At 32.8% G+C, this 72,089-nt stretch overlaps 3 protein-coding genes across 5 annotated transcripts; all 3 read right to left on the reverse strand.

Moving 5' to 3' along the window:
- Positions 1-8,328: 8,328 nt before the first annotated feature.
- LOC141716655 (uncharacterized) lies at positions 8,329-16,539 on the reverse strand. The gene is made up of 4 exons (XM_074518849.1): positions 16,349-16,539; positions 10,956-11,076; positions 9,162-9,327; positions 8,329-8,992 (listed from the first exon to the last, which is right to left on the reverse strand). Exons 2-4 carry the CDS (start codon positions 11,057-11,059, stop codon positions 8,468-8,470), a joined length of 795 nt encoding a protein of 264 aa, XP_074374950.1. The 5' UTR covers positions 11,060-11,076; positions 16,349-16,539; the 3' UTR covers positions 8,329-8,467.
- Positions 16,540-40,463: 23,924 nt separating this feature from the next.
- On the reverse strand, positions 40,464-48,669 carry LOC141716656 (uncharacterized). Of its 2 annotated transcripts, XM_074518851.1 has the most exons (5): positions 48,265-48,329; positions 44,799-44,859; positions 43,093-43,213; positions 41,302-41,467; positions 40,464-41,132 (listed from the first exon to the last, which is right to left on the reverse strand). In XM_074518851.1, exons 3-5 carry the CDS (start codon positions 43,194-43,196, stop codon positions 40,608-40,610), a joined length of 795 nt encoding a protein of 264 aa, XP_074374952.1. In that variant the 5' UTR covers positions 43,197-43,213; positions 44,799-44,859; positions 48,265-48,329; the 3' UTR covers positions 40,464-40,607. The 2 variants fall into 2 exon arrangements, with proteins under 2 accessions (XP_074374952.1, XP_074374951.1); XM_074518850.1 differs by lacking the exon at positions 44,799-44,859 and having other exon boundaries at positions 40,465-41,132; positions 48,265-48,669.
- Positions 48,670-49,242: 573 nt separating this feature from the next.
- Positions 49,243-57,402, reverse strand: LOC141716657 (uncharacterized). 2 transcript variants are annotated; one of them, XM_074518852.1, is made up of 5 exons: positions 57,277-57,402; positions 57,029-57,081; positions 51,400-51,521; positions 50,180-50,345; positions 49,243-50,009 (listed from the first exon to the last, which is right to left on the reverse strand). In XM_074518852.1, exons 2-5 carry the CDS (start codon positions 57,038-57,040, stop codon positions 49,485-49,487), a joined length of 825 nt encoding a protein of 274 aa, XP_074374953.1. In that variant the 5' UTR covers positions 57,041-57,081; positions 57,277-57,402; the 3' UTR covers positions 49,243-49,484. The 2 variants fall into 2 exon arrangements, with proteins under 2 accessions (XP_074374953.1, XP_074374954.1); XM_074518853.1 differs by lacking the exons at positions 57,029-57,081; positions 57,277-57,402 and adding an exon at positions 52,772-52,854.
- Positions 57,403-72,089: the final 14,687 nt, after the last annotated feature.

Genomic DNA, 72,089 nt, shown 5'->3' on the forward strand with positions numbered 1-72,089 from the left:
AACTTTCATCTTGACTTGCCTTGCTAAATAGACAAGTGACAGATTCTGCATTTGATGAGTTGAAATCAGCTAAGTACACATTTCCTTTTCTCACTCAAGTGAGAACCACTTTGTTGCTCTTCTTGTTGGTCACACCACAGGCTTCTGAATTAAAAGTGACTGAGTTTCCCTTATCACAAAGATGTCTGATACTCAACAGATTATGCTTGAGTCCATCCACTAGGGCAACTTCCTCAATGATGACATTATCTTTTGAAATCAAGCCATATCCCACAGTATAACCCTTGCTGTCATCTCCAAAAGTAATACTTGGGCCAGCTCTTTCCCTAAAACCAGTGAGTAGGGTAGAATCTCCAGTCACGTGCCTTGAGCAACCACTATCCAGATACCAAATATTCTTTCTATTTCCCTGCACACATCAAAATCAAATCAAGTTGATTTTGGTACCTTGTTAGTCTTTTTCTTTGGTTTCTTAAGTTTGACCTCATTTGACTTGGGTATTTCAGATTCATCCTTTGTCATTTGAGTTGGACCTTTGAAACCATTCATTGAAGCAGAATTATCATGCACATTTTGGTTAACATGAAAAGGCATGTTGTGTGCAAACATGTTATTCCAGTAAGGCATGCTAAATGGCATTTGAGGTATACTAAATGCAGTATAATAAGGACTAGGTGCAAATGGCATATTAGCAAATTGTGCATTCAAATTCTGTGTAGGCAAAACATTCATAGGCATTGTAGGCATGGTAGTCATGTTGGGAAAAGAGGGAGGTGTATACATGGGAGTAGGCATAGCAAGTTTGCAATTAACAGACAAATGATTAACGCTACTACACTTAACACAGATTTTTCTTGGTACATATTTATCAGGTGTGTAGTTGTTATGTTTGTTAATTCCTACCTTCCCATTTCTATTGTGTTTCCTTTTTTATTCTGTTTTAACCTCAATCTTTTCCAATATGTCATTCAATTGCTTGATAGACAGATGTCCAACATTAACTCTCTTTTCTTTTCTGACTTGACTTGATTCTCCTGGAATAAAGTTTTTAGAAACTGATCCATATTTTTCATTTAACTTAGCTAGCTTGGCTTTGCTAACTGGCTTTTTCTCAGTCGACGGATGTGGTTCCTTGTCTTTTAACGGATAGTCCTTTTGGTCTCTCGACGGATAACATTCATCATCCGTCGAATCCACATCCGTTGACAGTCCTTCAATCAAATTAGAATCAAGCTTCTCCTTGCTCTTTTTCCAGGCTTCATCACAACATGATTATATACCTTGAACTTTAGTAATTTGAGCATGGACATCTCTAGATGATTTCCATGCCTTAATTACTTCATGTTCTCGTTCAAACTGCTTTCTTAAAATCTCCTCTTTCTTTAAAGATTCAGTTAATTCATCCTTGATAGTTTTACATTCAATTCTCAATTTTTCAAATTCAATGAATTGAGACTCTAACACATTATTCCTCTCACTTAAAATAAATTGTTTTCTTTAATTTTAGAATTTTCCTTAGTGAGGGATTTAAGGGTTACACGCAAATGATACGGCTCAGTAGACATATCATTGATGGCATCATTGCACTCAGATTTAGTTAAATATACTAGGTTAGTGGTGATTACTTGATTGCTGGATGAACTAACTTCTTCTTCATCTGATTTGGCCATTAGGACAAGGTTGACATAGTTTGTTTCTTCATCTTCATCCAATCCATCTGCAACCCAGTCAGTCTCTTGTGTGATGAAAGCCCTTTCTTTTTGTCTGAGCAACTCAAAATATTTTTGTTTGTAATTAACAGGCTCAAACTTCTTTTTACTAGAATCAGGCTTTCTACACTCACTAGCAAAATGACATGCCAAGCTACATTTGAAACACTTGAAATTAGACTTATCAACCATATTTCTGTTTGGCTTAGCTGCTCCAAAATTCTTCTTAAATTTGAGCTTGACAAATCTTCTGGATAAGAATGCTAGATGCTCATCTATATCATCCATGTCATCTTGTCTCAACTATTCATCATTTTCAGCTACCAGCCCTTTACCTTACTTTCACAGACCCTTGAGTTTGATGCAGATTCCACAGCTTCAACCTTCATCTCCTTTTCCTTTTCTTGCATAGCGACTAGTGCAATGGATCCTCCTTTCTTCCTTACTTTCTCCATCTTTTCATCTTGATCTATTTCAATCTCATAGGTTTTTATAATTCCATACAGTCTTTCCTAGGTGAATTCCTTGTAATCTTGAGAGTTTCTTAAAGAGACTGTCATGGGCTTCCATTTCTTTGGTAGAGATATAAGAAATTTAAGGTTTGAGTCTTTTATTTGATAGACCTTTCCATGCAACTTAAGAGCATTCAGTAGCTTTTGAAATCTACTAAATATGTCAGTGAGTGATTCACTTTCTTCACAGTGAAAGTGCTCATATTGCTGAACCAAGAGCTACATTTTGTTATCTCTTACTTGCTCAGTTCCATCACAAATAATTAGAATTGTGTCCCAAACCTCTTTTGTTGTTTTACAGTTAATGATGTTGTCAAATATATCACCATCAACACCATTAAACAGTATGTTCATGGCCTTTTTATCTTTCCTGACTTGTTCAATGTCTGGATCACACCATTCATGTCTGGGCTTTGAAACTGATGGTTCATTTCCTGTAGCAGCTCTCATAGGAACATGATGACCTTTTTCAATGCAGTCCACAAAAGCTTCATCTTGAGAAAGAAGATGTAGGTGCATCTTCACCTTTCAGTGGTGATAATTTTCTTTGTCCAGAAAAGGAATTTTTACTCCAATATCATTTCTGATCATCTTGCTGGTTGTGGTGATCTTTACACTCTTTGTTGTAACGCCCGGGAAATTTACGTCTGTATTATATCATATTTATAATAAATTATATGTGTTAATGTATCATTTATGTGAAATTAAATGTCAAACCCTGATTGCTATGTGTTATGTGCATTCTGTGTCGTCCCTGTATTTTTAAGATATTTTTCAGATACTTTATTTTTGCATTTATAGCTCTCATTTCAAAAGTTATACGACCTAAATCATGATTGTAAAGCAGATATTTCAAATATAACAATGGGCCTTATTTTTCATCAAACGACTTTTACCATCGCATTATTATGAATATCTAGGTAGTTTAAAAATTTTCCCGTTTCACGAAAAATGACTTTTCCGGGCCCCATTGGGTGTTAAAAACCCCACAAAAATCACATTTTTATTTTTATAAAATTATAGGACTTTCATTTATACCATTTCTTTGTATTTTTGCATTATTCACAATTTTTGGGAAATTTTGGCATATATATTACATATATAAAATATTTATAAATTAAATTTTAATACTCAAAAATTATAAAATTAGGGGCTTATTAATTTTAAAAAGTGTAGAATTAGGACCTTAATTTTAACTAGAAGTATTAATTTTACTACTAAAAATAGCCTAATTTTTATTTAATTATTATTAATTAAGTAATTAAAATCAGAAAATACACAAATTCTCTGCAAACCGGGTCGGGTAGAACAGTTGTGGGTCGAAGAATCGATCGGTGATTTTGAACTGAATACAGCATCAAATCAAGTGATTCAAGTACTCAAATCGAAAGTTTTGTTCCGTTCTTTCAGTTTCTAGCATCAATTTCATGTTTTAATGCATCGTTTTTTATTTTCGATTTATAGAGTTTATGTTCGAATTATGGATTTTTGATTCTAGGGTTATTATGATGTTTTGATGATTGATATAGCTTCCTGATATTATTTGCAATCGATTCATGGTGTTTAATCGAACAAACGATACTTGGATAGCAAAGTTTGATTATTAGGGTTTATGTTCGATTTTCAAATCACAACTCTGTAATTTCTGTGAATCTTTGATATGTGTAATGTTAGGGGTTTGATTATACTGTTCTTTAGCATTGATTTGCACTATAAATCATCGAGTTTCATGTACAGAATCAAAAGTTAGTATTTTTGGTCGGAGTTAATGTCGGTTTAGATCGGAGATTGTTATTCAGGGATGTTTTTGGTCGAGTTTGTCCTGAAACAGATTGGTGAAGTGATTTGGGATGGAAACCATGTGAGAAACGAACCAAACCAGGTCGTTTTTGGCCTGAAATTGGCTCACCGGAATCTGCTCCGGTGGCCGGTTTCTGGGAAAATTCCGGTCATGTTCTTCATGACCCGGAAATGACCCGTTTAACCTGTATGAAATACCCGACTTTGATCTTAAATTGTTAGAGTTTGAATTCTCACAGGTGTTTCTGGATTTTTATTTTTATTAATTTAAAAAATCAGTTTTATTTATTTTATAAATTAATTAATTAATTATTTAATTAATTGATTTATATTATAAATAATTTTGAAATGTTTTCTAAAAATCAGATTTAATTATTTTCTTAATTATTTATTATTTATTAATTATTTATTAATTATTTAAAAATGATTAACTATTTTGATAATTAATCAAATAATTTTCAATAAATCATAATAAATTCATTTTAATTCCAAAAAATATAGAAAAATCATTTTCAGTTCTGATTTTTCTTAAATAATTATTTAAAAATTATTTTAGGATTTAAAAATTAGTAATAATTGTTTATATTGAATAATAAATTAAATTATCTGTGTTTGATTGATATTAAATAGACCGTTAGACCGATTCGAGCGAAACTAAAGCCCTTTGACTCAGAAAAATGAAATATTTTCATTAAAAATGATATTAAAACCTAATTTCTTCTAGAAATTAGTTGACTTTGTTATTTGTTTGATTATCAGCCGAATCGCGTGCCGAGACGAGTCCGATAAATCCTGAAAAATAGTTAGGGTCGGATCCCAGTTATCCCACAATCCTAAGTCTACATTATACCTAACAACTAATTAGGTTGACTTTAATTTTATTTGAACACTGGTCAATAATATACATTATTTTTTTACCCTTAAGCTCGTTTTACATTTAGTTTGTTTTTAGTTTTATTTTAGCTCTGGTTAAATATTATTTTGTTTTAAACCGAATAGATAACATATTTTATTTTATTCTGATGACATTATAGCGACCAACATATTATGTTGTAGCCTGGTTTGATAATTTATTTTTTAGCTAGACCGGTGATATTTATTATATTGTTTTATCGTGAGGTAGCAAATGTTGGTTTCACTCTCAGACCCGTTATGTCAACCAAATGCAGCTAATTATATTTAGTTTTTTGTTTAATTTTATATTATCCCGGAATGAATATTATTATGTTTCAGGCCGTATTGATAATATGTATAATTTTATTTTAGTCTGATGACATTATATTTGCCAAACGAATTTACTTTCAATTTATTTTGTTTTAGCTCGTTTATTTTTTTATTTTAACGTGATGACATTATATCGACCAAACAAATTTGCTTTCAAATTTATGAGTCTTTTATTATTTTATTTTAATTCGAGGCTGCAAATCCAACTAATTGTACGTAATTTATTTTTATTTCTTTGTTTAAGAGTGGATCAATAGTATAATTTTATTTAATATTATATATTATTTTATGTAAATCAAACCATTGGACATATTACAATTCTATTTGTATTTATATAATTATATTGTGAATAGTAATCTATTTATGAAAGCATTTTATTTTAAATATTTCTTTAATTAAGGTCTCCAGACCAACTACCAACCAAACTTTCGACTTAAAAAATCAAATATTTTTTTTATTTTGTTTATATAATTGAATTGTAAGATAATGCTTACTTTAAGTATATTTGTTTTTACATTAATAGTAAAAATTATATAAAACAAATATTTTTTTCGCGGACCCGTACAAAATATATCTGCGATAGCTACCGGTCAGAGTTTCATATGATTTTGACTTTTGCATTGTTCTAAGTACAGAGGGTTTTTGCATTGTTATAAACGATGAGATGAGATTGCTATTGTTATCGAGGAATAAGAATGATGAGGTTAAGTTGTTCTCGTTAAACAGTTAAGAATTTATGGATTGTTAAAGTCAAGAGCTAAGTAAAATAATATTTAAATAAAATAAACAATTAAGTAGTTGAAAAAGGTAATTTATTAGTTATTAGTGATTATAACATTATTATTTCATTTTATTAAATAAACTTGTTTGTGATATTTAGAGAAATTGTTTTAATTGAAAGAAGAAAATGATAAATGTTATAGTTCAAAACGATTTTTATTTCCTATTCTATTATAATTCGATTACTAAAACTAATAAAACTTTAAAGTTAAATAATGGTAATTTAGTAAATTTAACGTGCACCAAATAACAGGTACCGTACCAAAACTTTCAATATTTCGTCTTTTATATAATAGTAACAGATTTAATATTTAGAGAAGTTATTTTAATTGAGAGGAAAAAAGGGTAACGTGTTATAGTCTAAAACGATTTTTATTTCTTTTTCTATTATAATTTAATTACTAAAGCTAATAAAACTTTAAAGTTAAATAAGGGTAATTCAGTAAATTTAAAGTGTACCAAAAAACAGGTATCGTACCAAAACTTTCAATGTTTCGTCTTTTATATAATAGTAATAGTTCGACTTCAAAAATCAAATATTTTTTTTATTTTGTTTATGTAATTGAATTGTAAGATAATACTTACTTTAAGTATATTTGTCTTTACATTAATAGTAAAAATTATATAAAACAAATATTTTTTATTGTGAACCCGTACAAAATATATCTGCAATAGCTACCGGTGAGAGGTTCAAATGGTTTTGACTTTTGCATTGTTCTAAGAGCAGAGGGTTTTTGCATTGTCTAAAACGATGAGATGAGATTGTTATTTTTATCGAGGAATGAGAATGATGATGTTAAGTTGTTCTTGTTAAGCAGTAATATATTTTAAAAGTATATATTACTCTATACTTTTCATAATTTATGGTATTTGACTTTTTGCACATACAAATATACTCTTTTGTGGGGGAGAGTTCGACATGTATTTTAAAATTTTCAAAAAATGTAATTACTTATTTTTTAAAAAAAATTCTTCAAAATAAAAGTATAATGTTTAAATTCTAATACCAAAAAAATTAAATTATAAAAATAAAGTACATATTTATAATTTATAGTAACCTTAAAATAACTGCCAAATTTGAGGAAAAAACTGTAAAAAAAATGAGTGGGACGGAGAAAGTATATTTTATATTTTACTTGAGGATTTAAAAAAAAATATATTAATTCTAAGTATATTTTTAAAACTATTAAATGTACGTGAAAAAGTAATATGCATTAAGGTAATGGACTAAAGGGAGTAAATGATTCAAATAGTGTTTAAATGATTCAAATAATGTATCATAAGTATTTGGGGTTGATGAGGACGATGCCCTATACGTTAATTAAATACTTAATGGTCAAAAATTCATTAAACTTTAAAATTAAGAGAAATTGACAAGGAGAGATTTAACAAGGATTTTATGACAGGAAAATTGAGATGATAGTGATGCTACTGCCGCTAATTTTATGACAGGAGGAAATAGGTCTGAATCCACCTCCTCCACCACCTCCTCCATCAAGTTCGGGTTCTTTCTTCCGCCATTAGTATCGGCCCCGCAGGAGATGTGTTGAAGATGGGGAATGGATGAGAGACAGGAGAGATAGATGTTTGGTCAGGATTGTCCAAAAACGGAGGAAGAGGCTTCTGATCAGTGATGCTTTGCAAGAATGGAAATCCGATGAATAGAAGGTGTATAGATCATCGAACGATGCTACGATGTTTTGTTGTTCTGCATCTTGTTTGCAGTTGCTATTGAGTTGTAGTACTATATAATATTCTACTCTGTCGATAGTGTGCGTGTTTTACGTACAATGGTTGCTTTTGTGATATTGGTATCGGATATTGGTATCTGTCCCCGGCATTTATTTGCAACACTTGCAACTTATTTTGTAATTAAATGTAATTTTCAACATATTTTTTCAAATTTGAATTTTGTGGTTGCATATATGGTTGCTAGCAGTTGCAGATATTGTTGCAAATGCAACCTCTGTATTTTTGCAAATATTTTTTGAAAGGTAGTATTTTTACAATTTGTTTTAAAAAATGACAATATTTTTACAAAAAATTTGTAAAACTTGAATATTTATGAAAAAAGCCCTAAAATTAAATCTCAACTTAACAGTTTTCAAATTGTCAAGTTGTTTATGAGGAATATAGGAATGCAGATGCACAAGTATGTCTTCCACTTTGATAAAACCACACATTCACCCGTTGCTGTTTTTCAACTCAGAAACTAAATTCATCAGCAGGAATGTTTTACTAATGATGGGAACTGCAACTATGTTTTAGAAGAAGACACGACTAAAATTAGCTCAGACACCCTAGAACAGACCTCAATTTTGGGAGCACAATATTTTGTCTCTGATCTGAAGGCACACAAAAAAGAAACACAAGTCACTTAATACTAATCTGGAGCCTTTTATGACCCTTTTAAAGTTTACAGTTCTTGCATAACATGTAATCCTATCCCAAATTAACTTCAAGGGAACGAAGTGTCCGGGATCGGAATTCTACGAGATTAAATTTCATTACATCAATATGATAATTAATAGCATCTGTATTGCCTTCGAAACGTGATCGGCGATCGACTTCCATTAACTGTTTCTCAAGAAATCTGATACTCTCAGAGAAATAACCAAGATATTTGCTGCATTTGAGGAGGGTGTCTTCTTCGCCACCACTGGTGAAGAACCTTACATAACTCGTTAGGAATGTAGACATTTCAGCCAAGTCACGATGGCTGCCATTGAGCAAGAAAACCTTCACAAGCTGGTAGTGAACCAATCTAGTTCGTGAGACTTCATTATTAGATACTTGTTCAGGTAAAAAGTAGGCCATAAAAGAGCTAACTTTATGGTCCTCATTGGGAACATCTGTGGCAAGAATACAACCAAGTTCACTGAGTGTTGCAAAATCACAAGGATGGGCATCATGTTCTACTTTCTTCCATTCACAAAGTAATAGCTGAGAAGAGCTCACCAGTATAACCTGTGTAGGCGTAACAAAAGTCATGTTCCTTATTAGGTTTGCATCAAGTTTGTTTATAAGTTTCTGAGCGAAGGAACATAAAATTAAGGGTGGTTTAACAATCATATTATTACTGCTGATGAATGATCCCCACCCAAAGAACAAAAACAAGATTAAATATACATGTTACCTTCCCTAGCAAAAACTGGGCAGCTACATTTCCAGCTTCCGAACATTTCACTAGCAGACTGTTAATGTGCTGATACCGTTTAAAATTCTTAAGTTCCAACTTTATTTTAAAGTTGACAACCTCGAGTATGTCTTCAACTTGCGCGAACATATTAAAGTTTCTGCAACTGCAATAAAGATTTACCAAGACAATTTAGAGATCCCTATGAAAGGTGGACTAGTAAACTGTTGATGTACATGATGTCTACATTCTAACTAGAAAAAACGATAAATAACTTCTTTGAAATGCCTGAAACATCAAAAAATCATATTATAATATATATCTAACAGCTCACAAAACATGAAAAGCTTCATAACAGGTACACCTAAAGCATGAATTTTTTTTACCAAGAGGGCAGGAGATGCCACAAGTGTGCCATTAGGGGTGTGCATTCGGTTCGGTGAATAACCGAAATAATTTCGGTTCGGTTAACCAAATTTTATAATTCGGTTCGGTTTCGGTAGAGAAATTTTTAAAATTCGGTTTTTCGGTATTTCGGGTTTTAACCGCGGTTAACCGGAAAACCAAAAATATAACCGAATAGTTTATAAAAATTAAAATATTATTAATAATAATAGCAAGACATTATACAGACATATGCACACAGTACTCACTGCACACTATCCCCAGACGACTCTCAATCTAAAATCTAACTCTTGCCTCTCACATTATAAAAGCAAACGGAGATTCTATTCAACCATTTATGTACAGATTTGTCTTCTGTAATCAAGAACTATATCATTCTTGTACAATTTCAGGACATGTAATTACAGCCTTTTTTATTTTACAATAAACAATAGGAACTTGGTCTCCGGCCACTACGCAAATCATTTTAATTAGATACTATGGATGTTTCTCTCCACTGTTGGAGATTGATTATTACTGGTCCACTATATCTTCTGCCAACTCAAATTTTTAGAATATTTTGCTGCAATTCTAGTATTTTTTATTAGATTTCGGTTTTTCATTTCAGTTTTCAGTAATAACCGAAATATTAATTTCGGTTCGGTTACAAACCGAATATATTTCGGTTCGGTTTCGGTTAACCGAAAAAAAAAATCAGTTCGGTTCGGTTCGGTTTTAACCGAATGCACAGCCCTATGTGCCATGTTGAATACTGCTCAAAAAAGGATTGTAGAATGTTAACCCAACCAACCCTCTTTAGTATGACCTGCTACACCCCTTTTACCAAGAGGGCAGGAGAGGCCATATGAGGGGCTTGCTCACTTATCCCACGTTCTTGATCATTGCCTCAATTGATTACGGACCCAACTCCCATAAAAACCTGACACATCCTATGAAAAGCAGTACGCTGTTAACCAGAGATAACGTACTGAGAAGAAATCTCAGTAAGATACACAACAGAAGGGGAAAAAAGTGAAAAGAGTCCATTTGCTTAGCTGAGCTAATATGATACAGCAGTGAAGGTTTTTTTAAGCCCCTAATTCCTTTGAATTCTTATATATATTTAAATGAAAAAACATAAAGTACACTCTAAAATTCTTTGTTAAAAGCAATTCTCAAAAATTTACCAACACAAGTAATTTAATAATGTATAGTTATTGCTTAAGCATACAATTAACGAAATTTAATAACAAAAAGGAGGCATTATGAAATCTGGCAATCAATCAGAAAAGAGGAAAAACAACCATAAAAATAATAGCATTAAAGTAAAATAAATGGTGAAGCCATATAACGTATTCACATAGATATACATATACTTAGACTTGGAAGGGTTAGAATCTAATGTCTTACACAGAGATGATCGTTGCAAAATCAGCTGCTCCGCCTGGAGACTGCACCAACAAAAGTATAATGTAAGAGAGGAGCTCATAGGGCAGATCTGTCATTGTTGCCATTTCTGACACAGCTCAATCTGCAAGTACAATTGATATATAAAACTACATGTCACATTTACTGATACAGGTTAATTGTATTCATAAAAAAATCATGGCACTTCTTTGAATATGATACATACAATTGTCACTTCAATAAAATTAAAATCTTATGAGAAGAATCATGTATTAAGGTGTACAATTGCTAACAAAAAAAAATGCAACTGAAGATTTTGGACACCTCAAGAGAATAGGTTCAATAACAATATCACTCTTATTGGTTTCTTTCTTCAAACCCTGGCATTACAACAACAATCACAACATAGCAAACAAAAGGCTGTCTTTTTTTTCAGATTGAACCAGTGAAAATTTGGTCACCTACTAAGTGATGAATAAGTACCAAGTTGAAACTAACTGCCACTTACATGTGTCATATAAGCTAACCCCAAACACACTATATCATATTTAAAACTTTTTGAAATCATAAAATAAGATTAACCTAGAACAAGAACAGTCTTTAAAGAAATTGCTTGTTAATTAGGTCTGTATCAGAGCACACTTGCCAAAACCATGAAATTAAGAGGCACTCAGACCAGATACAGTACACTGCAGGATTTGTTTAGACTTCCAGATATTGATATACTGGAACATTGACTTGGGAAAACATAATTCGTCAAGGTTACTGCATTTTGCAAGCACTAATGCCTGTAAGATTGATGGAGATTTAGATGCTAGCTTACAACAATTGATAACATCCAAGAACTATCTCCTAATCAACATTTAGGAAGAAAAATAATTAATAGATGAACACATGGTGAATTGTGAATCTAGTTTTTCAAACTCCAAATGTTCATTCAATAATTATTCTACATATTTGTGACAACCCGGTCAAATGCCGAGCCTTTGTCGAAAATCTGGTCAAGTCCCGATTCAGAGTCCGAAATAAGCCGAAGTCTATTGGCCCAAATGCAACCAAAATGCAACCAACTTGGGTAATCCACATGCCCCCACAAAAGATCATGATTTGTTGGTGCACTTAGTTGACTTATAAAATGAACTCAAGTCCCAAATCTACTCAATGTGGGACTGGGGTGATACAATGATGAGAAGATGATTGAAATGTTTCTTTTAATTTAGACAAATCCTGCTAGTTTAGCAGGAGTCCAACGAAAATTACGAGGTTAGATGCTTATTCCTCTCTACATACCCATAAATCCTTTGGATACATATAGAACCTTTATATACCCTACATCGACAAGATAACATTCATTTTCGGATGTGGAAAATTTATTTCAGGGTTATATAAAGATTAAAGCCTCAACTAAAATTTGGGAATTGTGGGTTACGCCTTCGTGACAAACCTGAAACACATCTTACTATCACAAAATGCAAAAATATTTTTTGTAGGAATGTATTCTCGACAAATGTATAGCATGCGCTCATCGAATATTATATTCACCTCTGAGGCACACCAATGTATTCATCACTCATAAAAATTCACCTTTGAGGCACATCAATGTATTCATCACTCATAAATAATCATCAAAATCTATTGAATGAACGAAGTTGAGAAATCATATTTAAAGATAAACTAATAAAGGAAGCAAATGTGAGGATAAATTACAATTATGTTAAAAGGAAACAAAAATTAAACATAAACTAAGGATCTTGATATTCAATTCTGTAAAAAATACATACAAACGTTTCCGTTGCGTGTGTATATATATATGGTAAATGGGATAAAATGAGACGATTTACAGGCAAATCGAAGGCGATAAAGAATAGATGTATATTTGAGAGACGTTTCACAATTGAAAACTAATTATCTAAAAAGGTAAATTTAGTGTTACCGAGAGAGACGAGAGAGACAGGAGATTCAGTGGCCGCGAGCTTCAAAAGTTGACAATGGAGTAGGAAAAGTTGAAGGAGTCACAATATAAAAGAGAAAAGGGGAATGACAAATTAAGTTTGATAATGAAAATATGGAGATAAGTAAAAAGTAAAAAGTGAAAAGGTTGGTTGTAGCTACCAATAACTTTGGGCCAATGTCCTCCAAAAAAGGCATTTAAAAATGGATCACTCGAACGAACAAATATTTACTATGAGCCAAATAAGTATATAAGGTCTTGACACAATTTTGCGTTGGACTATGGTAGGAAAAATGGATCACCCGCACGAACAAATATTCACTATGAGCCCAAACAATTATATAAGCTCTTGACACAATTCCACATTGGACTATGGTTGAAAACAGGAAAAACAAAGGATAAAACTTATATTCACAAAGAACAGGCAAAGACACATAAGTCCTAAAATTCAATATATATTCTTCAAATAAAAAAAATTGTAGTTAATAATGAATCTTATGAGATTTAAAAGCCTACAACTTGAAAGTCAAGTACTGGCATGATGAAAAATTAAAAAAAGTCAATTTTATATAAATTTTTAATACTATTCTACCATAAATGAAAGAAAGAAACAACTACCTCTTTGGTTTTACGCGTTTGTGTTTAATTCCAAATAATATGTTTATCAACCGTATATGAACTTCATAATACATCTTAACTAATACATTTCTAAAAACATAATCTAACAGAAGATACAAGGTAAAATGAACCATAAGGAACAAGATTAATTTTTTTTTATTTGTCTATTATTAGTTTACACACTAAATATAAGAACAAGTCAATAATTTGCTAAATTTGTGTCATGTTCGTTCAAGTTTTATCGTGATCAAAGGCACTAAAATGAAAAAAAAACATAAATATTATTATTGAACAACTAATAGATACATAATTGTATTTTTGTGTGTATATATATAGAGAGAGAGAGTTAAATTTCTATTTAGTCCACTATTTCATTAGAGTTTGCAAATAAAATATTGCAAAATGTATTATTTTCCAAATACTATTCTACATACATCACTATTTGAAACAAAATCTTGCAATCGCGTACGTACATTCAACAAGTATAACATTACAAAACATGCTTAATTTGGAAAATAGGTAAGTTTCACTTGTTTAACATTAATGATGCAACATCACTACGCACGTTTATACCCTGTAATTTATTATTTTTGTTTTCAATACATGGACTATTAAATTGGATTGTACTGAAAGGTAAGGATGTTGGACTCCAAGAATCCACAAAAATGAAGGACTTCACACAATTTGTTCTATATATCTATCTCTCTTTCTCTCTCGATAATTAAAACCTAATTTCTCAAATCTCCTTTCACTTCAACACATCTTTTCCAAAGACGTCGCGACGACCTTATAGAAATCAGTTCGCCCAATTAATAACTTTCTTAATTGGTGAGATCTCTGTTAGCTCAATATATGTACTTCACCATCTACCGATGTACTCCCTCCGTCTAATTCTTTCTTTCTGACCATGTTTCCTATTATGTCTGTCTCAAAATTCTTGTCCACATTCAGATAATATGGTAATTTAAGTGATAATTATGTTAACTTATCTGGAAAATAATACAATTTTTGGTAACTTTTAGTTTTTTTAATATGATTGAATAAAAGGTGGAAAATTGATTGTTGACAAAATAAGTCGGACGGATGAAGTATTTGTTTATAGGCATCTTTTAAAAAATTAACAATTTATGTCATTTACTGAAGTACATTATTTATATTTTGTTAAAAATTAAAATATAATAGTTCATTGAGTTATTGGCAAATATATTTTGTAAATATGGTGATTATGTTATCATGATATTTGAAATATCAATTTATATAGATTATGATTTTCACCGAAAAACCTCAATTTTAAAGTTTAAAAAAATCTGCATGCATCTAACTGAATAGAATCACGCTTTTTGAGTGTTCAAATTATAAACTTCTACTACTAAACCATCACTCATTACAAAAGTCTCAATATCAAATAAACAAGAGTTAATAAATCTATTTGTTTCAATCAAATAAACTAATTTTTACATTGATGTAATTATTGCTACAACCAATCAAAATATATTTACATAATATCTAATATATAAGCATATATATATATAGCAGAACCTTAATTCACCTATTCGACACCTAGGTGGGCGCCTTACAGCCTAGGCGTCCAGACGGTTCACTATTGCCCTGGTTCCTCTCTACACTTGGACAAGTATGTCTTATATATTAGTAAACGTAAATTTACTATTGACATTTATATAGATAAACTATTTTTAAATTCCTGAATAAGAGATACCCATGCAAGACACTAATTGAGTTCTACTTCTACAATGTACTTGTAGTATATTCATTACAAAATATATCATGTCCCCTGCTTGTGTCTAAAAATTAGAAAAGATCCTTGTGTTTCCAATTTTTGGATCTTCTAAGATCAACACACAGGTTTTGACAAAAAAAAAAATCACCAGTCAGATATATATCATGCCCGACACTCCATACCACAACCCAAATAATATAAGAAATATATGGCATATATGCACATGTTCGACACTCAAGTCTCGACTATGTCAACAGATAGGTCTTTAAGATTCAAGTTCAACTGTATCAATAAATCTAGGTCCCAGCCCACAAACAACATCAATAAAGGTATGCAAGCGAATTGGCTCAAGAGAGAATTGCATTTAAAATATATTCAATATTTAATTTCATTATTTTAGAACTTAAAAGGTGATTATCCATTAAAAACATAATCAATATGAATGAAAAGGTGCTTCCGCCCATAATGTTCACCCAAAATATGCATATCCTACCCTAACATAAATATAATTTCCCAACTATGAAGTAAAAAGCTTAAGCTACTCCTCTCTTGATTATAATTTACCCAAGTACAAGGATGTAACCGTAATAGCTAGTAGCTACAATAGTGTGAGGTGCAATTACACACGATGAGAATGTCCAAATTAAATGCAATATGTTAAATTCAGATAATTTTGAACGGGTGTGAATGTGATGCATGGGTTAAAAATAGCATTAGAACATATGCAACTTTTCACATACTTTATAGACATCGTTAACAATGGAGGAAAACATAACATTTTTTCAAAGTTCAGATGCCTGGAAAGACGTTCCGTATCAGCTATTCATCTACCACATGGACCTTGGTCTAGCTAACAATGCCGAACAAAAAAATGATTGAGTGCATAAAATCAGAAAGATTAAAGTACATAAGTTCCCTACCATTTTCATTAATATACATAACAACTGAATTTGACAATTTCAAACACAGGGATATATGTAAGAATATGAAGCATGTGTAATGAAATGTGGGTAAAAGAAGGAAGCAGTTTTAAGAATCATAAAACATGTAAAGAAGAAAGACAAGACAAATAATTGGAACAGAATATACCTCATAATATATGAAAACAATGTATAGAATGTAAAGATTTGATGTCCATTACAAATCCATTGCGTCGTCTTTCAGAGGTCACTACAAGTTTACAAAACTCTCTCTCTCTCTCTCTCTCTCTCTCTCTCTCTCTCTCTCCTCTCATTTACTCTCGCTCTCCCTCCCCCTCTCTTTCTCTTCCTTTCTCTTTCTCTCTCCATCTCTCTATCTCTCGCCCTCCCTCTCTCCGTGCTCTTCTCCCCCCTCCCCCTCTCTCTCTCTCTCTGCTTCACTCTCGCTCTCCCTCCCCCTCTCTTTCTCTTTCTATCTTCATCTCTCTCTCACCCTCCCTCTCTCCGTACCCCTCTCTCCCCCCTCCGCCTCTCTGTCTCTCTCTCGCCCTCTCTCCCCCTCCCTCTTCCCATTACAAAGTTAAAAGTCAAAACCTGTACCCTCAGACTCAGACTGACCTGACCTCCGTAAGGCTACGTCCATCTCTTTTGGAGCCTTGTAACGGGCTTTGGGGGTCCTGTAACGGGCTCGTTGTTCATTTGTTTCATGACTAGATTAGACCCGGTTAATATCTAGTTTATTTAAAATGAACGTGTTAGTTTAGTAAAAAAAGTTAATAAAATGTTAAAGAAAATAATATATATTAATATTTATTTAATATGAAAAAATAATTTCTTTGAAATGAATCCGTGTTTTATCTTATTTTTCTCAGAAAGTCCCCAACTTTAATTTATCAAGTTGTCAAAAGTGAGAACATGAAAGATGATAATATTATCCTACAATGAAATGAGATTCGTAAATTGGGGGCACGAAACCGGATAATATTATTTTACAATGGTTTGAAAACGATCTTAAACATGTGCTATACTTTGAGACAAATTTAAATGTAGGAGTTTATAACACCGAGCATATTTGAGATTTATGTTCAATTTACAAATATTATTATATGCACCAACAAACAATCATGATCTTTTAGGGATTTATAATAAGTTTGTTGAATGCATTTGACCCGGTTACGATGCATTTGGGCCGGTAACATAACTCAGTATATACATAAAAAATCAACCTTAAAATTATTAAACTTTTAATAATAAATGAGATTTATTAAAAAACAAATTTTATATAAAGGGCTTAGATGTTGATGACAACCATCTATTATATATAATTGAACACTAGTGAAGAGACCCAAAAATTTGTACTAAGAATGACATTTTTGTAAATATTTTGACCCATATTTTTGAAATTTGACGGGTCGACCCATTTTCCTAAATCAACTAATTCCTATACAAATATGCAAAGATCCATGGAATATCCACATCTTAAATGGTATTTATAATTATTAAAAAATCACTTTTCAATATTAAAAATATCAAACATATTATTAAAATAGATTTATTATTATACCAGATCAATTATAAATCCGCAATTCATGCTTACAGTAATTCAAATTCAAAAACTATTAATACTTTCCTTGATAATCATTATCTTCTTCTTCTTTCTTTGTTACATGCCATATCAATCAGCATCAAATTCAAAAATCAAAATCAATCTTGAATAATTTTGAATTGGTTTGTTATTGAATATCTGACATCTATTTCAAAATTGAATTCATAATTTCATTATAATCTTCTTCTCATTATTATTTGCATATGTATAGAAGCCATGTATTTTCCTAAATCGTTAGCATTATTCATTTAATTCGTATTTTACTCAGATTTGTTTCAATCTCGATTTAATCAATTTAATTTTTTGACGTTTCAGGAAGATAGACAAAGGGTGATTTTTGTTGTTGGTGATATATTTTTCATTTTTGAATCTACTGAACAGAATGGGTAACCTCATTTTTGAATCTACTGAACAGAATGAGTATTTTTTTACATACTTTATACAAATTACAATTTCAATTTCATATATACGACTTTTATCATCTGTATTTGATTTTGTTTTCATGTTTTGCTATTTGTTTAGGTTCGACTAAGGCGAAGAAAATTTGTTTGGGACCAAAAATTACATTTAACTCAACCAAATCAGGTAAAAATTCTTAAAACTCGGGCAATTATACAAATTTATTTTTTGAGGTTTACATGTTTGGTGAAATTTCTAAGAGAGGTTATTTTTATCCTTGAGCTCAATTTTGTTCCTAACGATATTTTATCATGTTTGTATTTTTATATGTATCTAATTATTTATTATATAGATTTTTATTGATTGATATTTGATACCTATTGAGTGTTGATTTTCAGCATTCGAAACGAGTATGGAGACACTCTTTCTCATCCAGAGCATTTGTAGATGGGTGATGATTGTTGATCGAATACTCTGTGGGTGCATGTATAAAATATTCAAATGTTAATCGAATTTTTGAATTTATATTCTGCCAGATTTCTGCTCTACAGATTAAACAGTTTAGTTATTCATCTCTCTCGATCATGGATTATAAATTGTGATACTGATTTCTGACATGATGAATGTTATTTTGATAGTGTTTGATAAAAGTTCTCACCGGAGTCTCTTTTTTTCCTATCATATTTGTTTTAATTACAGGTATGATGAAAGGGTAAAGTTATCTAAATTAACTATAAATTTCAGTCATATTTATGCTTTTTTCAGGACAATGAATTGAATAAGGAGATGCACTGGAGTGTTCTCTATTTTGTATTGGTGGTTCACCAATTCACGGTAACTATATCTCAAACTACAAAGTTGTGTAATTGTCCGTAGCCCGTATTTCTATGAACCTACATTGAATCATTTTTTATAGTTATCATATTGGTATGTAAAAAATATTTATTATTTTTCGTAACTATTGATCAAAGTTCATAATTTTTTTGTTAGTTTACAATATATCGGTTTAATGAGTTTTTAATTAGTCAACGATGATTTTCTTTACATTATCTCATCTATTTCTTAGACCACTTTTTTAGTTATTAATTGAAATTTATAATTTTTATAATGTAGTGTTGATGTATATATTTGTTGATTCTTTTCTCAGTCAAATCTAAGATTCTCGCTTTGTATTCTACTCAGGTTTCTGTGTCCATATCTTATAGGATAATTTTTCAGCCGTGTTAGTTGGAAGACTGAAGCACTGGAATCCAATATGGAGAAGTGACATGCATTAGTCTGGAAACTGGATGAAGAAAGCAAAATTCCGAGCGACTTTCATTTTATCGATGTGAAGATTCCAGACCAGTACATCATTGATCAGGTAATTTATCTTTGGTTTTTATTTTTTTTGGATGTAAAGATTTATTGGTCTTTTATAAGATGAATTAGGCTGATTCATGTTGAAGTTATAGTTATCTAAAAATTATATGAGCATAAGTGAGAAAGACTGCATTTAATTGACTGAATTTAAGGAACCATATGACAACTACTGACTAGCTAAGCCTGACTAGCTAAGCCTACCTGTCGAATTGCAACAGACGACTTGCGCAAGAGTATAATATAAAGTTAATTCCTATCTTCTTTTTGTTACCCTTATACTTTTTCTACATGTGACATTTAATGAAGGCTCACACAACATACATATTCTGATATAGGTGAACCGACCGCAAATAAAATAGAGAAAGGGATGACATTGTTGTACTTCTATCAGTGGTCATAGAAGATGGATGCACAATTAAGGGTCAGGAACAAAGTTTTTTGGTTATTTGTCTTTAAATGCTTAACTTAAAACCGCTATTTGACATGTAAAACCCAATTGCTAGAATGTCTGTTTATAAAGTGTTTGTATATCATAATAAATTTAAGTACAACTCTAAAACTCAGTTTGACTAAGAAGTAGGCCGCTTTGGTGTGATTTGATTATGAAAAAGAGGAAGTTTCCGTTGACATGAACCTTGATAATATGTTTGGTGTTTTCTTAAGTTGTCTGGGGCCCTGGGCTCTATGGAACTAATATTTTTTTGTTCTCTACCACAACCACTTGAAAAATCTAATATATATCCTATATTTGTAGTCCGTTGAACAGCCTAATGTTTCTTAATTTATTGAAGATTTTAATTATTTTTTCATAACTATGATACTCTAGAGTTTTATCATCATAATTCTCAGTTTTTCTCCAAGTATTTTTTATAAGGTTAGTCTAGCTTATGGTCAATGATCTGGAATGACTTTTGCATTCATATACTCGCACCATATTTTGACTACAAATTAGAAAAAAAATAATTAAAAATTTCTTTTTATACTTTAAAAAATCAAACTTTTGTATATGCAGCTAAACTGAACTATAAAATGTAGTGTATGTTGCTTGGAGTCTTGGACACAACTAAACAATCAAGGAAGAACTCTAATTTCTTTGTACTTTGTTGGGAAATGTAACAGACTATAGGATCTCAAGTCTTAACACAGACCCGAATCAGTGCCGGAGTAGCCATTGTTGGTGTTGATTTACTCTTTAATAAAAATAAACATGGAAGGGAAGAAACAGATACACTACAACTTTTCTTGAAGTTGTTTGTTTGCTTGCACAATTTTGACATTCTAATGCTAAGGATCTTTTTGCACCATTTTAAAAGGCCGATAAAGCACTGACATTGTAGACACTTTGAATACAATACAATGTTTGATCGACATTATGAGATATTATTACATGTATAAATGGCTTCCAGACTATTGTGTTTGAATGAAACATAATAGATATTTTCAGCTGAGGTAGGCATCCATTATTTGTTTTCATTGCTTTTCGTTTTATTTCAATTATGACTCTCTAATTTTACATTACACTATTGTGATTTGTTCTTCATATTGTGGGTTAAATTTTGTAGATTGGACAACAACTTCATTTGTTTCAGATATTTAAACTTCTTTTTTTTTCTCTTAGTGATTATATAGATTATAAACTTCATTTGTTCTTTCGCTAGCTGTTTCTTAAATTTTTAATACGTATACGATGTTTGCGTTTTTCAGACTATTTTCTTTTAATGGTTATCATTATCAAAATTTAGTGATATATTAACTTGATATTTATTTTGAGATGATTAGATATTATTACATATGTAGATGGTTTTCCATTTTTTAGACTATTATGTTTTAATGTTTATCATTATCAAAATTAGTACTTTTCAGGCTATTCTATTTCAGACTATGATGAATCTCTCTCTCTCTCTCTGGCATCAACTTGACATTTCTTTCGAGGTGTGTACTAATGGTAACATGGCTATTATGACTTTTTGCATGTAAACAATATAAATATGACTATTTTCAAAACTGTTGAGTTGCTGCTCTGTGAAGCATATATTTGCGCAATTCCGTTTCGTTTTCTTTATTATCATATTTTAAGTACTCTATGTAAAAGCAGAACTATGCTCAAATACGGGAATTAGAAGAATTTATATGTAGGTTTCAAGTACTATATATATATGCAGTACTATGATGATGTATGAAATATGTTATTATTATAGCTGAATACAAATACTCAAGGGCTTCAGCACAGAATACAAATAATTCTCACAATCTCATACTGCAATTAAATTAGCATCCCACCGATAAGGATACCATTGCTCCAAGATAACAATCTGTATTCATATTATAGTCATAATTTCATGTTGTGGAGATTGATTCATCTTATGTTAATAATGATCTATTATCATATATGACATGCAGAGTTTCATGAATCCATAAGCCGTAAGTTGCACATATAAACCGCCTATTTTTCTCAAATATTAGATGACTCTAGGGCCTTATATCATTGGAAGGCTTACAAATCACCCAAAGTTAATGGAGATTCTCAACCAAATAGGTTCTTTGCATAAAAATATATAAATTTTAGTTTTGTAAAATGGTTATTCCGAGAATCCGACTAGAAGTTTTACTGATTTGAATAGTTCCTATAATTGAGGAATTAGCTCTATTAAATTGGCATTTGCTTCAGTTTGCATCTTTCCTTTATGTTTCCAAGTATCTAATAATCATCCAAATTTTAATCTTGTTGATTCATTATTTTATATACTTACATACTTATTGGCCTAATTTTTGCGAGTATAATATTTTATGAGTGTTGAATAACTTTGCTTGTCGAAAGAGATCGTATTTTTTCTAAATCTAATCGATCTTGCACTTATCATATATTTATCATTTACCCTGAATCAAAAATATATTTCATTGCCTACTTAGAGGTTTGATGTAACAACCACATTTTTTTATAATTAAGTTGTTTTTCATATATGACTAATAGTTTTTTACTAAATGATTAATAGTTGTGTGTTTATATACTCAGATACGTAAGAGACTAGCGATCATATTTGTATGTATTTGGAGAATATGATTCAGGTGCCGAATAGGCTGAAAGGTTGCTAAATATATCATTTAACCTTATTTTTTTTATCAACATTGAAGAAGATGAAATGTCAATTAGCGGAGGATCCGTGCTACCTTTCCTCCCACCTTGCACTTTGTGGTAGACACTGGTCAGATATGCAAATCGTGCAAAGCACTGAACTTCTGCCTTTTTCACTGTACAGACTACAGTATTCCTCCAAAATAGTGCAAGATGAACCTTATTTAAAGAAAAATGATTTAAGAACTCCAATATTTTAATAACAACTCAAACCCTTTGATTCAAACAATGCTACCTCAGCCTTGCCAAGGCAAAAAAATTTAACACTCTACTTATTTTGGTGTGTAATTTACAGGCCTGGAGATTCTTATGAAGTCCAAAAATGAACTCCACATATATGAAAGATCAAATCCAAATCCCCATAAAAAGTCGATTAATTGTATTATTGCAACAAAACCTGATACAATATCTACTTTAGCTATCAAGAAAATGAAATTCAAAGAAATGTTCAGAATTCCTACAAGGCAACATTCTGCAAGTTCTTCACTAACTCCAATTACGACATCAATAGAAAAAAGCGAAATCAGTTTTTGCAAGTGTTTAGATACGTTTACATGCATTTAGGTATCTGAAGAAAGGTCTGCCACACTTTGTATTTTCATAACTTTGGAAATTTTGTAGTCAAAATATGCTGCGAGTATATGAATTAGTTATTGTTCGATATTTGTTATAGATTGAAACCGGATTAATGTATTTGTTTTATTTTCTAATTGCTTATAAGGAGGAATGAATTGTTCTGGAATTAAGTTGTGCGGTGATAATTTATTTTATTCTATTTTTCTTCTCAGTGTGTTCGTTTTTTCTGTAATTAACAGCTTACTTATGGATTTTCGAAGGGTGGTGACAGTCATGTTGTACTTCCGTTGCAGAAGTGAGGAGTGAGAACCCGATATGCAACTCAATGTATCATAATTTTGAGCTTTTGTATATCTATGAGGGAGCTATTCCTACTATTATTGCTTTCGTATCACTAAGAGATTGTGCTACTTCTATTCGGTGAAATTGATATATTCCTATTTGACTTTGTTTGTTATTTTTTTGTTTAGTTTGTTACTGAAGATATTTGGTCTTATTTCTTCTGCAGTGGAAGCTACAGATTAAGTAGATACCGAAAGTTCTTTAGTAAATGAGCAAATTGTGAGTTCTGTATCTACCTATTTGGAAGAGTTGTCAGCCCCAGATACGTCAGATTCGAAGTTGAATATTTTTAGCATCTCTGAATTAATAAAAGATGGTTACCAATGATTCGGATTCAAAAAATCATTCTTTTATTGTGGTTGCATATTTACCCTATTATATCAATAATTTTAATTTAATATTTTTATTCAATAATTTAATTACATAAATAATTTTGAGCATAAACAAATCAAGACTTATGAATTGACTAATTTTACATAAAATATTTTTACAGGATTGGAAAAACTACAAAATTTATTGACACATATGTTCGCTGATGTAAGCATTATCGAATGACTTTTGCAAAATACTCAAATTTAAGTGTGGATCCTAATCTAAGTTCAACAAATTTTCATTTGGGTTCTACAAATGTTTAGTTTTTAAAATTTTTGATTTCAGGAGTAATAATATCTTTTAGTTAATATTTTATAGCTTAAGTATGTGGAGGAACATGATATATAACTGAATTTTTTTCCAATTCAAAGCGTTGATGAGATCAAGGATCCGCAGAACGGGTTAAATGACCATTTCTAAACATCACATATATAATTTGTTCCACCGAATAGAATAATATATGTTAACCAAAATTGAGACGTCATCGGGAGACGATATCGAGTAACGCTGTTTGATAAAATATATCAAATTGTTGTATATTTTTAGAATAATATTTGATAAAAATATGATCATATTACATTTTTTAAAGTTATTTTTCAATAATAAATTAAATCAATCATTTGTATTATCACGTTCTTAAAATGCTTTAAATTACAAATATACTACCTGATCCCCATCCCCAAAGAAGATTTTTTTTCTTTTCCCGACCCCATCCCCTAATTAGGGTTCAACATTTCCTAATTTGTGTTCTAGAAATACTTAGTTGTTAAAATTTTGGAATTTAAGGGTGTATATTTTTTAAATTTATATTTTATAATTGAAGCGTTGACCCTAATTCATATATTTACTATTATTCCCAATCAATGAAGAACTACAGAGGGGGGGGGGTTGAATGTAATTCTGGCTCCTTTTTCTGATTTTAATATGTAGCTGTGTTTGATTTTGCAAGAGTGCGGAATAAAAGTAAAATGTAAATCAAAACACAAAGCAATAAAACACAAGGCTTTAAAACTTTCTGGTGGATTTGAACTTATCCACGAGAGATATATATATATATAAAGATGAGAACTCTGTGATGCTTGAATAACACACAACTGCTTACAAGTTGAATGACAAGAACAACTTGAGAAATTCTTTACAGATTTTGCTTTATCTATTTCTCTGGTTTTTCTTTCTAACTTGGATACTTTTCAACTTGCTACTCTTGATTTATATATTACCAAGTTACATGATAGTAAGAAAAGACAATAAGACAAACTGTAACTAGTCTAACTTCATGCTACTACATTACTCTATCCAGAATCTTTGAATATCTTCATAATTGCATGGAAATGATAATGCTTCTTTGTTCTCTAAATCCTGCAATTAGGCTACCACATTCCATTTGCAAACACCCGACGCATGTGACTGTGTTGTCACTGTCAACTACTCTTTTTGAATAAGATCATCCGTCGGGACTATGTTGGTCATCCGTCAGGAGCCTTGTTGATTATTTATCGGTAGTATTTGTAGATCATCCGTCAGGAGCCTTTCTATCACTTGACTCTATTTCACTTATAATAATTACAAGATAACTTATATTTACAATTAGCCAACCTATTCTACATTCAATCTAGTAGTCAACATGACTTAAAGAATCCTATAGCATCTACTCAACTAATACATTGTTGTTTGCAGAAATGTGCTACAAGACTTATTGTTACATAAGATACACTCTCGATGGATGTTCAATGGTCATCCGTTGGAACTATAAAGTTCATCTGTCGGGACTATTGTAGAACATCCGTCGAGAGCTACAAAAACACTAAGTTAAATCTACTAAGGTGTTTTGTTCAACTTATCATTAAGTTCACAATATATTCCTAACAATCTCCCCCAATTTATGTCTAATGAAATTGTAGCTATAAATTAAGAGAAACTTGATGATAACAAAACACCCTAAATGTACATATTGAATTATGGTAGATAAAACTAGTAAGTGCTACAATTTATTTGAAAATTGAACAAAGTAAAGTGTACAAAGAGTTCTCACAATCATTTTCAAGGTGCTCTTCTAGTCTGAGCAGATGTTTTCTATTTCCTTGATTGTCTTGATTTCTTCCCAAGCTTCCAGTTATTTTCTTCTATTTGATTTTGGAGTTGTCTGTGAAATTCAAATTCTTCAGCATTTGATAGATCCAACTTTTCTTGCATTTCCAATGGAGTCTCATTGCTTGAGATGCTCAATTGGTCCTCCAGTCTGAAGAATCTCCTAACACCCTTTTCGTCCATGAATTCCATCAGCCAGTAAGGCCTCAAGTGCGCTGTATTTCCTGTGAAGAAAATTGTTAGAGTCCTTGGGAGTGCATTTGAGGCTTTTCTGCTCTCTAGTTCTTCTATCTTCTTTAGAACCACTTTCTTGGCAGTCACATTGAATCCAAAAAATTTCTTGAAAGATGAGAAGGTCTTTATCAAAATAGGACAACTTTCTTGAAGAATCCTGTGAAGGGGCCATATCATCTCTTTTCCACCCTTGTATTTAAATACCAGTCTTTTAGGGAGATTCATGTGAGCATCAATTGCTCTTACTTCTTCTAGTTCATCCATGTAGAGATTTATATCTGAGAATTCCTTCATGTCACAAATGTATAGAAGATCTCCTTTGTTGACAGTTGGTTGAGCTTTGGTTAAGGTGTTGGTTTTGAGTTTCACAGGCTTGACCTTCTTGATTGCTCTTGTCTTTGTCTTCTTTAACTTGTTGAAGAATGGTAAATTGAGCTCAGGAAGTGGAAAACTCTCCCAGTATACTAGCTCATCCTTGGGAACTATTGGCTCACCATGAAAAATCCTTGTAGGATCCACCTTAAATTCTTCCTGCACCACTGAGGGCTTGGATGTTTGAGTTGTAGATGTAGACTGGTTGGGAATGTAATCTTCCATCTTATCATCATTGAAGTCCAATCTTCTTTTGGGAAGTATTTTGTATCTGAACTTCCTTTTCTATTGAGGTTCCTTTTGTATTTTTTGATCCCGAGCTTCAGCTATCACATGTTTCTTCTCCCAAATCTCAGTTGCCATTTTCACAGCTTGGAGCTTGGCTACTATAGCAGCTTGCTTTTTCTTCTGTTTGAGCTTTTTAGCATCTAAAGCAGCTTGCTTCTTTTTTTGTTTAATCCTCTCATTTTCTTCCTTCTTAGCTTCTGCAAACTGAGGGTGTCCAACCACCACACATATTTCTTTTCCATTCCTGTAGATTTTAGCAATTCTTCTCTTTAGGACTGAGTCAGTTGGATCTTTGAAGAATGCAATGGACCTTGCCAACAGCTTCTTTTCATATGGCCTTGGAGTCTCAAACATAAGATCCAAGGGGTTCTTGTCAGATGACTTTGGATAATTCCTTTTGGGCTTCAAAACCAATTTGGCTTTTGGAGACTTTATACATGAAGGTTGGCCCTTTTCCAAATTACCCAGACTCATTTCATTCACAGAAATTTGCTTGACTTGAGAGAAGTGATGAAAGATCTTGTCTGGTTTCTCAATTGGACCAAACTTCTTCTGGATTTCTTCATCAATATGCTTCCATTTATCATCCAGCTTTTTCTCAACTTCTGCTAAGTTTGTTGCTGTTAGATTGATTAGATCAACGTTATCCATGGCTAGTCGCTTAGTGAAAGTGATTGCTGGCACAATCACTTTACCGACTTGAATGTTGAGCACTTTCTCCCCCTTACTTGTTGACTCCCCTTGACTAACTGAGATGATTGAGTCTTTCTCCTCCTTTTTGTTAGCATCAAGTTGAGTAGTGGTAGAGAGTTATGCAGCCACCAACTGTTGAAGCAAACTGGTTTGAGCTTCCTAATTTGCAAGTATCTTGGCCACTGACTTTTCCACATTTGACAGTCTAGAGTCCATGGCCTCAACCTTTCTGTTTAAATCAGCTTTTTTCCTTAGCTTTTGAGCTATTTCAGTCATAGTGGTTCCTGGATGTCTAGCATCCAACCTTGCTACAAAATCTTGTTTGACTTCAGAAATTTCTTGCTTGATTGCATCCACATGTTGACTTTGTTGGAGAGCCTGAATCTTGTATAGCTGTAGAGATTCCAGGTGTGCTTTGAGTAACCTTTTTATGTTGGAACTTGTGGATGCTTGAATTGTTGTTTGGGTGTCATGAATAAGCTTGAATAAGGTGGATTGAAGATGTAAATATGAGCAGTCTTTGCTTAGCATTCATGGAGGAATATTTGCATCTCCCCCTATGCTCATGCTATCATCCTCATCATATTCACCATCATCCCCAAATAAATCTTCAGCCAATTCAAGGTCACTACCAGTTGTGGAAGGCATAGTAGTGATGGCATCCTTTGCCCTTTGTATTGAAGCAGTAGTATGTACAAGGTTTAACATCCTTTCATCAGCCATATTGTCCTGTTCAGCTAAAGCTTAATATGCTGACACAGGGTGAGTAAATGACTCAGCTTCATAAGAAACAGAGTCTAAGACAGCTTGATATTCTTGCTGAAATAGCTGTTTCTTGTCAGCCTCATTGACATCCATTAACTCACTTACAATAGGCTCTTCCCAGATTTCAGTACATGCATTTCTCTCATTTTCTCTATATTCTTGCATCAAGGGCTCTCCTTGGATCACCACCCTCACACCCTCACCTTCACCTGCTAAGGTGGAACTTTCCTCACTCACATTTTCCAAGCTGGAAGAAATAGCCTGCATATTTTCTCTCATTTCCTCTCCTTTTGCCTGAGAACAACTCAGCCTCTCACTCTGTTCACTCCCTTCCCTCAATCCTGGGAGTGATTGTACAACTACTAGCTCATCTACACTTGTAACAATTATTGAAAATTCAGCTTATGTAGTGAGTACCGAATGATAGGGAATATCCATCGGGGCGGTAGTTAGGATAGCCGACGAATGACTGCTGTCAGACACATCCATTGGGATACAATCACTAGCCTATGGATGAATAATATCCATCGGAATAGAGGAAATGATAGAGTTTGGAGTTGAAATTATTCTGGACTATGTGCATATTGATGATAATTTAGGCACAGAAGTCTCAACAGTTCCTGAAAGAATTGGCAGGTGAGCCAACAAATCATCTAAAAGATGATGCTCACTTGCACTGAATTTTGGCTTCTCCAACAGAGTTAAAGAAGGAGAATAAGGAAGTGATGTGTGTATCGTGTCCACGTCCAGAGAATTGGTGGGAGAATTTTGTGTGTTTGGTGCTTCTATTATTAAAGATTTTGGCCGTGACTCCACATTTATTGGAGCCACATCAAACTGAATTGAGAAGTTGCAGTGACTGAGTCTTTAGCTGCAGTTTGCACTGTGTGTGATCCCTGTACATCCCCAAGTTTTCTAGACTTCCTCTTTCTTGTATAAGTATGGGGTGATTCTGTGTCCTTAGCCCTTTTGGCCTGTGCTCCTGGTTGGGAGCTTGTTTCAATAGTAGCATCCTTTTGGGAGGATGAAACTAGAGATGTGCTAATTTCCTTATTAAGCACCACAGTTTGTTGGAAAACTGTTATGTGGCTAAGTTTGGGTACACTCACCTCACCATCCTTATTCTTAGGGCTTCTTTTATGTTCACCCTGTCCCTCACCAACCTCACCACCCTTCACACTCCCCTCTTCGGTTTTGGTAGATTTTGAAACTGGCATCTTTTGAGAGACACCAGAGTGTGGTTTCTTTGATTTGGATTTTGAAGTTTTGGATTTTGTGGCTTGGGTAGGCATTTGTTGGGTCATTGACACAGATGTTATAGCTACAGTCAATGGAAAATAAACTTGAGAGGTAGAAGGAGTTAGGACAAAAGTATTTATCTCACTTACCTGAGGGCCCTCCATGATAGGCAAATAAACAAGGGGCACCTCTTTGTGGTGATTGACTCTGTTTAAATCTGCAATTACTCTTCTTTCTTAAACCCAACAAAACCCAACAATCCAGTTTGTTGGTTGGGTTCTCAATCACAAGATCCTCACAAAGATGGTTAGCAATAATCATAAGGAATCTAACATAATAAACATTTTTAGATCTCTTTTTAATCTCCCCTAAATTGTAACCTAACTCAAACATGATAACATCACTAACGTTATAGTAATTATCAGTAACCAGCATGTAGAGCATGTTAAGCATAACAGTATTGACAGAATCAAAGTTACTTATTTTACCAGAAAACACCTTGGTAACTACATCACACAGAAAACTCCACTCTTTCCTAAGACCTAGCCTTCTAATCTCACTTAACTTAGTGGTAGGGAGTGCATAACCAATAGAATTAAGCAAGTTAATTAAATCAGCATCTGTGTGTGATTTAGTAGTAGTGTTTTCAGGAATTTTAAAGCATGCTTGAATAGTATCACTGTTAATGCAAAATTTCTTACCTTTAATGGAGAAAGTTATGGTTTTGTCAGTTGCTTGAAACACAGCAGTGGTCCACATCTCCTCCACAACTTCACAATAGATTGTGGGTGATTCCAACATGGCGTAGTTGAGCTTGCATCCCTTCACAAAAATGGAATTTCTTTGTTCACAAGACCCACATAGTTGTTCTTCTCATAAATGAATTCTGACTGAGACATGATCTTGACTACTGGTGCTATTGTTAAGCAAGAAAAGTTACAGAAAGAAAGGGGATTTTGCTTTGAGGAAGAAGAGAGCAGTTAATTGTAATAGAGAAAGATAAAAGCTAAAATGAAATGAAATAAAGCTTTTATGAATTCTCAGATAAAACGGGATAAAAATTAAAGGTAAAAATTAAAGACCCAATGAAAATTGCCCAAAATAGCCGTTTAAAAGTAAAAATAAACTGTCAAAATTCAGTCAATTATCCGTCGTGATATACTTGCAGACTGTAAGTATATCCGAGGGATAATGTTCAGAACTTCAACGGCTAAGATGTAGACAATTCGACGGATGAGAATAAAGCAATTATCCGTCGGTTTTAAAATAATCTAGAAAAGTAATTGATTTTTACAAGGTTATTCCATCTCGACGGATGTATGTTGAATTATGTGATTCATTAGTTGTAGACTTTTCTGCATTATCTTTGGATATTGGTTCTTGATCACTATCATCACAAATCATCTCCACATTGTCAGATTTGAGGTTTTCATGGAAATCACCATCTTGCAGTCCTTCAATCTTTTTATCATCAAACACAACATGTACAGATTCTATAACAATATTGGTTCTAAGATTGCTATATACTTTTCCAACTGCATATCCAACAAAAACTCCTTCATCTGCTTTAGCATCAAACTTCCCATGTTGATCAGTCTGATTCCTTAAGATATAACATTTACAGCCAAAAACATGTGGAAAATTTAATGTTGGCTTCCTATTCTTGAACAATTGGTAGGGAGTCATGCATTTGGCTTGATTAACCAAAGAAATATTCTGAGTGTAACATGCACTATTTACAGCTTCAACCCAAAAATATGTTGGTAACTTTGATTCTTCCAGCATTGTTCTTGTAGCTTCAATAAGAGACCTATTCTTTCTTTCCACCACACCATTTTGTTATGGTGTTCTAGCTGTAGAAAACTCATACATGATCCCATTTTCTTCATAAAATAATCTCATTGCAGAATTCTTAAACTCGGTTCCATTGTCACTTCTGATTCTTCTTACTTTGAGATCATGATGATTGTTAACTTGCCTTATGTGATTGATGATGATTTCACTAGATTCATCTTTGGATTTTAGAAAATATGTCCAAGAAAACTTTGAGAAATCATCCACAATTACTAGGCAGAATTCTTGAACTCGGTTCCATTGTCACTTCTGATTCTTCTTACTTTTAAGATCATGATGATCGTTAACTTGCCTTATGTGATTGATGATGATTTCACTAGATTCATCTTTGGATTTTAGAAAATATGTCCAAGAAAACTTTGAGAAATCATCCACAATTATTAGGCAGTATATTTTCTTTGAGATAGACAATACATTAACTGGTCCAAATAAGTCCATGTGTAATAGTTGCAAAGGTTCTTCAATTGTTGAATCGAGCTTCTTTTTGAATGATGCTTTAATCTTCTTTCCTTTCTGGAAGGCATCACAAAGTCCATCCTTTGAAAACTCCACTTGAGGAATACCTTTAACCAAATCTTTCTTGACTAGCTCATTCATGGTCTTGAAGTTTAGATGGGATAGCTTCTTGTGCCATAGCCAACTTTCATCTTGACTTGCCTTGCTAAATAAACAAGTGACAGATTCTGCATTTGATGAGTTGAAATCAGCTAAGTACACATTTCCTTTTCTCACTCAAGTGAGAACCACTTTGTTGCTCTTCTTGTTGGTCACGCCACAGGCTTCTGAATTAAAAGTGACTGAGTTTCCCTTATCACAAAGATGTCTGATACTCAACAGATTATGCTTGAGTCCATCCACTAGGGCAACTTCCTCAATGATGACATTATCTTTTGAAATCAAGCCATATCCCACAGTATAACCCTTGTTGTCATCTCCAAAAGTAATACTTGGGCCAGCTCTTTCCCTAAAACCAGTGAGTAGGGTAGAATCTCCAGTCACGTGCCTTGAGCAACCACTATCCAGATACCAAATATTCTTTCTATTTCCCTGCACACATCAAAATCAAATCAAGTTGATTTTGGTACCTTGTTAGTCTTTTTCTTTGGTTTCTTAAGTTTGACCTCATTTGACTTGGGTATTTCAGATTCATCCTTTGTCATTTGAGTTGGACCTTTGAAACCATTCATTGAAGCAGAATTATCATGCACATTTTGGTTAACATGAAAAGGCATGTTGTGTGCAAACATGTTATTCCAGTAAGGCATGTTAAATGGCATTTGAGGTATACTAAATGCAGTATAATAAGGACTAGGTGCAAATGGCATATTAGCAAATTGTGCATTCAAATTCTGTGTAGGCAAAATATTCATAGGCATTGTAGGCATGGTAGTCATGTTGGGAAAAGAGGGAGGTGTATACATGGGAGTAGGCATAGCAAGTTTGCAATTAACAGACAAATGATTAACGCTACTACACTTAACACAGATTTTTCTTGGTACATATTTATCAGGTGTGTAGTTGTTATGTTTGTTAATTCCTACCTTCCCATTTCTATTGTGTTTCCTTTTTTATTCTGTTTTAACCTCAATCTTTTCCAATATGTCATTCAATTGCTTGATAGACAGATGTCCAACATTAACTCTCTTTTCTTTTCTGACTTGACTTGATTCTCCTGGAATAAAGTTTTTAGAAACTGATCCATATTTTTCATTTAACTTAGCTAGCTTGGCTTTGCTAACTGGCTTTTTCTCAGTCGACGGATGTGGTTCCTTGTCTTTTAACGGATAGTCCTTTTGGTCTCTCGACGGATAACATTCATCATCCGTCGAATCCACATCCGTTGACAGTCCTTCAATCAAATTAGAATCAAGCTTCTCCTTGCTCTTTTTCCAGGCTTCATCACAACATGATTATATACCTTGAACTTTAGTAATTTGAGCATGGACATCTCTAGATGATTTCCATGCCTTAATTACTTCATGTTCTCGTTCAAACTGCTTTCTTAAAATCTCCTCTTTCTTTAAAGATTCAGTTAATTCATCCTTGATAGTTTTACATTCAATTCTCAATTTTTCAAATTCAATGAATTGAGACTCTAACACATTATTCCTCTCACTTAAAATAAATTGTTTTCTTTAATTTTAGAATTTTCCTTAGTGAGGGATTTAAGGGTTACACGCAAATGATACGGCTCAGTAGACATATCATTGATGGCATCATTGCACTCAGATTTAGTTAAATATGCTAGGTTAGTGGTGATTACTTGATTGCTGGATGAACTAACTTCTTCTTCATCTGATTTGGTCATTAGGACAAGGTTGACATAGTTTGTTTCTTCATCTTCATCCAATCCATCTGCAACCCAGTCAGTCTCTTGTGTGATGAAAGCCCTTTCTTTTTGTCTGAGCAACTCAAAATATTTTTGTTTGTAATTAACAGGCTCAAACTTCTTTTTACTAGAATCAGACTTTCTACACTCACTAGCAAAATGACATGCCAAGCTACATTTGAAACACTTGAAATTAGACTTATCAACCATATTTCTGTTTGGCTTAGCTGCTCCAAAATTCTTCTTAAATTTGAGCTTGACAAATCTTCTGGATAAGAATGCTAGATGCTCATCTATATCATCCATGTCATCTTGTCTCAACTATTCATCATTTTCAGCTACCAGCCCTTTACCTTACTTTCACAGACCCTTGAGTTTGATGCAGATTCCACAGCTTCAACCTTCATCTCCTTTTCCTTTTCTTGCATAGCAACTAGTGCAATGGATCCTCCTTTCTTCCTTACTTTCTCCATCTTTTCATCTTGATCTATTTCAATCTCATAGGTTTTTATAATTCCATACAGTCTTTCCAAGGTGAATTCCTTGTAATCTTGAGAGTTTCTTAAAGAGACTGTCATGGGCTTCCATTTCTTTGGTAGAGATATAAGAAATTTAAGGTTTGAGTCTTTTATTTGATAGACCTTTCCATGCAACTTAAGAGCATTCAGTAGCTTTTGAAATCTACTAAATATGTCAGTGAGTGATTCACTTTCTTCACAGTGAAAGTGCTCATATTGCTGAACCAAGAGCTACATTTTGTTATCTCTTACTTGCTCAGTTCCATCACAAATAATTAGAATTGTGTCCCAAACCTCTTTTGTTGTTTTACAGTTAATGATGTTGTCAAATATATCACCATCAACACCATTAAACAGTATGTTCATGGCCTTTTTATCTTTCCTGACTTGTTCAATGTCTGGATCACACCATTCATGTCTGGGCTTTGAAACTGATGGTTCATTTCCTGTAGCAGCTCTCATAGGAACATGATGACCTTTTTCAATGCAGTCCACAAAAGCTTCATCTTGAGAAAGAAGATGTAGGTGCATCTTCACCTTTCAGTGGTGATAATTTTCTTTGTCCAGAAATGGAATTTTTACTCCAATATCCTTTCTGATCATCTTGCTGGTTGTGGTGATCTTTACACTCTTTGTTGTAACGCCCGGGAAATTTACGTCTGTATTATATCATATTTATAATAAATTATATGTGTTAATGTATCATTTATGTGAAATTAAATGTCAAACCCTGATTGCTATGTGTTATGTGCATTCTGTGTCGTCCCTGTATTTTTAAGATATTTTTCAGATACTTTATTTTTGCATTTATAGCTCTCATTTCAAAAGTTATACGACCTAAATCATGATTGTAAAGCAGATATTTCAAATATAACAATGGGCCTTATTTTTCATCAAACGACTTTTACCATCGCATTATTATGAATATCTAGGTAGTTTAAAAATTTTCCCGTTTCACGAAAAATGACTTTTCCGGGCCCCATTGGGTGTTAAAAACCCCACAAAAATCACATTTTTATTTTTATAAAATTATAGGACTTTCATTTATACCATTTCTTTGTATTTTTGCATTATTCACAATTTTTGGGAAATTTTGGCATATATATTACATATATAAAATATTTATAAATTAAATTTTAATACTCAAAAATTATAAAATTAGGGGCTTATTAATTTTAAAAAGTGTAGAATTAGGACCTTAATTTTAACTAGAAGTATTAATTTTACTACTAAAAATAGCCTAATTTTTATTTAATTATTATTAATTAAGTAATTAAAATCAGAAAATACACAAATTCTCTGCAAACCGGGTCGGGTAGAACAGTTGTGGGTCGAAGAATCGATCGGTGATTTTGAACTGAATACAGCATCAAATCAAGTGATTCAAGTACTCAAATCGAAAGTTTTGTTCCGTTCTTTCAGTTTCTAGCATCAATTTCATGTTTTAATGCATCGTTTTTTATTTTCGATTTATAGAGTTTATGTTCGAATTATGGATTTTTGATTCTAGGGTTATTATGATGTTTTGATGATTGATATAGCTTCCTGATATTATTTGCAATCGATTCATGGTGTTTAATCGAACAAACGATACTTGGATAGCAAAGTTTGATTATTAGGGTTTATGTTCGATTTTCAAATCACAACTCTGTAATTTCTGTGAATCTTTGATATGTGTAATGTTAGGGGTTTGATTATACTGTTCTTTAGCATTGATTTGCACTATAAATCATCGAGTTTCATGTACAGAATCAAAAGTTAGTATTTTTGGTCGGAGTTAATGTCGGTTTAGATCGGAGATTGTTATTCAGGGATGTTTTTGGTCGAGTTTGTCCTGAAACAGATTGGTGAAGTGATTTGGGATGGAAACCATGTGAGAAACGAACCAAACCAGGTCGTTTTTGGCCTGAAATTGGCTCACCGGAATCTGCTCCGGTGGCCGGTTTCTGGGAAAATTCCGGTCATGTTCTTCATGACCCGGAATTGACCCGTTTAACCTGTATGAAATACCCGACTTTGATCTTAAATTGTTAGAGTTTGAATTCTCACAGGTGTTTCTGGATTTTTATTTTTATTAATTTAAAAAATCAGTTTTATTTATTTTATTAATTAATTAATTAATTATTTAATTAATTGATTTATATTATAAATAATTTTGAAATGTTTTCTAAAAATCAGATTTAATTATTTTCTTAATTATTTATTATTTATTAATTATTTATTAATTATTTAAAAATGATTAACTATTTTGATAATTAATCAAATAATTTTCAATAAATCATAATAAATTCATTTTAATTCCAAAAAATATAGAAAAATCATTTTCAGTTCTGATTTTTCTTAAATAATTATTTAAAAATTATTTTAGGATTTAAAAATTAGTAATAATTGTTTATATTGAATAATAAATTGAATTATCTGTGTTTGATTGATATTAAATAGACCGTTAGTCCGATTCGAGCGAAACTAAAGCCCTTTGACTCAGAAAAATGAAATATTTTCATTAAAAATGATATTAAAACCTAATTTCTTCTAGAAATTAGTTGACTTTGTTATTTGTTTGATTATCAGCCGAATCGCGTGCCGAGACGAGTCCGATAAATCCTGAAAAATAGTTAGGGTCGGATCCCAGTTATCCCACAATCCTAAGTCTACATTATACCTAACAACTAATTAGGTTGACTTTAATTTTATTTGAACACTGATCAATAATATACATTATTTTTTTACCCTTAAGCTCGTTTTACATTTAGTTTGTTTTTAGTTTTATTTTAGCTCTGGTTAAATATTATTTTGTTTTAAACCGAATAGATAACATATTTTATTTTATTCTGATGACATTATAGCGACCAACATATTATGTTGTAGCCTGGTTTGATAATTTATTTTTTAGCTAGACCGGTGATATTTATTATATTGTTTTATCGTGAGGTAGCAAATGTTGGTTTCACTCTCAGACCCGTTATGTCAACCAAATGCAGCTAATTATATTTAGTTTTTTGTTTAATTTTATATTATCCCGGAATGAATATTATTATGTTTCAGACCGTATTGATAATATGTATAATTTTATTTTAGTCTGATGACATTATATTTGCCAAACGAATTTACTTTCAATTTATTTTGTTTTAGCTCGTTTATTTTTTTATTTTAACGTGATGACATTATATCGACCAAACAAATTTGCTTTCAAATTTATGAGTCTTTTATTATTTTATTTTAATTCGAGGCTGCAAATCCAACTAATTGTACGTAATTTATTTTTATTTCTTTGTTTAAGAGTGGATCAATAGTATAATTTTATTTAATATTATATATTATTTTATGTAAATCAAACCATTGGACATATTACAATTCTATTTGTATTTATATAATTATATTGTGAATAGTAATCTATTTATGAAAGCATTTTATTTTAAATATTTCTTTAATTAAGGTCTCCAGACCAACTACCAACCAAACTTTCGACTTAAAAAATCAAATATTTTTTTTATTTTGTTTATATAATTGAATTGTAAGATAATGCTTACTTTAAGTATATTTGTTTTTACATTAATAGTAAAAATTATATAAAACAAATATTTTTTTCGCGGACCCGTACAAAATATATCTGCGATAGCTACCGGTCAGAGTTTCATATGATTTTGACTTTTGCATTGTTCTAAGTACAGAGGGTTTTTGCATTGTTATAAACGATGAGATGAGATTGCTATTGTTATCGAGGAATAAGAATGATGAGGTTAAGTTGTTCTCGTTAAACAGTTAAGAATTTATGGATTGTTAAAGTCAAGAGCTAAGTAAAATAATATTTAAATAAAATAAACAATTAAGTAGTTGAAAAAGGTAATTTATTAGTTATTAGTGATTATAACATTATTATTTCATTTTATTAAATAAACTTGTTTGTGATATTTAGAGAAATTGTTTTAATTGAAAGAAGAAAATGATAAATGTTATAGTTCAAAACGATTTTTATTTCCTATTCTATTATAATTCGATTACTAAAACTAATAAAACTTTAAAGTTAAATAATGTTAATTTAGTAAATTTAACGTGCACCAAATAACAGGTACCGTACCAAAACTTTCAATATTTCGTCTTTTATATAATAGTAACAGATTTAATATTTAGAGAAGTTATTTTAATTGAGAGGAAAAAAGGGTAACGTGTTATAGTCTAAAACGATTTTTATTTCTTTTTCTATTATAATTTAATTACTAAAGCTAATAAAACTTTAAAGTTAAATAAGGGTAATTCAGTAAATTTAAAGTGTACCAAAAAACAGGTACCGTACCAAAACTTTCAATGTTTCGTCTTTTATATAATAGTAATAGTTCGACTTCAAAAATCAAATATTTTTTTTATTTTGTTTATGTAATTGAATTGTAAGATAATACTTACTTTAAGTATATTTGTCTTTACATTAATAGTAAAAATTATATAAAACAAATATTTTTTATTGTGAACCCGTACAAAATATATCTGCAATAGCTACCGGTGAGAGGTTCAAATGGTTTTGACTTTTGCATTGTTCTAAGAGCAGAGGGTTTTTGCATTGTCTAAAACGATGAGATGAGATTGTTGTTTTTATCGAGGAATGAGAATGATGATGTTAAGTTGTTCTTGTTAAGCAGTAATATATTTTAAAAGTATATATTACTCTATACTTTTCATAATTTATGGTATTTGACTTTTTGCACATACAAATATACTCTTTTGTGGGGGAGAGTTCGACATGTATTTTAAAATTTTCAAAAAATGTAATTACTTATTTTTTAAAAAAAATTCTTCAAAATAAAAGTATAATGTTTAAATTTTAATACCAAAAAAATTAAATTATAAAAATAAAGTACATATTTATAATTTATAGTAACCTTAAAATAACTGCCAAATTTGAGGAAAAAACTGTAAAAAAAATGAGTGGGACGGAGAAAGTATATTTTATATTTTACTTGAGGATTTAAAAAAAAATATATTAATTCTAAGTATATTTTTAAAACTATTAAATGTACGTGAAAAAGTAATATGCATTAAGGTAATGGACTAAAGGGAGTAAATGATTCAAATAGTGTTTAAATGATTCAAATAATGTATCATAAGTATTTGGGGTTGATGAGGACGATGCCCTATACGTTAATTAAATACTTAATGGTCAAAAATTCATTAAACTTTAAAATTAAGAGAAATTGACAAGGAGAGATTTAACAAGGATTTTATGACAGGAAAATTGAGATGATAGTGATGCTACTGCCGCTAATTTTATGACAGGAGGAAATAGGTCTGAATCCACCTCCTCCACCACCTCCTCCATCAAGTTCGGGTTCTTTCTTCCGCCATTAGTATCGGCCCCGCAGGAGATGTGTTGAAGATGGGGAATGGATGAGAGACAGGAGAGATAGATGTTTGGTCAGGATTGTCCAAAAACGGAGGAAGAGGCTTCTGATCAGTGATGCTTTGCAAGAATGGAAATCCGATGAATAGAAGGTGTATAGATCATCGAACGATGCTACGATGTTTTGTTGTTCTGCATCTTGTTTGCAGTTGCTATTGAGTTGTAGTACTATATAATATTCTACTCTGTCGATAGTGTGCGTGTTTTACGTACAATGGTTGCTTTTGTGATATTGGTATCGGATATTGGTATCTGTCCCCGGCATTTATTTGCAACACTTGCAACTTATTTTGTAATTAAATGTAATTTTCAACATATTTTTTCAAATTTGAATTTTGTGGTTGCATATATGGTTGCTAGCAGTTGCAGATATTGTTGCAAATGCAACCTCTGTATTTTTGCAAATATTTTTTGAAAGGTAGTATTTTTACAATTTGTTTTAAAAAATGACAATATTTTTACAAAAAATTTGTAAAACTTGAATATTTATGAAAAAAGCCCTAAAATTAAATCTCAACTTAACAGTTTTCAAATTGTCAAGTTGTTTATGAGGAATATAGGAATGCAGATGCACAAGTATGTCTTCCACTTTGATAAAACCACACATTCACCCGTTGCTGTTTTTCAACTCAGAAACTAAATTCATCAGCAGGAATGTTTTACTAATGATGGGAACTGCAACTATGTTTTAGAAGAAGACACGACTAAAATTAGCTCAGACACCCTAGAACAGACCTCAATTTTGGGAGCACAATATTTTGTCTCTGATCTGAAGGCACACAAAAAAGAAACACAAGTCACTTAATACTAATCTGGAGCCTTTTATGACCCTTTTAAAGTTTACAGTTCTTGCATAACATGTAATCCTATCCCAAATTAACTTCAAGGGAACGAAGTGTCCGGGATCGGAATTCTACGAGATTAAATTTCATTACATCAATATGATAATTAATAGCATCTGTATTGCCTTCGAAACGTGAACAGCTATTGACTTCCATTAACTGTTTCTCAAGAAATCTGATACTCTCAGAGAAATAACCAAGATATTTGCTGCATTTGAGGAGGGTGTCTTCTTCGCCACCACTGGTGAAGAACCTTACATAACTCGTTAGGAATGTAGACATTTCAGCCAAGTCACGATGGCTGCCATTGAGCAAGAAAACCTTCACAAGCTGGTAGTGAACCAATCTAGTTCGTGAGACTTCATTATTAGATACTTGTTCAGGTAAAAAGTAGGCCATAAAAGAGCTAACTTTATGGTCCTCATTGGGAACATCTGTGGCAAGAATACAACCAAGTTCACTGAGTGTTGCAAAATCACAAGGATGGGCATCATGTTTTACTTTCTTCCATTCACAAAGTAATAGCTGAGAAGAGCTCACCAGTATAACCTGTGTAGGCGTAACAAAAGTCATGTTCCTTATTAGGTTTGCATCAAGTTTGTTTACAAGTTTCTGAGCGAAGGAACATCAAACTAAAGGTGGTTTAACAATCATATTACTACTGTTGGCGAATGATCCCCACCCAAAGAACAAAAACAAGATTAAATATACATGTTACCTTCCCTAGCAAAAACTGGGCAGCTACATTTCCAGCTTCCGAACATTTCACTAGCAGACTGTTAATGTGCTGATACCGTTTAAAATTCTTAAGTTCCAACTTTATTTTAAAGTTGACAACCTCGAGTATGTCTTCAACTTGCGCGAACATATTAAAGTTTCTGCAACTGCAATAAAGATTTACCAAGACAATTTAGAGATCCCTATGAAAGGCGGACTAGTAAACTGTTGATGTAGATGATGTCTACATTCTAACTAGAAAAAAACGATAAATAACTTCTTCGAAATGCCTGAAACATCAAAAAAAATCATATTATAATATATATTTAACAGCTCACAAAACATGAAAAGCTTCATAACAGGTACACCTAAAGCATGAATTTTTTTTACCAAGAGGGCAGGAGATGCCACAAGTGTGCCATTAGGGGTGTGCATTCGGTTCGGTGAATAACCGAAATAATTTCGGTTCGGTTAACCAAATTTTATAATTCGGTTCGGTTTCGGTAGAGAAATTTTTAAAATTCGGTTTTTCGGTATTTCGGTTTTTAACCGCGGTTAACCGGAAAACCGAAAATATAACCGAATAGTTTATAAAAATTAAAATATTATTAATAATAATAGCAAGACATTATACAGACATATGCACACAGTACTCACTGCACACTATCCTCAGACGACTCTCAATCTAAAATCTAACTCTTGCCTCTCACATTATAAAAGCAAATGGAGATTCTATTCAACCATTTATGTACAGATTTGTCTTCTGTAATCAAGAACTATATCATTCTTGTACAATTTCAGGACATGTAATTACAGCCTTTTTTATTTTACAATAAACAATAGGAACTTGGTCTCCGGCCACTACACAAATCATTTTAATTAGATACTATGGATGTTTCTCTCCACTGTTGGAGATTGATTATTACTGGTCCACTATATCTTCTGCCAACTCAAATTTTTAGAATATTTTGCTGCAATTCTAGTATTTTTTATTAGATTTCGGTTTTTCATTTCAGTTTTCATTAATAACCGAAATATTAATTTCGGTTCGGTTACAAACCGAATATATTTCGGTTCGGTTTCGGTTAACCGAAAAAAAAATAGTTCGGTTCGGTTTTAACCGAATGCACAGCCCTATGTGCCATGTTGAATACTGCTCAAAAAATGGATTGTAGAATGTTAACCCAACCAACCCTCTTTAGTATGACCTGCTACACCCCTTTTACCAAGAGGGCAGGAGAGGCCATATGAGGGGCTTGCTCACTTATCCCACGTTCTTGATCATTGCCTCAATTGATTACGGACCCAACTCCCATAAAAACCTGACACATCCTATGAAAAGCAGTACGCTGTTAACCAGAGATAACGTACTGAGAAGAAATCTCAGTAAGATACACAACAGAAGGGGAAAAAAGTGAAAAGAGTCCATTTGCTTAGCTGAGCTAATATGATACAGCAGTGAAGGTTTTTTTAAGCCCCTAATTCCTTTGAATTCTTATATATATTTAAATGAAAAAACATAAAGTACACTCTAAAATTCTTTGTTAAAAGCAATTCTCAAAAATTTACCAACACAAGTAATTTAATAATGTATAGTTATTGCTTAAGCATACAATTAACGAAATTTAATAACAAAAAGGAGGCATTATGAAATCTGGCAATCAATCAGAAAAGAGGAAAAACAACCATAAAAATAATAGCATTAAAGTAAAATAAATGGTGAAGCCATATAACGTATTCACATAGATATACATATACTTAGACTTGGAAGGCTTAGAATCTAATGTCTTACACAGAGATGATCGTTGCAAAATCAGCTGCTCCGCCTGGAGACTGCACCAACAAAAGTATAATGTAAGAGAGGAGCTCATAGGGCAGATCTGTCATTGTTGCCATTTCTGACACAGCTCAATCTGCAAGTACAATTGATATATAAAACTACATGTCACATTTACTGATGATACAGGGTAATTGTATTCAGAAAAATATTATGGCACTTCTTCTTTGAATATGATACATACAATTGTCACTTCAATAAAATTAAATCTAATGAGAAGAATCATGTATTAAGGTGTACACTTGCTAACATCAAAAAATGCAACCGAAGATTTTAGACACCTCAAGAAAATAGGTTAAATAACAATATCACTCTTATCGGTTTCTTTATTCAAACCCTGGCATTACAACAACAATCACAACATAGCAAACACAAGACTATCTTTCTTTCAGACTGAACCAGTGAAAATTTGGTCATCTATGATGAATAAGTACCAAGTTGAAACTTACTGCCACTTACAGGTGTTATATAATAAGCTAACCCCAAACACACTATATCAAATTTGAAAATTTTCGAAGCCATAAAATAAGATTACTGCATTTTGCAAGTACTAATGCCTGTAAGATTGGTGGAGAACTAGATGCTAGCTTACAGCAATTGATAACATCCAAGAGATTTATCCGTCTCCTAATCAACATTTAGGAAGAAAAGTAATTAAAAGATGAATACATGCCGAACTGAATTGTGAATCTAGTTTTTCAAGCTACAAATGTTCATTCAATAATCATTTTACATGATTGTGACAACCCGGGTCAAATCCCGAGCCTTTTTCGCAAATCTGGTAAAGTCCCGATTCCAAATCCGAAATAAGCCGAAGTCTACGCCCAAATGCAAAACAAATGCAACCAAATTGGGTTTTCCACAAGCCCAGTACATACCCCCAAAAGATCATGATTTGTTTGTGCACTTAGTTGACTTATAAAGTGAACTCAAGTCTCAAATCTACTCAATATAGGACCGGGGTGTTACAATGATAACAAGATGATTGAAATGTTTCCTTCAACACATTAATCCTTTGGATTCCCATAAATCCATTGGATACCCTACATCTACAAGCTAATATGTATTTTCGGATGTGGAAAATTTATTTCAGGGTTATATAAAGGTTAAAGCCTCAACTAAAATTTGGGAATTGTGGGTTGCGCCTTCGTGACAAACCTAAAAAATATCTTAAAATCACAAAATGCAAAAATATTTTTTGTAGGATTATATTCTCGAAAAATGTATGGCATGCGCTCTTCGAACACCATATTCACCTCTGAGGCAAACTAAGGTATTCATCACTCATAAATATTCACTTTTGAGGCACATCACTGTATTCATCACTAATGAATAACCATCAAAATCTATTGAATGAATGAATTTGAGGAATCATATTTAAAGATAAAAAATAAAGGAAGCAAATGTGGGGATAAATTTCAATTATGTTAAAAGGAAACAAAAATTAAACATAAACTAAAGATCTTGATATTCAATTATGTTAAAATACATACAAACGTTGTTATTCTGTACAAATATATATATATATATGGTAAAGGGCACAAAATGAGACGATTTACGAGTAAATCGAAGAAGATAAAGAATAGATGTATATATGAGAGACGTTTCACTAATTGAAAACTAATTATCTAAGAAGGTAAACTTAGGCTTCAATGTGTTACCGAGAGAGATCGGAGATTCGGTGGCCGCGAGCTTCAAAAGTGGACAGTGGAGTTGGAGAAGCTGAAAAGTTGAAGGAGTCGTAATATAAAAGAGAAAAGGGGAATGACAAATATAATGTTTGATAATGAAAATATGGAGATGAGTAATAAGTAAAAATTGAAAAGGTTGGTTGTAGCTACCTATAACTTTTGGCCCATGTCCTCAAAAAACCCATTTTAAATGGATCACCCGAACGAACAAATATTTACTATGACCCAAATAAGTATATAAGGTCTTGACATAATTTCACGTTGGACAATGGTAGGAAAAATGGATCACCCGAACGAACAAATATTCACTAGGAGTCCGAACAATTATATAAGCTCTTGACACAATTCCACATTGGACTATGGAGGAAACATGAAAAACATAGGATAAAACTTATATTCACAAAGAATAGGCAAAGACACAAGAGTTATAAAATTCAATATATATTCTTCAAATGGAAATAATTTATATTATTGATGAATCTTACAAGATCTAAACGCCTACAACTCTAAAGCCAAGTAATGGCATGATGAAAAAAGAAAAAAAGTCAATTTTATAAATACTTTTAATACTAGTCTACTATATTTAAATTAAAGAAACAACTACCTCTTTTGTTTTACGCATTTGTATTTAATTCCAAATAATATGTTTATCAAATGTATATGAACTACATAATATATCTTAACTAATACATATCTAAAAACATAATTGAACAAAACATAATCGACGGTCAAATGAATCACAAGGAACAAGATTAAAAAAAATCTTTTATATTATTAGTTTATACACTAAATATAAGAACAAGTCGGTAATTTGCTAATTTTTTGTCATGTTCGTTCAAATTTTATCGTTATCAAAGACCACTAAAATGAAAAAAAAACAAATATTATTCTTAAATTGCTAATGGATACATAACTGTATATTTGTGTATATATACAGAGAGAGTTAAGTTCTATATCTGCAAGTAAAATATCGCAATATGTATTATTTTTCGAATACTGCTCTACATACATCACTATTTTAATGAATATCGTGCAATCTCTTATATTCAACAAGCAGAAAATTACAAAGCATGCTTAATTTACAAAACAGACATGTTTCACTTGTTTAACATTAATAATGCAACACCACTACATGCGTTTATACCCCGAAGTTTATTGTTTTTGTTTTTAATACATGGACTATTAGATTGCATTGTAATGGATGGCACGGATGTTGGACTCCAAGAATCCACAAAAATGAAGGACTTTACAGAACGTTGTTCTATATATCTATCTCTCTTTCTCTCTCTATATATATCTTGTAAGTTATTAAGATATATAGAGTTACGTTATGGAGTCCACTATTTTATTGGAATCCTCAGCGTACATATTTGCATGTAAAATATTACGTAAAATATTGCAAAAAGTAAATCGTGTTCTACAAATATAACTATTTTAATGAAAATCTCATACATTTTACAAGTAGAACATTGCAAAACATATCATTCTACGAAACATGTTTAGTTTGTTGAACATACATGTTCATGTTTTACTTGTTCTCGTTAATGGTAACACCACTATACACGTTAATACCCTCGAGCTTATTATTTTTGTTTACAAATTATTAAAACAGATGAAACCTGAAACATAAGATTGGATTGTAATGGACGGGATCTTTAGAATTTTGTTCTCTTGGGGAGAGCGTGGTACATTCATTTTTAGCCAAAAATAATGTACTTTTATATTGCATAACACTGGGAAGTATGTAGGCTGCAGAATGTAAATTTTTATGTTGCATGTTGCATGTTTGGTTTTTTCCGGTTCGGTTTAAACCTATAACCGGAACCCAACCATTTAAATCGGTTCGGTTATCAAATTATATATATATATATATAGGCCTTTACTCCATGGAGAACCATCTTATATGGAGAACCGTGGAAAAACAAAGATTCTATTATAGAATCTCATCACAAATTGTAAAATTTTATTTCAAAAAATATAAAATTCGATGCTAATCTAGAATAATAATTATATTTGAATATAATAAAAAAAATTAACAATTAAAATTGGAAAAATATTGATTTTAAATACAATGGAATAATTTTTAATAAGTATGATTCTACTGTGTTTCTACTATAAAACTAATTTAAACTTTTTCATTAAATTTCAATAATTTTTTAAATTAAAAAATTGTGTAACTTCGATTTTTAACTTGGTAACTAAAAATTGTAACTTTATATGATGAAAAATGAAATAAATTTTATATTTTATATTTTTTAAATAATGGTTCTTCACGATTCTCTATATAAGAGGTTTCTTAATGGATTGCTACCCATGTCTGTTTGGCAATTCTGTTAAGTGGGCTTATTTACTTATAAGTCCATTATAACTTATTGACGATTGTTTGTCTGCCTAACGTATAAGTCGAATTTACAACTTATAAGCTGATAAGTTGAATTTTAGCAACGACGTACTTTTTCTCAACTTATATTGATTTTTTTACTTTTTTATTAACTTCGGTTTTAATATAAATAATTTTTAATGTCAATCTAACATAAAATTCACAAATTAAGATAATTATATGTAAAAATTATTTATTTTAGTTCATTTAAGTGAAAAAATTCTGACGTATAAATAAAATTATCCAAACACTTATATAACTTATAAAGCATTCATCTACTTATCACTTATAAGTTACTTATTCATTTTAAGTTATAAGTTACTTATTTTAAGATTTCTCAAACGGGCAATACACATATATCAAGGTTATGTTATTGACACTATGTTGTCAACTACGCTTAAAATAGGTCTTCCTGTTAATGCTTTTATTTTAGTTGTTTTTTAAAAAAGCAAAAAGAACAAGTACAAAGCAGAAAATTTAACAAAAACCCTATCACATATTGACTACGCTTATTGTTCGAAACATATGCAACTGAGCATTGAGTGAGGAATAAAGTAGTTTTAAAAGAATGTTCTTAATTACTTCCAATTTTTCTTTTGGAAGATTTGTAAATATAAGTGATGTAGGACAAAAATTAAGAAATAGTTACGAATTAAAAAAAATATAAACCTATTTACATAGAGAATCCGCCGAGACACAAATAAATCTTAATACTGATATATGAAGTACTTATCAATTCAAAAAGTTCATCATCTCTCTAATTATGTTAATAATATTAAAACTATTTAAAATATTCATCATTTCTCAATTATGTTATAATATTTCAACTATTTACATAAAAATCCTATTACTTTGAAAGCTTAGTAAAATTCTAATGGAAAAAAAACCAATAATTGTACATACATAACAATCATTTTTGCTATTTTTTAAACAGAAATATATTAATGAGTTTGAAGCATGTTTGATGAAATAAAGTTAAAGGAAGCATTTTTGAAGACTAATAAAACATGTAAGGAAGAAGAGAATAAGACAAGGTATTGGAAGAGAACATGGTACCTCATAATAAAACGTGAGAATTTGATGTCAATGACATCCATTGCTTCGTCTTTGCCCGGTCATCGAAACACGGACTCCCTCCCTCCCTCCCTCCCTCTCTCTCTCTATCAATCTCTCTCTCTCCCTCTCTATCTCTATCTCTATCTCTGTGCCTCTCCCCCTCGCTCTCTCTCTCTCCCTCTCTATCTCTATCTCTGTGCCTCTCCCCCTCGCTCGCTCTCTCTCTCTCTCTCTCTCTCTCTCTCTCTCTCCCTCTCTCTCACTCTCCCCACACATAACTGAAAAGTTAACACTTGTATCCTCAGACCCAGCTCCATAAATCGCAATAAGAAATATAGATATATAAAGATCAGGGTTTTGTAGAGTATGTTTGATGTGTTGATGTTTTGTCTTTCGCCGTTCATCGGACTGTGACAGTGCCATTTTCTTTATATAAAAAAAATTAACAATGAAAAATATTTAATAAAATTTATGAAAATACTTTTTTTTTTCAATTTTATCATTTTCCAAAAAGTATTTTATAAAAATACGATTTATAACCAAAAACACCCCTACCATAATTTTAATTTAATTTTTCCGAAAAATAATTGAACTTACTTGTATTTAATTGTACTCCTGTTATTTTCGTTGCAAAATTGTATTTTAAAAAAATGTGTTTTTATATTTAAAAATTTACAATTTTCAAAAAATCTCTAAATTATACAAAGAAAATAATGAAAATTCTAATTTAATACGTACAAATATTATTGATTATACCCGTGAAAATTCTGAACTTATCATCCTTCTGGTTGCACATGGTAAAATTAATTCTAAAACTATGGACACTTTTTTTTTTCTGGATAGCAGACAGCGGAGACTAAAATAAAATGCTAGAAATCAAGTTCTCCTTAGACTTTTGGCTACCTTGTAAACAGTCAGATTGCCAAAGTACAAAATGTTTTCTCATAGGCTGCTTTGCATTGCACTCCTGTTCTGTATGTGAATAATCTGGTCTACGTTTACCATAAACACATCATAATTTACTTAGAGCAAAGCCAATGGTGTTGTAAAAATAGGTGCACCTATTAAATGTAGCATATAGTCATTCAGTCCAACTGAAATTAGCTCAAGGACTAGTCTTTGATCTAAAGCCACAATAGGGAAAAAACACCAGTCTCAATACTAATCTAGAGCCTTTTGTGACCCTTTAAATGTTTACATTTCTTGCATAACATGTAATCCTATCCCCAATTAGTTTCAAAGAAACGCATTGCCAGGCCTCGAAATTTTGCGATATGTATGTCTCTGTGATTAATACAGTTCCTAATAGCATTTGAACAGCGTTCACAACCCGCCCGCAATGAACTGAGTTCCATTAACGCTTTCTCAGATTTCATGATAGTATCAGCATGAAGAATCATATCATTGACGGTTGCGAGCAGGGGATCATCTTCTTCGGTAACACTGGTGAAGAACTTGATGTAACACTTTATGAATACCGCCATTTCAGCCAAGTCATGAAGGCTTCCGTTAAGCAAGAACACCTTCACAAGCTGGTAGTGCACCAATCTTCTCCGTGAGACTTCACTATTATGTACTTGTTCAGGTAAAAAGTAGGCCATAAAAGAGCCAACTTTATAGTCATGACCGGGATCATTTGTGGCAAGAATACAACGAAGCTCACCGAGTGTCGCGGAATCACAAGGATGGAATTCCGCTTTCTGCCATTCACCAAGAAATAGCTGAGACGAGCTCACTAGTATTACCTGTGTATAGGTAACAAAAATCACGCCTCTTAGGAGGTTGGTAAAAAAATTGTATTTAAGTTTCTGAGTGAAGGAACATCAGATAAAAGGTGGTTTAGGAAACAAATGAGTAATGTTGATATATGATCCCCGCTTAAAGAACAATAACAAAAGTTAAATAAATAAGTTACCTTCCCAAGTAAAAACTGAGCAGCTATATTTCCAGCTTCAGAACATTTCACTAGTAGACTGTTAATGTGCTGATACTGTATAAAATTCTTAAATTCCAATTTCATGTCAAAGCTCACAAGACTGAGGATGTGCTTCTTTTGTGTGAACAAACGAAATTTTCGGCAACTGCAACAAAAGATTTACCAAGACAATTTAGTGTGTGTATATGTACTGACGTACATGACCATATGCTGTTTCCATATTAGGTAAAAAAAACCGTATATAACTTGGAAACACTGGCATATAACAAATAACAAATTTACACTTAAAAAAAAATTGCAAACAGAAAATTACAAACTTTATTTAAAGATATATCCAAGAACAAACAAAAGATCAAAAGCCTATGCAGGTACAATAGAAGGCTGAAAAGTTTTACCAAGAAGGCAGGAGCCGAGATGCCACAAGTGTGCCTTATTGCATTTGAAAAATTGTAAACTATTTAGCAAAAAAAAAAGAATTGTAAACCCAACTTACACACTTTAGTATGACTGATTTACCAAGAGGGCAAGAGAGCCTCAACTGGTTATTGACCCATCTCTTATAAAAAATTAATACATCTAAAAAATGGGGCACCCAAATGACCAGAGAGTACCAATTGGGAGAAAGCCCAGTAAGATACACAACAGTAGAGGCAAAGAGTTAAAAGAGTATTTGCAATAGCCGAGCTAATATAACACAGCAGTAAAGGGTGGTCAAAACCTAAACCCCCTAATTTCTTATGAATTCTAATATACATTTAAAACGAATAAAATAAAGTAAACCCTCTAGTTCTTTGTAAAAGCATTTCTCAAAAAATTATCAACTCGCAACTAATCTTATAATAAGTAGTTAATTCTTAAGCATACAAATACCAAACTTTGTAAACCAGAATAAGTACAAACTTATTACTTCCAGGCATTGTTATGAAATCTGGCAACCAATATAATATTATGCTGTAGAACCCTAATATATCATCTCTATTTCTACTGTACGTAGATCAACGTCAGTTCAGCTGCAGCACACGTGAGAGTTTTGTTGTAGAAGCGTATTATCTCAGGTAATGAACCTGAGATTAGTCTCAGGTTCCTTATTCTCTTACAAAAAAGACGGCATAATAATTAAAATAAGAAAATGGTGGAGCCCTATAACATGTTCACATAAATAGAAAAAGACTTGGAAGGCTTGGAATGTAATGTCTTACACAGATACCATCCTTGCAAAATCAGCCACTCCGCCTGGCGACTGCACCAACAATAGTATAATACAATACAGGAGATCAGAGGGCAGTTCTCCCATTGTTGCCATTTCTCGAAACTGTTCAAGCTGCAAGTACAAATGATTCATGAAACTACACAATGTTACATCAACTGGTACAGGGTACTTGTATTCAGAAACTAGTGAAACATCATGGCACTTTTTCGGATATGATTTATACAATCAACACTTAAATAAAATTAAACACGTAAGAAGGGAATAATGTATTAAGGTGTACAATGCTTAAAAAGAAAAATGCAACCAAGTATTTTGGACAACTCAAGAGAATAGATTGAGTAATAATATTACACTAACTGGTTCCTTTGTTCAAATCCTGGCATTAAAACAATCGCAACATATCAACATAAACATCTTTTCTAATTTAGCAAAGTAATATCCTTATATTTACTATACTGAATCAATGAAAATCTAGGTACCTACTAACTGATAAATAAGTACCAAGACAAATACTTAATGCCACTTCCAGGTGCTAAATAAGCGAGCCCACACTCTAAGTTAAATAAAATCTACACCCGATCTATGTGAATTCAGGAATTTTTCGAAGTCACATATTAAGATGAACCTGGAACCAGACCAATCTCAAAGAAATTGCTCGTCAAAACCCCTGCATTTTGCAAGCACTAAATGCCTGTAAAATTGGTGGAGATCTAGATGCTAGCTTACAAATTTGATAACTTCTAAGAAATTAATCCATCAAATCAACACAAAATCAACATTAAAGAAAAATGGGAAAATAACTTAAAGCTAAGGTCGAGGATTCGAGCCTCACTGGAGGCAAGTGCGTGAGTATTTCAATCTCTTGTCATTGACCTTACCCCCTAGATAAAATTTCATGATCGCAATCCATAACAATAGACGATACTCAGTTTCAATATCTAATCAAGTTTTGAACATAACAAAAAGATTAAACTCCTTCTAAAGATTAAACCACTAAAACTTTTAAAATTGTTCCTAGGAAAGATGTAAAAGAGACACATCCTTTTGTTCTGTCTACTACCATGAACTATAAACTAGAATATCTCTAAAATCTATCAAGTAACAAAATTACACTTCAAAATGATAACACATTCTATACAAAAATTGATTTTTCAAATTAAATGACTGAATCACCATATCTACAAAAATATATTTGTCAGTAACTCATTGAACTATTATCTTTTCAGTACTTAACAACATACTAATAAATATAATGTACCCCAACAAATGATAACGACTAATTCAAAAAATCTCTAAAAGCTTCCTATAAACAGATACACCGGTAGATGATGAAGTAGATATGGAGCGAACAGAGATCTCACCAATTAAGAAAGTTATAAAATGGGCGAACTGACTTGTATAAGATTGCGCCGCGTCTTTGGAAGAGATGTTATAGAGTGAAAGGAGATTCCAACAATTAGGTTTTAATCAGGTTTTAATTATCCCGGGTCAGAATTTCAATAGTTGGGCCATTTTAACACAAACAATATTGCAACCCAATTGATTCTAAAAATCAGCCCATGCCTCTTAAATTCAGGAAAATTTTAATAAATTACAAACTGCAATGCAAATCAATAGAGCTTTGTACCCCAACAATTATACTTTGACACCTTGCACCAAAATTGTCAAAATTTTGCTTTAGACACTAACTCATGGCTGGGCCAGGCCCACTTTGAATGGAATAGGCGCATTCTGAATTGTGGACTCCCATAGGCATCGCGCCATGCTTTAAATATCACCCGTAAAAAGGTCGACGCGTCATTTGACTTATTTTGTTTAGATGTTCTAGACTTGATTCATCTTAATAAAGATTAAATTATTTCATGAAATACGAGTTCAAACTATATAGCTTGGTTTCGACCTTCCTAAAAAAAGTCGAAAAAACTCAAGACATAGACAATACTAACACAAGATTCGTCGGGTTAAGCACATAAAATAGAAGATATCCAATGAAGTTCAAAAATATAAATTTAAGGTAATTTTTGATGGTGGAGAGAATCAAAAAGTAAAACCAATATAAAGGCATGATTCGTCGAGTTAAGAACATAAAATCCACTATCCTAAGGTGTTTCAACTGCAGAAGAACAACTTTTCCCAAAATTACTAAACAAAGAATTTTAACAAATGAGAAAAGTTGATTAACTATACCAATGATGCATAAAAAGTTTGCCAAGGATGAATTTTTGAGGTAATAATAAGAATTGAATTTCGATAAACATAGGTGGATTAAGCACTAAGAAACCACCATCCTGAGGATTTTCCAATCACACGAAGAATAAAATATACATATATACACACACACACAAACACACACATATATATATGAGTCGGATTGCACTTAGAACCGCTTATAAGCATTTCTAGAACTAATATATGTTCTTATGCATAATATGCTATTGTATTTTTTTATTATTAACATTTTTTGCATTATAATCTTTTGTATATATTTTTCTAGAATGAGAGAAGTATCTTATTATGCTAAAAAATTATTTACTTTTCAAAAATACTATGTAATTTATGAAAAGAACTTGTTGTTCTGTGGAAGAACATTACTTCTAAAATGTACAAGAAAAAAATTGTGTACTGCATCAAAACACATGTCTTGTACTTTAGCTGAACAAATAAAAATGAGCCATTGATTAAGTACAGATTAAAGTCTTACATTGGTTCTAATTTCTACATCAGAACAAAGTTCTAATTTAAACCTAACCCCATACACATATGTGTGTGTGTGCGCGCGCGGTGCAACGACGGATAGACTAGATTTAATATTGATATCAAAATGACTATACATCAACCAAGTCTAATATGTTTTGTCAATTGTACACCACACAAAGGGAATTAACCTTACTGACATAACCTAATGGACAAGGACCATTAAAACACGGGCTAATTAAAAGTAAGGAAAAATTCCCTCAATTCCTCTTATCTATATTTATTAGAAACCACTGTAGTAACCGCTAACACTCAAATAATCAATGGTAACCACCACCATTATTATGTTTTAGTTTATAATCCTTTTATCTATTTCCATTGATTGACGTACAATGACATGTTTTTTATTGCTATAGAGTGATGGCATGGTACTATGTAAAAAATACATTAGAAAATAGTCGCTGGGAAAAAAATATATTTGTATATGTAAAACTGATATAAGCAACATTTCACAATCCTTTTCAACAAATCAAAGTATTCGTAACCAAAAAATAGCAACATCTTAGAATCATTTTCAACAAATCAAAATATGGTTAGACCAAAAAACAGGACCCCGCATGAGTACTACAACCATATTTCTCCATATTCTAGTTGTCAAAGCATTAAGTCTCACAATATAATTTTAAGAGCTTAATACAATTTCCATTAAATGCCTTCGAATGAATAATTTTAAAAAAAAGTAATAGTAGTTAAACTAATCATCAAGCCACCTTTACTGTGAGCTAGGAAACCCAAGGGGTGATGTTGAAGATATATATGTATGCCCGTCATTTTAGCTAAAACATTAAATACCATCTGGCCTTTTTGTTGCTTGAAGGTTGATATTTTTTAGTGGCCTTTTTCTGCCTAATCTCTGTTGTTTGCTGTCAATTTGTTTTATGTTAAGAGTTTATGATTAGATTACATAATATACATCCCTCTATAAAAAACCTGGGGGACATGAGATTATGACGCACACACAGACACGTATGTAAGACTAACCTAGGCTGAAACCCGGACCGGAACTTATAATTGAGCAAGTAGAGTATGTTTTTAAACCCCAAATTTTAGTTAAACATCAGTACAAAGGATATTTTAAGCCCCAGCAGGCATCCAAAAATTGGAGATTACTCATTCCAGCCCTTGGCTATATCAAAATCCTGATCCTGCCACAGATGGCTGTGTAAATTTGGTACTTAAGTCGTGTCTGACTAACTGCAAACATATGCATATGCATCATTGTATTGGGTGTTAAGAAAGGAGCAAGAGTGAAGCAGAAATGAAAATGTTACAGCAGGTCACGCCATGATACATAACGTACCGAATAATGTAGTTAGTGGTCACACCTATTTCGGAGAAAGAAAAAGAGCGTAAATTCTTATGGTTTGGAAGCGTTTGAAGGAGGTGGGTGCCGATGAGGCGGCTTGAGAATACTTAACAAAAGGGTCGTAGAGGATAGGGCGTCGGCGAAGAACATGAGATGAGTTGTTAATGCAAGACTGAAGGACCTGAATCTCGTTGAACACATGAACTTAAATTGGAGGTCATAAAGATCTGGGTTTAGAGTTACCAACTTTCGTTGGGTGAGGAAATACTTCGGTAGGACATTCTATTTTTTTGGGAATAGTGATCTATGGGTTTGGGATTGGTCCGATTTGTTGTATCATGTATGCATGTTTTTCATTTTTTACTTTAAGTCAATATATTGTAGAATTGATATTTTCGGCTATTCGCTTTATGTATTGCTCTTTGTATGCCACTATGCCTAAAATCCCTCGTCCTTTTTATAGCCTATTATCTTTCGTCCTACTTTAAAATGCGCTTAACTTTGTTTCTTCACATATTCTAGAAGGGGGTTTTCACCGAAAACCTCACTTCTAATGTTTAGAATAATCTGCGTACATCTTACTGAATCACACCCTGTTTGTGAGTGTTCAAATTTGTAAACTTGTTCTACTTTTTTTCACACTCATAACAAAAGTCTCAATGTTATACAAACAAGAATTAATAAATCTATTTGTTTCAATCAAATAAACTAATCTTTACACTGATGTAACTATTACTAAAACCAATCAAAATGTATTTACATAATATCTAATATATATGCCTATATAGAGCAGAACCTAATTCACCTAATCGACACCTAGACTGCTCCTTACAGCCTAGGCGGCAGTTCACTATTGGCTTGGTTCGTCTTTACAACTGGACAAGTATGTTTTAGATATCAGAGTGTAAATTTACTATTAAATTTTTTATAAATCAACTGTTTTTCATATTCCTAATTAAGAGATACCCAAGCAAGCGCCCACTTCGCAAAATCCTTTACATGATCATGTCAAATTTGAGTTATACAACATACTTGTTCATTCCAGAATATACAGTGTCCCGTACTTGTGTCTGAAAATTAGAAAAGGTCCCCGCGTTTCAAATTTTTGAATCTTCTAACATCAACACTAAGATATATGTCATGTCCTACACTTCGTACCACAATCCAAATAATAATAATATAGCTTATATGCACTGTTCGACACTAGTCAAGATCAACTATGTCAACGGATAGGTCTTAGTTTAGATTCAACTATATCTATATAAGTTAGGTCCTAGTTCACAAACAACGTTGATGAAGATGCAAGTGCACTCTATTTGAAGTTTAAAGTAATTCGCTCAAGTAAAAATTGCATTTAGAATAAATTCAATATATTTAATTTAACTCTAGTGTGAGGTACAACTGCACACTATTAGAATGTCCAAATGAAATGCCATACATTAAATTCGGATAAGTTTGAACAGGTATGATGCACAGGAAAAAAAACAGCATTTGTAACAGATGCATATTCTCACGTGAATAGTTTATACATAACATCATTCGGAAGGACTGAGTTTACCTGGAAAGGCATGCTCTGTCAATTATTCATCTGCCACATGGACATTCGTCTAGCTAACAATGCCAAACAAAATTTGATTTAATTTCATTAATATACATAACAGCTGAATTTGACAATTTCAAACACAGGAATATATGTACGAATTTGAAGCAACTGTAATGAAATAAAGTTAAAAGAAGGAAGCAGTTTCAAGAATCATAAAACATGTAAAAAAGAAAGACAAGACAGAGAATTGGAACAGAATATACCTCGTAATATATGTACAAATATATTTGAAAAGATTGCATAGAATGTCAAAATTTGATTTCCATGACAAACCCATTGCTTCGTCTTTCCGTGGTCACTAGAAAACTCTCTCTCTCTCTCTCTCTCTCCCCCCCCATACTCTCTCTCTCTCTCCCCCTCCTTCCTTACTCTCCCTCCCCCTCTCTGCCTGTCTCTCTCTCTCCCTCTCTGTCTCTCTCTCACTGACTCTCCTTCCCCCTCTTCCCGTTACCTCAAAAGTCAAAACGTGTACCCACGGACTCAGCTCCGTAAATCGCAATAGCAATCTCTATTTTAAAATTTAAAAATGCATCTACGGTACGGATATGCTTCATGGGGATGACAACAGTGTACTACAGTTCCGTATTGCCGAACCAGCTAACGGTATTAATAAAAAATATATATTATTAATAAAAAATAAATCATGGGCTAATTCTTTTAATCAGGGTGTTCTCGAAGATCAAGAGCAGTTTGAGTGTGTATTGAGCTCCAAATATGCGCATGATGAGTTAAATCGAAACAGTAAGTACTCCGTCTCTACCAATTTATCTGTTTTTGTAATTTTTTTTGGTTAAATTGACCCAATTTTGACCAAAAATTTCATATAGCATATAATAAAAAAATTTATAAAACTAATATCATTAGAAAGTGATAATCCCAAATCACCCCGGGGTCCCTTTCTTGTTGAGCCCAAACACAATCTCCATTTGTGCAGAAACGATGGCGGCGTGCAGTGTAACTGTAAGGTGTGAACCTACAAAACAGAACCGGAGGGGGTGGCGTCCCCGCGACACTTCCGGTGTGAGAATGAGAAAGGGTTTTGAAGGAGAAAGGGGTAAAACGGGAATTATACGTATATCTGGCGGTGTGTGTATATGAGAGATGAAGTAACCCCTTATACCCCTTTTGTTCAGCATTTTATAGGTTTCCCATTAGGGTTTAGGGGTTTGTACCCTTTAATCTGGACCGTAGGTGTATTTTTTAGACTGTAGGACGTGTGGACGCCCATGATGAGCCAGTGTACTATCGAATCCGGACCGTAGGAACGTTCTGGATCCGGGGTATCTGGACGGTGGCGATATTGCCACGTGTCATGGGGTCTTTCAGGGTTATTGTTGAATGCTCCCTGGGCCCTTCTTATTGGGCCTTGGGCCTTTACTGTTGGGTCTGTGATATTATGGGCTATCATTTGCCCCACACTCCCTTATGCGGGTTTCACCGGATGGGAGAGTAGATTAGTTATTGTTATGCCGGAAAGCCTCAGAGAAAAAATTTGGGGGTTTTCTTTGATTTGTTGCCCCTATCCTCGGGGTCTAATGGGGATAAGACTCCGGGGTTGACTTGGTTAGACTCTTTGATTTGAGTCCAAAGTGGGGTTCCTTGCACTACTTGGAATTTTTTTTTGGGGTTTTCTTTGATTTGTTGCCCCTTAACTCGGGGGTCTAATGAGGATAAGACTCCGGGGTTGACTTTGTTAGCCTCTTTGATTTGAGTCCAATGTGGGGTTTCTTGCACTACTTGGTAAAGATTTGGGGGTTTTCTTTGATTTGTTGCGCCTATCCCCGGGGTCTAATGGGGATAAGACTCCGGGGTTGACTTGGTTAGCCTCTTTGATTTGAAATTTGAATTTTGGATAAGATTTGGTGAATAAGGACAAGCTGACATTTGATTTGATCGGACTCTGAAAAGTTGATGCTGAAAATCCGGGTTGTCAGTGTGACGACTGAGAATTTTTCGACGTAATTAAGTCAATAAAGTATGATTTATGTGAAGTGATTATAAAATATGTGATTAAGTGATGATTAATTATCTTTATTGTATATTAGTGTCTGGGAGCGTAGATAGACGCGCGTTCCAATTTAAAGAGTCAGCTTAGGAGTTAAGCTGTGTTGTCGGGTCGTCGGGTAGAACGGAACCCGTCCTAAAAAGGGATTAAAGTATTTAAAATATGAAATATGTGTTATTATGTGAAACGAATGTTTAAGTGAAGTATTGCGTTCTAGTGACGTGTCGGTCGATAATGATATTGTAAAGCGTAATTGAAACGCTGAGCGTCGGGCTGTCAGGCAGAACGTGACTCGATACGCGAAAAGAGGGGTAATGATAAAAAGGGAAATTTTTATGATCAGACATGAGTTGTGATGTGTCAATATATGTGTTTGCATGTGTGTATGCGTGATTACGTGATCTGTTGATATTTTCATGGATTTAAGGGAATTATTTGATTTAAATAAGGTTTATTTAACCTTCGCACATTTTTATAAAATTCTTTGAGTAAGGTAAAGGCATGAGATTTATTTTGTTATCTTCATAATAGTCCTAGAAACTTTCTAAAAATGATAGACGGATTTATTTTGTGATCATTGCATTTTAAATTGATTTTTATGTGATAAATGCTATTATTAGCACAAACTTGTAAAAATCATATAAAATCAACTGTGCGCTCAAAAGTTTATTATGAGTAATGGTTGGAAAGATAATTTCGAGATTCACATTTTAAAATTATCATTCGTATCAAATTCATCTTTTCCGAGAGAGATATTTGCAAATCGAATTCGTTTTCTTTTAGAATAAAGAGTGAATTGGAAATAGAATAGCCTAATTACTATACTACCCTTCCTTGGTAGTATATAACCCCACCCCCTCTTTCTTTCTTTTCTCACCCGAGCACCCCTCTTCTCTTTCGTTTTCTCTCATTTTCTTTCTCCCTCTCGGAACTTCTCTCTCTCTCTCATTCTCGGTACTCTCTCTCTTCAATCTCTCTCTTGTTCTTCATCCTCTTTCGAGTATAAGACCATGATTGTGCGAGATTTTGCTTTATCTATCCATATATATACATGCATGTCACTATCTTCAAGGTTTTTGAGAAAAATCCAAAGTTCAATTTGGTGGTTTGATTCGGTTTTCATGAAAATAAAAAAGGGTTTTGGTTCTTAAATGATTTAGAGTGAAGATATGTATTTGCATGTGTGTATTTACTTGTGTAAATTGGTGGTTGAAGGTTGGAAACCCCCGAATGGGGGCACCACCGTGAAGCCACCGCCACCGGTGATGAACTCCGGTGAACTGGTGGTGAGTAATGATGTTAAAACTGAGCTCTAGTATCTTTAAATCAAATTTTCTGTGTTTGCATATGGTATTTTGATGAAAAGCCGAATGGAATTGCAGTTCAAATGTTAATTAGTTGATTTTTGTTGGTTATGGATGTTATTCTAGGTTAATGTTAAGAGATTAGGGTGATTAAAGATGCAAGGATTTGAAATTAAGTTTGCATGTGAGGTTTTTTTTGATAAAAGAAGAATAGGCCGAATGGCTCTTGATTTTTGGGAAGATCATGTTGATTTTGTTGGTGTAAATGATCTATTGATAATTGTTTTTATAAATTGTAGAGTAATTAGAATGAGTTATGGTTAGAGGTCCAAAGTGATGCATGCATGTTTTGATTCTTGGAAATTTCGAGTGTCTCTACTTGATTTTTAAGAAAATTAAGTTGTATTAAGTGTTAAAATGAGTGATCATCCATGATTACGTTTAAATTATGAGTTTAAATGAGTTGTAAGAATGAAATTGAACTAGTTTGGGATGATATACTTGATGCATGTCAATTAAGAGCTTTGCATGTTTGATTCTTGTTGTGTTAAGTGATAAGGCCGAATAGGCCATAAGAGTTAAAAGTCAAGACTTGATTTTTGGTAATTGAAAGAATGATTGAGTGTTTATATGTGAATATCTTTGGATTTGTTTGTTGATTGTAGTATGTAGTTCGAATTAAGGAATAAAAGAAAAAGGGAACTTAGTTGATATATTTTAAAAGCTATAAGTGATAGATATGGTCGTAAATTTATCACATAAAAATTAATTTAAAATGCAATGATCACAAAATAAATCCGCCTATCATTTTTAGAAAGTTTCTAGGACTATTCCGAAGATAACAAAACAAATCTCATGCCTTTACCTTACTCAAAGAATTTTATAAAAATGTGCGAAGGTTAAATAAACCTTATTTAAATCAAATAATCCCCTTCAATCCATGAAAATATCAACAGATCACGTAATCACGCATACAGACATGCAAGCACATATATTGACACATCACAACTCATGTCTGATCATAAAAATTTCCCTTTTTATCATTACTCCTATTTTCGCGTATCGGGTCACGTTCTGCCTGACGGCCCGACGCTCAGCGTTTCAATTACGCTTTACAATATCATTATCGACCGACACGTCACTAGAACGCAATACTTCACTTAAACATTAATTTCACATAATAACACATATTTCACATTTTAAATACTTTAATCCCTTTTTAGGACGGGTTCCGTTCTACCCGACGGCCCGACAATACAGCTTAAAACCTAAACTGACTCTTTAAATTGGAACGCGTCTATCTACGCTCCCAGACACTAATATACAATAAAGACAATTAATCATCACTTAATCACATATTTTATAATCACTTCACATAAATCATACTTTATTGACTTAATTACGTCGAAAAATTCTCAGTCGTCACAATCTACCCTCCTTAAAACGATTCTGTCCCCAGAATCTAGTCTAAACAAATATATGGGGATACTTTTCTTGCATTTCACTCTCTAATTCCCAAGTTGATTCTTCCATTAATGGATTTCTCCACAATACTCTGACTAGATGTACAACTTTATTTCTAAGTGTCTTCTCTTTTCGATCTAAGATTCGAACTGGTTGTTCCACATAAGACAAATCTGGTTGAATTTCCACTGATTCTAATTCGATCACATGGCTCGCATCAGCATTATACTTCTTTAGAAGAGATACATGAAATACATTGTGTAGATGTTGCATTTGCGGAGGTACCGCCAATTCATATGCCACTTTTCCAACTCATCGCAATACTTCGAATGGTCCAATATACCTAGGACTCAACTTCCTTTTCTTTCCGAATCTGGTTAAACCTTTCCAAGGAGATATCTTTAACAAGACTTTGTCTCCAGGTTCGAATTGCACATTTTTTCATTCTCGATTTGCATACTTCATTTATCGATCTTGAGCGGCAATTAATCTTTTCCGAATCATTTCCACCTTTTCTTTCGTTTATCGAACTAGCTCTGGGCTAATTAATTTGCGCTCACCAATCTCGTCCCAATACGTAGAGATCTACATTTTCTTCTATACAACGCTTCATAAGGCGGCATGCCGATACTCGCGTGATAACTGTTGTTGTAGGAAAACTCGATTAACGGCAAATGATCGTCCCAATTTCCTTTGAAATCTATTGCACAAGTTCGCAACATATTCTCAATTATCTAGAATTGTCCTTTCACTTTGTCCGTTAGTCTGCGGATGATATGATGTACTCATTTTCAACTTAGTTCCCAAATGATCATGGAATTGTCTCCAAAATCTTGAGTTAAACCTGGGATCTCTATTAGATACGATAGATACAGGAACTCCGTGACGCATCACGATCTCATCCAAATACATTTTGACCAACTTTTCCAACGAAAACCTTACATTTATCGGCAAGAAATGTGCTGATTTTGTCAATTGATCGATTACCACCCAAATCGCATCATGATTAGACTATGTTTTGTTGGATTTTAAACGCAACGGGGGCATGACAAAACACTTTTACACATACAAAATCTAAATAAAAGCATACAGATCATGAATAAAAATTCGAGGGATCGAATCTAACCTTTTAAAATAATTCGGAGACAACAACAGAGATCCTTAGCAGTTGCTCCTCAAGTGTGAAGCACTCCACCGGTATCCACCAAGAAAACGATGTTAAGCAGGAGGAAGAAGGTGGAGAGAATTGGGTTTTCCAAACTTTTTGGGTTTTTCGGGTTCTATGTGGGTTGGAATAAAATAGGGTCTATAATAGTGTATTTATAGGCAAAATTTTCAGCTGAAATTTTTCCATAAATAATATTATTATTATCCCATTTATTATTCTCATTAATAATTAAAACACCTTTTAATTATTAATCCTTTTTCTAAACACTTTAGAAATAATTCTCTCTCTTGATTTAATTTCCAAAAATTAAATCCTTTAATTAATAATATTAAGAACTTTTCTTAATTAATTTATAATCAATTAAATCTCATTTAATCAATTATTAAATTTGCTAATTAATTATTTATTTCACAAATAAATAATTATTTAGCCATTATTAATTAATTCCTCCACCATTAAATCATTCTCTTTTTATGGTGTGACCCTCTAGGTTCAATATTAAGCCGGTAGTAGAAATAAATAATAATAAAACTATTTTATCATTATTTATATAAATTCTCTAATTTATTTTAATATGATTAATTAATTAATCACATTTATTCTACATCGTGAGGGATACTTCTCAGCATATCGCGACTATCCGGATAATATGAATTCACTGCTTAGAATACCAAGAACCTAATCAGTGAATAGTTACCGTACAATAAACTCCTTCTACCCTACAATGTCCCGATTAAATACAAGGCATGGATCTCGTGTCAAGCCTATCTAATTCAATCACTTGCTTACCATTTACTATGCGTAGTTCTATACAAATTAGAAACTCCTTTCTAATTTCATTTACTCTGGCCAGAGATTCCTGAACTAGCATATGTGGATCAGCCTTGAACATTCGCTTCCTTCACTGGAAGGGGTAGATCCTTTATTGATCATACACTATCTTCGTGTACAAATTCCTATACCCAGAAGAGCCCTAATAATTGTCCCTGGAGACTAAGAACTAAACCAAAGCATAGTTCAGTGTACACAAGATGACTATGATGACCTCAAGTCTAAGGATACTTGTACAACTATCACTATGTGAACAACTGCTGACACGTGAGTGAACTCCATCAGTTGTTCAGCCGTGCGAGTCATGTTCAGTGAACTTATTCTATAATAAGCACCTACATACTAGCTATAGTGTCACCACACAAATGTCTATGAGAATAGACATCCTTCATAATGAAGCAAACATAGTATGTACCGATCTTTGCGGATTATTAATTACCAGTTAGTAATCCTATGACCAGGAACTATTTAAGTTTAGAGTTATCATCTTTTTAGGTCTCACTATTATGATCTCATCATAATCCATAAAAAGCTTTACTCTAAACTATGGTATATCTTATTTAAACACTTAAATAGATAAAGCCCGTAATATAAACAAAACAAGTCTTTTATTAATATCAATGAAATCAAAACAGATTACATAAAAGTTATTCCTAAATCCTCATACATGATTGGACTTAGGACATATTCCTTTTAATCTCCCACTTGTACTAAAGCCAATCACTCTGGTATCTAATACCCATCTTGTCTTTATGACGATCAAAGTGACTTTCATAAAGTAGCTTTGTGAGTGGATCTGCTATGTTGTTATGTATGTCAACTCTAATTCAATACAATACAAGAAATGTTACCGCGCTCCCACTAACCCTTTTGTAAACGCATGGTTCATCTGCGTTTTTGATAAAATCAAACTCTTTGATTGTCTCATCAAAATGAATGTTCCATCTACGAGAAGCTTGCTTTAAACCACATATGGTTCGCAGTAGCTTACACACTAGGTTTTCATTTCCCTTGGAAAGAAAACCATCTGGCTAATTGCCAGATCTCATAGTCGTAGTAAGCAGCAATCGCAAGCAAAATCCGAACTGATTTTAACAGGGCTACAGGTAAAAGGTTTCATCAAAGCCAATCCATTGCCTTTGTTTGAATCCTTTTGCCACAAGCCTGGCCTTATAGGTCTCCACCTGGCCATCAGCTATAATATATCTTTTGTATACCGTATACATAGATTCCATTCTGGATTTTATGGCACTATGCCATTTCTCTGAGTCAACACTACTCATAGCCTCATTATAGGTCACAGGGTCGTCATCATCAATGATCGACAACTCATTGTCATTCTCAATGACAAGTCTATATTACCTCTCAGGTTGGCGAGACACTCTCCCTGACCTACGAATGGGTTGTTCCACAAAAGTTTGTTTAGTCAGAACAGGTGTTTCCACTTGATCCGTAGTAGTTTGTGCTTCTTGAACTTCATCAAGTTCAATTTTGCTCCCACTGTTTCCTTCAAGGATAAACTCCTTTTCCAAGAAGATAGCATGTCTGGAGTCAAACACCCGATGATCGGTGCAAAAGTAATACCCTAAAGTCTCTTTAGGATATCCCACAAAACTACATTTTACGGATCGATATTCCAGCTTATCTGGGTCAACTTTCTTGACATAAGCTGGACATCCCCAAATCTTAACATGTTTAAGACTCAGTTTCCTTTCTTTCCATATCTCATACGAAGTTTGAGGAACAGATTTTGGAAGGCACCATATTCAGTAAATATGCTGAGGTTTCCAATGCATAACCCCATAGGAATACTGGAAGATTTGCATAGCTCATCATGGACCGAACTATGTCTAACAAAGTTCAATTTCTCCTTTCAGATACCAATCTGGAGGAGTCCAGTGGGAGACTATACCATTTACTTAGAGATAATCTAGAAACACTCCATTAAAGTATTCACCACCTCGATCTGATCGAAGAGTTATAATACTATATTTGGTTGTTTCTCCACTTCATACTTATATTCTTTGAACTTTTCAAAGGCCTCAGACTTGTGTTTCATCAAACACGTATCCGAATCCAGATCTATCATCTATGAAAGTAATGAAGTATGAAAATCCACCCATGGCTTGCGTAGACATTGGTCCACATACATCTGTGTGTACCATTCCTAGCAAATCTGCAGCCCTCTCTCCATGTCCACTAAATGGAGACTGCAGTGCCACTATAAAGTGAGATTTTCATCATCCCTTTTCTTTTATTAGTTTGTTCAATCTGAAGTAAATTATGTCACATATATACAGACCATTATTTAAAGCACCACGTCCATAAAGAATATTATCTCTAAGAATAGAACATTCATTATTCTCAATAATAAATAAAAATCCAGCCAAGTCTAACATGGGAATAATATTCCTCACAATCGAGGGAACAAAATAACAATTATTTCAAACAATAGTCTTTCCCGTAGGCCTTTGTAAATGAAATGATTCAACATCTTCAGCAGCAACTCTTGCTCCATTTCCCATCAGTAGAATCACCTCCTCTTCCTCAAGAGTCCTACTTCTCCTTGGTCCCTGCAACAATTGCAGATTTGAGAACCACAGGCGGTATCTAATACCCAAGTAGAAATTTGATTTAATGACATATTCACTTCTATCATGAACATACCTGAATCAGAAGCGGTAGTCTCACTACCCTTCTTCTTCTTCAATTCTGCAAGGTAAACCTTGCAGTTCCTCTTCCAGTGCCCCACCTTGTTACAGTGAAACCAAACAACTTTGCTCTTGGGGTCTTCAGCTTTTGGTGGAACCGGCATTTTCTCACCTACTTTCTTCTTCTTGGAAGAGTTCCTCTTCCTTTTCTTAGGATTGGAACCTTCACCAATTAGAAGAACAGAACTCTTCTTAGGGGGAAAATTCGATTCCGCAGTCTTCAACATGTTGTGGAGTTCAGGCAGGCTGACATCCAACTTATTCATGTGAAAGTTCACAACAAACTGCGAGAACGAACTCAGAAGTGATTGCAAGACCAAGTCTTGGCTCAGCTCCCCATCCATGGCAAAACCAAGTTGTCCAAGACGTTCAATCAAATTGATCATCTTAAGTACATGGTCATTCACAGATGATCCCTCAGACATCCTACAACCGAACAGCTCCTTCGATATCTCATATCGAGTTGTCCTCCCCGCCATATCATACAACTCTTGTAGATGCATGAGGACAGTGTGAGCATCCATATGCTCATGTTGCTTCTATAGCTCAATGTTCATGGAAGCTAGCATGATGCATTGAGCAACATTTATATCATCTATCCACTTACGATACACAACATGTTCATCATTATGTGCATCACTAGCAGGTTCAGTAGGCTTAGGTGAGTCAATCACGTATTCCAGCTTCTCAATCCTAAGAACAATTCTCAAGTTTCGAAGCCAGTCAGCATAATTAGGACCAGTCAATTTGTGAGCATCTAGTATGCTCCTGAGTGATAGTGCAGAAGACATAACGTACAAAGTAAATCTGTAAATGATAAACACATAACAACACTTAGCAAATATTCGATTTCATTTCAAAATACTATATGAATTGGGTCTTTATTCATAAGTGGCTCCCACTAGTTTTCCTAATTTATTCAACCCCCTACGTGAAAAATTAAGCATTCATAATGCTAGTGGGAATAGGGATCCTACATTCCATTACACGACCCCGGTTGTAGCACGAACCGCCATGTAATGTTCAATAGGCAGACAACTCTTGTCAATTACATCTCATGTTATTCCCTAATCAAACTTTAGCCTCTTAAATAATTGAGTCTCGGCTGTAGCACGACAAACTCAATATTCTAAGTCAAGTCTAACCCAACATTCCGTACAGTTGAATCAGTCCCCAAAGGCCCACAGCTGTAGCACGTACCGATCTTTAGATTCTTATTCAATTTACACATCTCTATGTAATAGACAAGTATTTCTTATTTCGAAATCAAAGCCCTCGGCTGTAGCACGAATCGACAATGATTCAAAAATAAGAACTACTTTTCTATCATGTTGGAAGGCTATGACCGACACAAGCCCGTTGTGTCATTGGCCAATTACTACTTGATATTATTTAATTTTAGAGGGATTATATTACGTTACAATCATAATCATATTATAAAGAAATTCTTCCTTTTAAATTAAATATTTCAAATCAATAATCAATAATCAGATGATTCCCAGATCGGGTGGAGCATTGTCAAGAGGCGTCACTTAATAACCCTTTCTTACAGATAGAAATCTGTTGTTGACAGAATCATCCTTTCTCTCATATCAAAAATTCATATTCAATTACGTGTTTCATAAACACAAGAATCTCATGATTGTATTCATAATATTATTATTAAGGTTATGAAACAATTTCACTATACTAGGTTGTCTAACAAACACCTTATGTTTATTTAAGTTCACCTAAATCTATCATCGCATGATAAACTAAGCATATATCACATATATCAACATGAATAAACATCAAGGTAGGCATCTTACATCATCTAACACATTAGTCTAAGCATTATACATCTCTATGTATCACATGAAGCATTTAAAAGCAACTAAAAATAGTCAAAAACAGCTTTAAAACACTTCATGGAAATATAAACAGTTCAAAACTTTTATATAAACTAAAATTGATCACTCCATTAGATTCGTCTCGGAAAAACGAATCCAACGGTATATTGCACGCCCAAAACGGAGTTACAAAACTCCCAGAAAATCAATTTTAAAATCAACAGACAAGCTGTAACGCATTACAGGAACGCATTACAAGCCCTGTAACGCATTCCGGTGATGCGTTACACCCCTTTTAAGCCATTAAAGGGTGTAACGCATTCCGTGAATGCGCCACAGGGGTGTAACGCATTCCCGGAATGCGCGACACCCTATTTTTTTATTTATTTATTCTATACAGCCGCCTGACACTCCCGCACGGAATTCCGTGCGCCTGACATTCTCGATCTTTCTGTGCAGCAGCAGATATACAAACATAGCAGATGTATATAAACATATATATATATACTATATATACATATATTTACTTATTTAATTACGAATTTAATTGTAAGAACTTCAAAAATTCATAATAAAAAATCTATACATCCTAAAAATATGAAAAAAATACCCAAACGATCTACAACACTTGTAGAACCCAGATCAACATTCAAAATTATTCTGAGAAACGATTTCTCATCAGACAAAATTAATCCATAATATAACTTGTAAAAATCATAATTAATTCATACAAGCATATAAAATTCTGAAATTTTTACCACAGATCTATATGCATACAACCTATACTCTGATACCAATGTTGGATTTTAAACGCAGCGGGGGCATGGCAAAACACTTTTACACATACAAAATCCAAATAAAAGCATAAAGATAATGAATAAAAATTCGAGGGATCGAATCTAACCTTTTAAAATAATTCGGAGACAACGATCAGAGATCCTTAGCAGTTGCTCCTCAAGTGTGAAGCACTCCACCGGTATCCACCAAGAAAACGATGTTAAGCAGGAGGAAGAAGGTGGAGAGAATTGGGTTTTCCAAACTTTTTGGGTTTTTCGGGTTCTATGTGGGTTGGAATAAAATAGGGTCTATAATAGTGTATTTATAGGCAAAATTTTCAGCTGAAATTTTCCCATAAATAATATTATTATTATCCCATTTATTATTCTCATTAATAATTAAAACACCTTTTAATTATTAATCCTTTTTCTAAACACTTTAGAAATAATTCTCTCTCTCAATTTAATTTCCAAAAATTAAATCCTTTAATTAATAATATTAAAAACTTTTCTTAATTAATTTATAATCAATTAAATCTCATTTAATCAATTATTAAATTTGCCTATTAATTATTTATTTCACAAATAAATAATTATTTAGCCATTATTAATTAATTCCTCCACCATTAAATCATTCTCTTTTTATGGTGTGACCCTGTAGGTTCAATATTAAGCCGGTAGTAGAAATAAATAATAATAAAACTATTTTATCATTATTTATATAAATTCTCTAATTTATTAAATATGATTAATTAATTAATCACATTTATTCTACATCGTGAGGGATACTTCTCAGCATATCGCGACTATTCGGATAATATGAATTCACTGCTTAGAATACCAAGAACCTATTCAGTGAATAGTTACCGTACAATAAACTCCTTCTACCCTACAATGTCCCGATTAAATACAAGGCATGGATCTCGTGTCAAGCCTATCTAATTCAATCACTTGCTTACCATTTACTATGCGTAGTTCTATGTAAATTAGAAACTCCTTTCTAATTTCATTTACTCTGGCCAGAGATTCCTGAACTAGCATATGTGGATCAGCCTTGAACATTCGCTTCCTTCACTGGAAGGGGTAGATCCTTTATTGATCATACACTATCTTCGTGTACAAATTCCTATACCCAGAAGAGCCCTAATAATTGTCCCTGGAGACTAAGAACTAAACCAAAGCATAGTTCAGTGTACAAAAGATGACTATGATGACCTCAAGTCTAAGGATACTTGTACAACTATCACTATGTGAACAACTGCTGACACGTGAGTGAACTCCATCAGTTGTTCAGCTGTGCGAGTCATGTTCAGTGAACTTATTCTATAATAAGCACCTACATACTAGCTATAGTGTCACCACACAAATGTCTATGAGAACAGACATCCTTCATAATGAAGCAAGCATAGTATGTACCGATCTTTGCGGATTATTAATTACCAGTTAGTAATCCTATGACCAGGAACTATTTAAGTTTAGAGTTATCATCTTTTTAGGTCTCACTATTATGATCTCATCATAATCCATAAAAAACTTTACTCTAAACTATGGTATATCTTATTTAAACACTTAAATAGATAAAGGTCGTAATAAAAACAAAACAAGTCTTTTATTAATATCAATGAAATCAAAACAGATTACATAAAAGTTATTCCTAAATCCTCATACATGATTGGACTTAGGACATATTCCTTTCAGGTTTTAGGTAATCCCACCACGAAATCCATCGCGATATGTTCCCATTTCCATTCTGGTATGTCCAGTGGTTGAAGTAATCCACTTGGCCTTTGATGTTCCGCTTTTGACTCTTTGATACGTATAACACTTATTTATCCATTCCGTAATTTCCTTTTTCATGTTTGGCCACCAATAACTCTCTTTTAAATCCTGGTACATTTTCGTACTTCCAGGGTGAATTGAGAATCTTGAGTTATGCGCTTCATGTAAAATCTCGTGCTTTAGCTCCGCGACATTAGGTATCCAGATACGTGAATTAACACGATAAATTCCTCTTTCATCCTTTTGAGCTTTGATTTCTTCTCCTGATAACTTATCCTTTTCGCGATTCATCACTTGTTCTTGACAATATCGAATCTTTTCCAAAACTTTGGGTTGAAATGACACCGCATATATCGCTTTACCTCCAAATTCTGAAGTCTGCACTTTTATTTTCATCTTTTCGAAATCCTTGATCAATTCTTCCGATGACGTTAACATATTCAATCTTTCTTTACGACTTAGAGCGTTTGCTACCACATTTGCCTTTCCAGGATGATAGTTTATCGCACAATCATAATTTTTGATCAACTCTAATCATCTTCTTTGTCTCATATTCAACTCTTTTTGAGTAAAAATATACTTTAAACTCTTATGATCTGTAAAAATCTCGCATCTTTCCCCATATAAATAATGTCTCCAAATCTTAAGGGCAAACACAGTTGCTGCCAATTCCAAATCATGCGTGGGATAATTTTGCTCGTGCGGCTTGAGTTGCCTTGACGCATATGCTATCACATTCCCATGTTGCATTAACACACATCCAAGTCCTTTATATGAAACATCACTGAATATTACAAATTCTCCTTTTTCATCAGGTAACACAACACTGGGGCGGTTACCATTCTCTTCTTCAACTCTTGAAAGCTTTCTTCACACTTTTCCGTTCACACAAACTTCTCGTTCTTTCTTGTCAACTTTGTTAATGGGACAACAATCTTAGAGAAATCTTGCACAAACAATCAGTAGTATCCGGCTAATTCCAGAAAACTTCTGACTTCCGTAGGAGTCTTGGGTCTTTCCCAATTCATCACAGCTTCTATCTTGGCTGGGTCTACTTTGATTCCCTCTTTATTAACTACATGACCAAGAAATTGCACTTTCTTTAGCAAAAATTCACATTTCAAAAACTTAGCGTACAGCCTTTCTTTC

Source organism: Apium graveolens, chromosome 4, assembly GCF_009905375.1.
Source record: "Apium graveolens cultivar Ventura chromosome 4, ASM990537v1, whole genome shotgun sequence".
In the NCBI taxonomy this organism is placed as follows: domain Eukaryota; kingdom Viridiplantae; phylum Streptophyta; class Magnoliopsida; order Apiales; family Apiaceae; genus Apium; species Apium graveolens.

Excerpts from the sequence above, each read along its gene's own strand:
- LOC141716657 (XM_074518852.1), bottom strand. Across the intron at positions 50,346-51,399 it reads TTTGCAAGGATGGTATCTGT|TTGCCGAAAATTTCGTTTGT; the intron begins GTAAGACATTAC and ends CTTTTGTTGCAG. Across the intron at positions 50,010-50,179 it reads CTCAGTTTTTACTTGGGAAG|GTAATACTAGTGAGCTCGTC; the intron begins GTAACTTATTTA and ends ACCTATACACAG.
- LOC141716655 (XM_074518849.1), bottom strand. The coding sequence starts at position 11,059 with ATGGCAACAATGACAGATCTGCCCTATGAGCTCCTCTCTTACATTATA. Across the intron at positions 9,328-10,955 it reads TTTGCAACGATCATCTCTGT|TTGCAGAAACTTTAATATGT; the intron begins GTAAGACATTAG and ends TCTTTATTGCAG. Across the intron at positions 8,993-9,161 it reads CCCAGTTTTTGCTAGGGAAG|GTTATACTGGTGAGCTCTTC; the intron begins GTAACATGTATA and ends ACGCCTACACAG.
- LOC141716656 (XM_074518851.1), bottom strand. The coding sequence starts at position 43,196 with ATGGCAACAATGACAGATCTGCCCTATGAGCTCCTCTCTTACATTATA. Across the intron at positions 41,468-43,092 it reads TTTGCAACGATCATCTCTGT|TTGCAGAAACTTTAATATGT; the intron begins GTAAGACATTAG and ends TCTTTATTGCAG. Across the intron at positions 41,133-41,301 it reads CCCAGTTTTTGCTAGGGAAG|GTTATACTGGTGAGCTCTTC; the intron begins GTAACATGTATA and ends ACGCCTACACAG.